Genomic DNA, 72,089 nt, shown 5'->3' with positions numbered 1-72,089 from the left:
CCTGTTTAGTCTGGAGAAGAGAAGGCTGAGAGGAGATTTGATCAACATGTTCAAGTACCTGAGGTTGATTGTAGGGGGAAAGGTGCCAGGCTCTTCTTGGGGCTGGCCGGTGACAAGACGAGGGGGAACAGGTGTAAGTTAAAACATGGGAAGTTTAATTTCCATATGAGGAAGAACTTCTTTCCTGTGAGAGTGACAGAGCTCTGGAACAGGCTGCCCAGAGACCTCGTGGAGTCTCCTTCTCTGCCCTAGGTGACCCTGTACCACCTGCCCTAGGTGACCCTGACTGAGCAGGGGGTTGGACTAGATGATCTCTAGAGGTCCCTTCCAGCCTTAACCATTCTGTGATTCTGTGAATTCCTAGGGCCAGTGGCTGAGAGCTCTTAATCTAGTCAACATTGAAATCCCACTGATGTAGATGAAGTGACTACATGTGAGCAGTTTAGGCCTTCTTTTACAAAAACAGCTTACAAATGCAGACTTGAAACTTGTATTTCTCCTTTTTTTTTTTTTTAGGTGGAAAGTCAAGTCAACTGCAGCTGGGAAGTGCTAGATATTTGTCTATTGCATGAACCCAAATTCTGCCTAAGATTTATGGGTTATACTCTGGTCCTCTATTGCCTTTGTAAGGGACTCTTCCCAAGGGCCTTGCTTCATTTGACGCATGGTCTGGTTGCAAATGAACACTTAGATATTAGGAAATACCAAACCCGGGGCTTCCAAGTACCCTTAGGTCTGCAACTTTGCATTCTGCATTTCACGCCTAGCCTGAACATAAAAAGTGTCAAAGTTGATGCTATCTATCTGGGCAATTGCAAATGTGTTATTTCCTAACTTCTGAAAGTTTGATTTTGCAACTGTCACAATCTCAGAATGCTCTTATTCAGAAAGTAATAAACAGTAAATAAATAACAGAAAAATGGAACACCAGTGTGAATGGGTTGTGGGCTCCCAAAACTTTATTATTACAGGTAGGGGATCAGTTCACTCATTCATATGCACTTGTCGCTTTTCAAGCAACAAAATCAAATGTGAACGTAAATTCCTAGGTCTATGAATGAGAAAAGCAAATAATGTGAGGGTTTTAAGAGGACATCCAGGCTTTGTACTTAACAGAAAAACAGAATACTGAGAACATTGACAGATATTTTAAAATTAACAGGATTCACTCCCTAGCCCCTCAAAGTATGCTATGGAGAAGTTTAAAACACCTTCAGCCAAAAGGAGACCAAATATTGTAGACACTTTTTGTTTTGGGTCTTGCACACTTGGGTACTGATCTGAGACACAGGAAATGTCTGCACCTTGTTTTTGACTTTGTCACTGATCTGCTGCATAGCACAAGCAGGGCCAGCCCGTCTGTGTTTTACCTATTTCACAAGTAGGCTTCTAATGCAGATTCTCCCTTCACTATTGATTTGTCCTTATGTGAGTGCCTACTCTAATAAGACTAATACTAACACTATGTTACAAGGCTTTAGCTTGAATTTATTTTCCTTTTCTACAAGGAACTTCCTCTGACTCTTTGTGTGTTGCAGCACAGTGGAGGTGCAGAGGGGCAGCAGAATTGTTAAGACAGAGTCCTTCTCAAATGGCTCTTGATCATTGTAACGCTCTGACTAAATATGACAAATTTTCCTGCATCAGCAGTGCTTTGCTGGATCTGAGTGTATTGACCCTTTCTCAGTAAAAGCTTTTTGATGTAAATGCCAAAAAGCATGTAAAGTTCCTGTTGTTCGTAACTCTAAACTGTTTAAAAGTGACTTGAATTTGGAGAAGACATTACTTCTGTTGTTGCTTCTATTGGAAAATATTTCTTGTCACATGTTTCAAAGCAACTCTTAAAAAAAGTGACTATTTAGTCCCTTTAGCAAGAGTGTGTAGGACAAAATGAAAGCAGAGATTTGCCATGCTTAGAGGAATGTTTGCCATTGCAAGAAAGATAGCACTGCTGCCAGCGCACAAGAGCAGGGATCACATGCACAAGCCTCTGCATGACCTTTACTAAGTTAGCATTTAAAGCGAAGTTAGTGCTGAAGAGAAAACTGCTCAGGAAGTGCAGGTGGAAACCCTGAGACACCTCTGTCTTACTTAATCTAGGGGGAAAAAAAAATGGTCAGTGCAGTATCACAGCTGACTGACTTCACAAACTCTCGAGGATGGATTGGTATGTTCAGCAGCTGACTGGAAGCCACAACCCTTTGTGGTCAGCTTAAAATCCTGTTCTGCTGCCACTTTCATTTAGTTTGTTTCAATTTAATACCTTTTTTTTTTTTTTTTTCCTGGCGAATTTCTTTATTAGCTGAGGAATGGGTTAAGTGACTATTTCTATGTTGAAGAGATCCTATAACATTTTCTCAGGTGTCTCACTTCCTTAAACACTTTTCTTTAGACTGTCCAGTGTATGGATCAGAGGGGAGAAAAGAGCAGGTTCAGATAGATAAATTAAATGTCAAGAACGTCTAAGTTAACAAAATGAGAAAGTATTTCTGATGTATTTCTTTCAGACATATGTATTCTTACACTGGCAATATGGAGAGAAGCATGTGATACAGGAAGAGGCCTTTGACTCAGAGGTAAATTTCTAAAGCCATTTTCCTTTAAAGATGCTGTGATTAGATTATTTTTACTCTTTTCAGTTTGACCCTATTCCAGCCTCACATGCATATGTGTTAAGCTAATAATAATAATTAAAAAACACCCACATATTCAATTCCTAGATATGGCACCCATCTCTAAGATAATACACTAAGATAATATTCTAAGATGATACAGCACCCAGCATACTATGGCTCTAGCTATGTTACCTGAGGAGCTACTGTAGTAATTCACTGCATAATCAATTTAAAAAAAATCCTGTCCATATGTGTTAAAATGTCATGGTTTTGTTGTATATTTATTCATTCTTACTTGATTCTTTGGCTATCTTTTGTAGGAATTCTAGCCATGAAAAAAATTATTTCAGTAAAGTCTCCATAAATGTGATCAAAGCCTTCTAAAACTGAATTTGTAGAGCAATTTGGTTAGGGACTGAGTTGGAGGAAACTTCACATTCTTTTCAGAAGATTGTAGTGTCTGAAAAGCTTGAACTTCTCTTGCTGACAGAAAAAACGGAAGTTTCGGCACGTCACATTATATAGATAGTTTGACACATTATATGAGGTGTTTACAGTAAAAATGAGCATTTTTAAGAATAATTTATGGAATGAGATCAAAATACAAGGGCTGATTGATAGATGGTGTATACTAAGAAGGGCTGAGAGGAACAGACCTTTCTATAATCAGTTCTCTTCATTCCACTCAGGAATATTGAAACCACCTGCAGAGGCAATGAAAGCATGCTGTGGTATTACAGTGTGCTAGGTGTTTTCTTATCCTTGGTATTTTTGTAGAGACAATGGACCACACACACACACACACAGAATGGCATAATGTGGATGCTTTGTGAGATTTTGTCTTTTAAACATGACTGCTGTAGCTTATCAGCGCTTACAGTTCAATTCAATAGAAGAGACAATAAAAAACATGTTGGTACACTTGCTTGTCAAAAAATGCTCTCTTTGATTTCCACTGGCATACACTATTGGCCTGCGGCTCACTAAATCTGTTGGATATGGCAGATTCTTTGAATATTTGATGTGGGTTTGTGGTAAGTGCTGTAGAGAATTTAATTAGGAGGCATAAATACTGACAAATAGGTTCAAGATGTCTACAGATCTTTCTTGGCTTCTTTTTGGCTTCCCCTTGCTTTTCCATCAATATATCTTTACATCTACTTCTTGAAAGGTTTATAGCTGCAACGATAAAAAACAGATAAGTTTTTTTTCTTATAGTGAACACAATCACTATCTTTGTACTTTATCTCTTAATTTTGTCCTGAAGAAGGAAATAAAAATGTGTTAGTGTCTAAGCAGGTAGATATCAAAATCCCTACAGTCTCTGATGCAAAGATAGTACAAAATGTTGAACACATTATGAAGATCAGCCTGATGCTTTCCTGCCTAAATTCATGTAGGATGTGTTACATTATTTTTGTAGCTATTCTAGGCAATCAATATTACAATAAACCAATTCTATATATAATTAGGATTGCAACTATTCTCTTGATAAGTTAGAATTTCTATCTTTCCATTAACAAACTATGCACAAAGTGAAATTTATGTCAGTAATTGGTGTATTTATCCAGAGAAAGTAGTTTCAGGCTTTAACCTCTCTACCCCTACATGTATCACTCTACCTGCAGTTCTGTTTGTTAGATTCGTGTGGGGAAAAACTTTTGATAAAATAAGTATTATGCTACTGAGTGTGTTAATAAGAGAAAGAGCAATTTCTGCCGCTAAAGTGCTGGGTTAGAGTCCTGGCCTCAGCAGAACTGGCTACCTACAGAAAAGTCATTCAGTTTCTGTCTGTCACAGATTAATCTTTTCCCAGCATCTGTAGTATAATATAATGTTATCATGTAAGAAGATAGACATTATGAGCAGTTAGAAAGGAAAAGCATAAGCTCTACTGCTTAACTTGACTTATCTCCTTGAGGGGGCAGAAGACAATCCTCTTTCTTAGTAGCTTAATTTTCCAATTAACTCTTAAAATTAAACTGAATGGGACCTCAAAATTCACCTGAAATTCATGACACAACAGACCTGGTACCGCTGTATTAGGATTAGGATCCTCCTTGTTTCTCCCATGGGCAGATTTGACTGCATTTGTCTGAATGTAAGGCATATATGTCTGTTTCAATAGCTATATTCCATTTGTTTTTTTGTTTGTTTGGTTGGTTGGTTGGTTTTTTTTTTTTTTTTGAATTGGTCTTAACTGCTGATAATTACTGTGGTCCCAGGGTTTGTTTATTTAAGTGCAAGCAAGCCTCTGGAACTCAGTGAAAGCGCTCACATGCTTAAAACCCAACATTTGTTATTCTTTTCAGAATCCTGTCCTTGTCATTTTTCCTGTGTCCTACTCTGGCATGTCCAATGATTTTGGATCATTAGACTCAACTTCATTCTCCAGAAAAAAAAATCATGCAGAGAGAATTTCTGTCCCAAAATACATTTATTTTTTTTCTGATGATAACACGCTGAAGGAGAGTGTATAACGGAAATATTGACTACTCCTTAAATGACCAGGGAACTGGAAGGCTAGGTAACACTTTAGCAAAAACAAGGGCATTTTTTAAAATTATATCTACCATTCCTACCTTTATATGGGCTAGAGGAAATGAAATGGTTCATCTTCATCCCTGAAGCAAAAGCAGCAATGCTGACTGTATTGCACCAGGCATGAGCTTAATCCAAACTTCCAGATATACTTGACCTACCAAAGATCTTCAGTCCAACGAGTATTAGACAACCATGGGAATCCTGAAGGAAAAAATGAAATGCCATAGGAAGTGGCACCTGTGATTCAGAAGATGACATTCTTCACACTGAGTCAGTCATGACTTCTCTGGCAGGGTCCTCTCTTGAAGGTATATCCCCACATGGAGGGCTTCCAGTTATAACGTTTCCATGACATAAAGTACTGGAAAATCCTTGTCATAACAACAGCAGCATCTGTCCTGGCTCTTAACTACATTACAACCTAGGTAATTATGTTAACATCCCAGTTGCTTTAAATGATGACTTTCTATTGTTACTATTTTTTTTTCTATTTTATACTTTTAATTGACTTTCTTCTGTACTTCCTTTCCCTTGATCTGTGCCATGTTGCTGGCACTGTCATCATACCTGCTGAGCTTCTAGGGGTGACTGGCTTTTCTTAATGCCCAGAAGGACTTGGCTAGATTTCAGTGACTGATGTGTTACTGCTTATTTGTTATACTTCTTGAGCCTGTGACATTTTGAAACAAAAACTGAAGTGGCTTTTGTATTTGGAAAATACACAGCTTCCTGGGGTTCATGTCAAGATAAGAATAAAACTAGTTTGAGGAACATTGGAGATTTGTGCTATGCCTATGAATGAAAATAATCTTTACATAGCATCACAGGCACTAAAAAAGGAAAAGTGCAATAGATATTACGTTCCGCTCCCACTTGGAACACATATTTGGGTTGGGTACATTATATTTATTTCCTACGTCTTATTTAACACTACCAGCAAAGTCAGTCACATATGTCTGCATCAGGAGCATTCAGCATGGACTCTCACAACAAATGAGCAGTGATTCCCTTCTTTGCAAGATATTTTTTTAAATAAGAAGGCTCTGTGTTACAATTAGAATAGTAAGCATTGCAATTAATGCTAAGGACCAAAGTTTGCTAGATTAAGAAAAAAAAAGAAAAAAAAAACCCTAATTCTCCTAAACTTAAGTTGAATTTTTATCTCGAATGTTATAAAGATTCATCTGCAGTGAGACCTACTTAATCAAATGCAAATTTCAGAATGTCTCCAAGGCTAAGATACTGTACACGAAATATCTAGTTTCTGTAGATTTTTATGGTCATGTATAGTGGAAAAGCTGATAGAATTTTAGCTATTGCCTTGCTATCGAATGCTGCTGTAATTCCAAATTAACATGCTTCATGCTATCTGCTAATGCAGCTGCTTGCCTGGCACTGATTATGATATTGAGAAATGCGGGTTCCCTGGTAATTTTATTAATTTTGATGTGTAAATTGAGTGGGTGTATTGAGTTTCTTTTTCTTTTCAAAGCATGTAGCAGAAATCACCCATTTACTGAATTATTAGGAACCTGGTCTTGGTAAGTACTAAATGCCCTTTGACTTGGTTCTCCAGATTTGAAAGCTCAGTGTACACAGTGACTCACAAGACACATTAGCACCTGGCGGAATTGTGTCCTAATTGATCTATGTGGTGCTGAGTGGTTTCAGTTGGCAAAGACTCATGCAAACTACTGCCTTTTATTTATTTATTTATTTTTTCCAATCAAGGTGGTTTTGCAAGCCCTGATGTAAGCTTTGAGAATATTAACGTAAAAATCCTCCTAGGCTTTTCACAGTTCCTTTGATGTTTGCAATGAAAACATGCAAACTAAATTTCACAGAATTTTTATGAAAGAAAATTAAGTGATGCTACTGAGCCTGCTACTCAGAACAAGTTCAAAAGCAGTGTGTGTTTTAGCGGGGCTTTTGATACATGCAATGTGAGTAGAGATCTCTTTTTAAGCCCCGAACAAAGCATACTTGATATAAACCCTAAAGCGAACAGAGTTGATATTGCCATTATCAAAAATAATTTTGCTCAGTTCTGTTTTGTAAGGGGCCAGTCTGCCTTCAGCTTTTGCCAAGACTTCCAATAATGTCAACGGAACATTTAGGCACTCAGCAAGCATACCCTCTTACTTTACTTTCTCAGTTATTTTTGGCTAAAATAGTATATTTACAGTCTTCTAATGCATTTACCTGATTAAAATCTTTATCCCTAATCTGCGTGTGTGATGGTGCTTGTATCTTGAAATACTGACATGCCAAAGGGCTTAATGTAAGCTTCAGCTACCACAGTTCATCAGACAGATACAAGGTGCCTCCTCTTCACTCCTGCTAGTCTTCTGCTACCTTCCCCAAACCTCACCTATGCACCAGAAAGGCCCAGAGTTTCCCTCTCAATTCACTCAGATGCATCCCAGGCCCACAGTCCAGCTGCACAAAGATTGACAGTTGGACTTGATCTTGAAGGTCTTTTCCAACCATAATGATTCTAGGATTCGATGACCCCTACGACTTTAGCACCACTCAGATGATTCCAGCTCAGAGAAAGCCATGCGGGTGTCACTTCACATCTGAATGTGATCACCTCCATTTACTTGAGCTTAGGTAACCTAAAATAGCCCTGAAGCAAAGTTGTTCTCCCACATGCTTCAATATGTTACTAAAAAATCAGTGAGACTTATCTCCTTCAGTACTTTTCAGCACTTGTAAAAAACAGTCTGCTGTTCTTTTTTGGCACATTCATTTGTGCTGAAGCAAAATCCATTTTTTTTTTAATAGCAATTCCCAAGTGAGGAATGAATACAGGAAATTGTGTATGCCAGGGCCTCATCTACAAGTTGCATATTAAAGAGTTTCTAAATGAAAAGGTGGTTTACAGTGCTATAAAATAAGGTTTGCAGACCTCCACGCCAACGGAACGAGGGGACAGGATGGAGAGTGCCTTTTCCAGTATTCCCCACCCACTGACCCGGAGCATGAAACCCACAGACTTCTTGGAACTGCACACAGTGTTTGAATTCAGACTAAAAGAGGAAAACAGAAACTGGCCTTTTTTTTTTTTTTTTTTTGAGTCACATCAGTGAATGCTATTTACAAAATCGGTTTACGGAGACCACAGGTGGACACTCTGACTCATTACACACGCATACTAAATATATCCAAGACAATCTTGGAAAATCCCATAAAGAAAGAGGGAATAGCCATCCGATTTTTATTTATAACCTCGGGTTTTGGATGCCAGTAATGGAAATTATATTGTTTTCATAAAAAGCAGGTGAGGGACAGTAAGGGACTGAATGATTGCCAAACTACATGTGGCTGGAAGGAGAGAGAAGGCTCTAAGCTAGACATGGAAGAAGGTTTGTCATGCGGCAGTAGTTTGCCATTCACATTTGTGGCAGGCTGTGGTGAGGTTAGCAATGCATTTCACAATTGTCAGGCGTTAAGCAAATATTATGTCTTTTAACCAGGGTGAAGAGCACACCTGCCCAGGAAACTGGCATAAAACTCAGCACTACCTCAACCCTACCTCAGTCCTACATGGAGGATTTGAGTATCCTGCCGCACACTTCAGTCTCTCTGATCTTGAAAACCAGGGAGGTCCAAGGTCTGTAATATATACAGGAGTGCAGATGAAGGATCCCTTTATGTTGTCACCACTGAATTCTGTTTTGATGGATGTTGCACTGCCAAGACTTCTCTTATTTTGACTGCTGGGCTCTCTACAGTCCCTGGCTTAGCTTTGCAAAATGTGACAGGGTGAAAGTGAAACAAAGCATATCAGTTATACCCTGAAAGTTTGCTTTATACACAAGCTGAGGAACAAGAGTGTGTTTGGTTGAGCTAACTGTGGAATGAGTTATTCTAGTCTGTACTCGTTCATGAATGAGCAGTAAAGTGAATCACCTAGATGCTGAACTGCAAGCTGCTTACTTATGGATCACCAAAAACTCTACTGCAGGTTTATAGTATTTCTTATTGTCAAATCCCAAGCCAGATTGTGTCTAGGCAGAGCACTCCAAGCTTTGAAACAGTCCCAAGATCAAACAGTCCTAAGAATTTCCCTATTGTTATTCTTATGTTGAAAGTTTCAATGTGTGAGTAGTTACAAACATAGACACAATAAGAAACTAATAATGCAAAATCAAATTAAGCATTCAAATAGTCATGTTTGTCATTACTGAAGTTTTATAGAGAAATGGCTTCAGTCCTTTATGAAGGCAATTGTATAAATGCCTGTGAAGGATATAGCTGGAATTTGCTTGCTAGCTTTTTGACTAAAATCTGCTAATCTGATGCAGTCTATTGACGCAGTCTATAGGAAAATAGATGTGATGTCAAAAAAGTCACTCTTCCAGTACCCTAAAGGATAGATGATGGAGCTGGAAATACCTACCACACCTATCTGATTAGATTCACTGCAGTCAAACTCCAGTAAATACTCTATTAGTTCCATGTGTCTCTGAAATGCTCTTTTCAGCCTTGTGGTAAACTGTTTCTAATGGCAAATTCTATTTCTTCAAACGAGATTTGATTCCTCAGCATGCTACACTAGCTCCCATCCACCCACCTTTAATATTACACCTAATTTAATAGACTTGAAGCAAAGTAACACATGGTTTGAAATATTCAGTATGTTGTTTTTGTTGTTGTCTGTTGAACTTAACTCATCACCAGTGTAGAAGAAGCAAACAGCACAGTATAAATGGAAAAGTTTATTGCAAAACCAGAGAGATGGCAAATTAGTATCCTTTTTTTTTTTCCCCAAGAAGAATGAGCTTCTTTGTTTCAATATTAGGTCCAGCAGTTTCTACCAACTCGACTGTCTGCAAAACTTGGTTCTGCATTGATCATCATAGTCATGTGAAATTACTTAGCAGGTACTTTGTTGCCAAGGTCACAGGAATAAGTTAACAAAAATTTAAAAGAAAATTTGCCAGATCATCTCTCATTAAAATACTGTTTTGGCTTAAAAGAAACTGCTGAGTTGTAAGAATGAGTGGAACTGGGCACTGTCCCACTAATAAGACAGCAATAACAAGGAGGAATGCTTGGCTATGTTGTATTGTAAATGCATGATACATCCATGAATTTTATACGTTTATGTTAGACATTTCATGATGATTTAGTTTTGCAGTTAGTTTTAAGTTACCCTGTGCAGGAAAATCACATAGGTGGTTTGCAGCCTTCCATTAAGCCTTTGGTAAAAAAAACCCAACAAAAACAAATATATATATATATATATATATATATATATAAATGGATGATGGGAAAAGAAAGCTTTTTCAAGTTATGGATAATTTTATTACCATAAGTGTGTTTAATTTAAAACTTTGTAATGGTTTTTCACTGCAGTGCAGTTCCACTCTATTCAGACTTCCGCCTATATTACAAAGTAGTGACACAAGGTAGAAGATTCACTCTTTCATGAGGCAAAAGGTCACAAGACAAAACAGATTTGAATGTTTTGATGCTGAACACCTGGAAGCTAGGCCCTGCTTCAAAAGGGCAAGCAGCAATGCTGGATCAGATGCTTCAATTCTTGTTATGGGTCATGAGCATGTTGTGAGCTAGGAAGGGCTGTGTGGCTCCATGGGACATTCGCAGTAGCCTGAAGAGAACAGGAGAGAGATTCAAACCTGAAAAGACTGGCTGTGCAATGGCAGTGTGGTGGTGAGGTGCTGTGAGAGCCTTGAGGTTCTCACTTTTCTTGCAGTTCAGTCATTGAATGTAGAATAATGCCAGACAAAATCTTAGGGAAAGGTCTTGAATCTCCATTCAGCAAAGGGCCCTAGCTGCTGTGTTACTGAATCTAGCCCCTCTGGTTGCTGTCTCTCCGGCATCATAGAGCTCTAATTGGGTCACAGTGTGGCCCTGTTTCAAAAAGAAGGTAAAGCGCATTTCTCATTCAGTATCCTATGGCTGAAAGGTCAGAGTCTCTCATGCAAAGAAAGAGCTGTGGGTTGAGAAGCATTCTTAGACCACGGAAGATCCAACTATCCTGGGAAACCAATGTAAACTCTGGATTACCGTGCAGCTTCCTTCCTGCTGCTATCTGTCAGTGAAGGTAACTGTGATGGCTGATCTCCATGTGCTCTTCTTGCATGCAACGTGCTCTGAGCTCACTAATGAATCAAGAAATTTACGGCTGCGGTTTCCTCATGTGTGAATCCCAAACTGCCTTAGGCAGGAGATGGACTTCTAAATGCTGATCTCAGCCAAGGCAGTGGTTCTTGTGAGCATAAGTAATAACCAGAGGTGGCCAAACAGCTGCAGGTGCACATAAGGATTGTGTGGCTTTCCTGGATGGTTAAATATCATATTTTCAGTCGCATGTTAGGAGTTGAAGGAGCTCTCCATCACTGCAAAAGAGTTCTGTCACCCAGTGAGTGAATAGCAATACTCATTCTTCTTGTTTAGATACTAAAAAAGACTACAGTTATTTACAGGGTTCTGAGGCCCAAAGTTTATCTAAGTGAGTAAGAAATTTTCTGTATTTTGATAAACAAGAAATGAGGCATTTTCTGGAGAGTGTTATGTCTGTTCTAGTTTTAAAGGCAGTGGTTCTATGACTGCTCAGACTACTCTGCATCCTTAAAAAGAGACCACACTGTGTGTCAGCAAAATGTTTGAAAAAATAGATTCTCTACCAGGCAGTGTAAAGTTGGACTCTCCAAAGGGTTTTAAGCAAAGTTGAGACACCACAAAACTTCAGTTCAGTACGAGTTGTTCTTTGTGCTGCTTCCATTAAGGAAAACACACAAAGTATTTCCTTTGCTGAAGACAAAAATTCCTCTCACTTTTGCTGCAAAAGATTTGGGTTTATTTCAAAGGTTTTATTTTTTAAACGGTAATAATCTCTTGCTAGGCCCTGTATGTGAGTCTGTGTATACCAATATGATGTTTCAAATCAATATATTACAATATAAAGCTTTTAAAATTTACCACTGTTTTGTTTATTAAATTTGAGCAGAGGGAGGTTTAGATTTGGGAGCTTTTTTCTCAGTAGTGAAAAACGGGGTATTTTGTGACCTGAAGACTCCCAGCCTTGCCCAAGGTCAAACAGAGAAAATGCCACAGAAGGAAGACTTTCAGTCTTGGTCCCATAATATAACCATTACATTACCAGGAAGATAAGGGGAAGAAACTAACAGTTCTTCCAAAAACTGAGAGTCTTGGAGAATCTAAAAATCTGCTGGTGTCTATTGACTCCATTGAGATAAACAAAATAGGCAGGAGAGAACTTGCAATATGCATTAAAACTGCCTGCTCTTGCAAGCACAGTTTTTGTCACAGAAATTAGAGATAAAGGGAAAGGGTGTGTGACCAAGGATGCTTATAAAAGATTTTAGGTAACTCTCTATACGGGTCATGTGAATTTGAAACTCAAACTAACAGAAACCAGGAACTGTCTCATCTGATTTAGGAGATTCATTTCTCCTACTGAAGAAAACTCCAGCCACAAGGAAGCCCACGGCTGCGATTCTGCAGTGTACTGATTATAAGTAACAAATGCATGAAGCAGTTGCTACTGAAGAAATCCTCATGTAGGTCACAGGATAAATAATAGTCTGGAAAAGTGGTCCAACCCCATGGGGCACATCATGTTGCTGCTGCTGGAATGACCGGCATCGCACTTCAAGTGTAGGGGGCAGGTAGCTGTGTGCTGATCACATGCCTTAACAGGGCCGGATGGCCATGCAGAAGCACAGTCCGGATGAGCAGTGGTGGCCCTGCTTTACACAAAGCATGGACTGCTGCACGCAGAATGCCCAAGTTGCTGGAAGCCACCACCTTGCTGCATCTGCCCTGGTCGTACTGACACCCGCCACTTTCTTCCTCTCTCTACGGAGACTACTGGTCTCCAGACATGAATCAAGAAAATGTCACACTGCTTAAAACCAAAGGGGGATTGCACTTAATTCTTGAATATTTAGTCATGAATTCCATGAAACCCAGCTCCAATGGTAGTAACAAGCCATTGGCATAGCATTGAGCCCAAAGAGGAAAAAAACCCCAAAGCCTAAGGGCCAGGAAACTGCCTGATGAGATCATCACTGTTTGTTGTTCTCTGCTTTCTCTTTCAGGCAGCTACTAAATATCGTTGAGTTTGAATTCCCAAGGGGAGGTCCTTATTAACTTTTTTCTTTTCCAGAAAATGCAGGTGTCTTATAAGTGGAATATAATGCTGTTCATTCTCATAGAACCTGCTCACCACTCATTTGTTGTATAAATTGCGTAATATGAATTGTTTACTCAGCCTCATTGGCTACACTGGTGAAATGCTGCACTCTTTTTTAAAAGTAATGCAAGGCAGGGTTTTTATATTTTTCCACATGCCTTATCCATAATAATTAACAATTTATGCATTTCATTTTTATTTTATTTCCTTTTTTAAACATTTTTCTCACAAGTTACTTCCCTTCTCCTTGAGTCTGCCCTCTAAATTTCCTGTGCCTGAAGAACACATCTTCCATCTCTCATTTCCAACTGTTTGGTATCAGCCCCAAATGATCAAGAAACAGACGGATGGACTGTTCTTGGTGTTAGTCCCAGGAATGAAGCTTCGGTTGCCAGGGACTTTAGTTTCACTGGAAGAGACAGCTGCTATCCTTCAGCCAAGTGGGAAATTTAAATGATTTGGGGACAATGAGTTCACCCAAGAGAGAAGGGGTGTCTCACAGCGTCTTGGCACAGTGAGTTCCTTTTGTGTTCAGAGAGAAAGTGCCTGGACTAGGCCATGCTGGGAGGTCCAGACTAACCCAGAAATGACAGAAACAAATGGTCCTTGAAACATGATTTGGAGCAGAGCCTGCAGTGTACATGTGATAAATCCTAGAAATTGTTGGAAATGAACTCTGACTACAGCAAATGGTTGAGTCTTGTTTTAAAGTGCTCAGAAAAGATGAAAAGGCCAACTGAAAAAAAAAATGCCTGGGTACTGAGAATGACAGACACTATATTGCTGCTGGGAATTTAGTACCTGGTATTGCCCCTGGGACAAGCAGAGGATTTGCCTTGCTTAGATAAAAGCACCATGTGTGTATTTAAGAGCCCCAACAACGTGCTTCTTGGTTCCCCAGAAAGGATTGAGGTTCCCTGGAGAAAGATAACTGCTCTAGATGTGCATCTGGGTTTCTTTCAGGTGACTCAAGGGAATCTGCAGAATAAAGGCTCTATAGGAGGATGCTCCTCTGCCATTTCCAAACTACTTACTTAGAGGATGTAAGTTAATATAAACAAACACATTTATTGACACAGGACTGCACATGTTTCATTTGCCTAAGCTTACTAAACTGGCTGGCATGGATGTCCCCCTCCTTTTTGGAGAAAAAGGACTCTAAACTCAGTCTGAACAATCTTGCACTTCGAGCTACTTGAAAACCTGAGCTTTGCAAATTCCTCCATAACTAACCATAACTAATAACTAAGCATTTCAAACCCGTGTCTTGTGACTGCTTACTGCTTCTTAGATCTGTCCAGCCAGGACTATTACAGGAGACAGTAAAAGCACCTCTTCAAGGAGAGATTTTTCTTCTGTTTCCAGAAAAATGGCCTCTGGCCACTATTAGGAGAAACTGATTTTCTGTGTGTAAGCCTTCTTCCTGGTGTTACCAGCAAAAACAAGGGACAGATTTAAATAGCTCCTGGGTGGATCTTCTTTTGAAACCAATATCCTCAGCTCAAGTTCTCCTGCAGAATTTGTACTCTCTGGATGGGCCCCTAATACAAAAAAACCTCATTGTCCTCAAGTACAAGAACTTAAAGAAAACAAATGGAACTGTGCTGGGAGGAAAAGGAACACAGACTTAGCAGGAGAAAACAGCAATATGTCTATATGAACAATAAATAAAATGTTCTCCCCTGGTAACTTTGGCAGGAATTTGTTAACTTGGTTTCCTGTCTCCTGATGTAAACATTCAATAGCAAATGTCTTTCAACCACATTATTTCCATCTTCCGTGTCTGCTAACCCTCTCTCCAAGTGTGGTGGCAGTAGGTATAATAGGCTTAAAGTCTTCAGGTGTACTTGGGAAGCCTTGCCCTAAACCTTTCGGAAATCTTGCTGGTTCTTTTCTGAGCTTTTTTATACCTACTTTAACTCTTGTGATTTCAGCTTTATTTGATGAAGGGGAGAAGCTACCAGAGCTTTCCCAAGACTGGGGCTGTTCTCCTTGGCTCCAGCAAAGGACTGGCAGTCCTAGCAGAGCTTCTCTGCTCCCTCCTGGATGAGGCCTGGAACATCTCTTGGATTCCCATGGGGGATCCAGGCTTGAGAACAGGAGTGGGGGACTCCAGAGCTAGAAAGGGCAATCAAGACTTCCTGCTGTCTCCAGATAAATCAACTATAACTGACAAAGTTTTATCTAACTTCTTATACAACCTAAATGATGGAGAAGCTTCTCCAGAAAATCTCTTCCAGTATTTAACTATCCTTCAGGCAAATGTTCAGCCCACCTCTCTCTTGTTGACATTTAACTTCATTTCTTCTTCTTCTAAGCTCAATATAAATAGCAAACAGCTAATTTTAGTGTTACCTTTTACATTTTTGGAAGATTTATCCACTTCATCTCTTCTCCAGAAGAAGGAATCCTTTTTTTTTTCAGTCCTTTCATTGCACATTGCTTCATTCCTTCCCCTTTCATTTGTCCATTCATTTGCTGGTTTTAGTTTATAATCAATTCTCAAAAAGCCCTTCAGAGATTCTGAATAAAAATCTTATAACCTCTGTAATCATTTTCTCCTTTACCCATACTAATAAGGGAGAATGGGATATGGGCAAAAAACAAGCCAAAAACACAGATAATACAAAATGTATGTAAAGGAGATTGTAACTGCCTATTTTATAGATCCCCTATTATATAGAGACTTACAGTACTACAGCTGTTTGATATCTGCAGCTTTTTTTCAGCTCTGAAAGTCTAGTAATCAGGAGCAGCAGCTCTAAAATATGGTGGGAATATCTGAGTCCAGTACAACTGGCAAGTAATCTCCATCATATACTCTCTGGAACTGTGCTACAATCAGAAATGAGGGAAAAGTGGGACTCAATGCACCCAAAGATAACCAACAGTCGGTCATGTTTCCCATTGTTCATCCCTCTTACTCCAGAGCTTATGTTCCTGCGTGGTGGTAGATAGATAGCTCTACAGCCATTCCTCCTTCAACTCCTTCAGGAGTGGTTCTGTGTTCTCTAGGGCAACAGGTCCCAAACTTGATTGACCCATGACAATACGGACCAAAAGGGTGTTCTGGAGAACCATCATTTATTTTTCCTGTCATCTTGGATTTTGGCAGCAGCAGCAGCATCCCCTGGAAAGTGGTGAATCTGTAATATTGCCCACAAGCTACTTCTCTAAAGCTTCAGGCTACAAAGATCCATATCATTTACTGGAATAGCCACGTCTTCTGAAGTTATTCCCTGTAGCATTAGTTTTAGCCATGAGCATAAATATAAAATATACTTTTCCAAATATCTATTTCTGCTTAAGACTCTGAAGATACATGATGTAAAGAGTTAGGTGCTTTCCAAGGCTGAATTTATAAAATATACCATGCTGTATTTAGCAAATCTGTGGAGAGAAAGAACATTTACCAGCAGATTGGGCGAATCAAAATGTCAGGGTAGTTTGCAACAAGCATTATTTAACAAGCACCACTGCATTTTCAGTGTAGTAGGAGAAATGCAAACTGGTCATATTTCAGTGTAACCCTCTATTAGGGAAACATTTATAATTTCTATCCAGAGAACATGCGTAACAAGATAGTGTTGTTACTGAGCTGTGTGTCTGAATGAGTCACAATCCTGTTATATCAGTATATGGATCAGAGATGATACAGATCTGTGAAGTTTTCACTTTGGCTCTGTGCAGCATCTACCGATGCCTCTCTTTTTCTGATGCCAACATCGGATCTCTTCCTGGAAGGGAACATGGGCGAGGTCTCTGATCTTCCCCAGAGCTGGGTTGGCCTGAGAGCTCTGCCAAACACTTACTCTCCTTCAATGTTTTGAGAGGGATTAAGGAGGTAAGTGTGCTGAGCTTGCCTGAACTTTCTCCTTGGGTAGGCATGCTCCAAGTAAACATAAACATTGTTTTGGGCTATAAAACAATACTAAGAGTCACTGCTTTTTTTTATGTCATGTCTTTGGGAAGGGCATTTTTTCAGGTGCTCTTTTGAATATATTGTTATCTGTGGGTTGACTCTTGAAGCTCAGAAAACTGTCACAGATAAATGCAAAAGTTATTTATAATATTTTTTCTGCCTTTATTTTGACAGACTAAAATTGTTTAACATTGTTACAAAACTGGCACCAGGGAGAGAGAGAGAAAAGAGTGAAGAAAGAATTTCCTCCCTGGAACAATCTGGAAACCAGAATTATTTCACTGCTTTCCATCCCCTTACAGGGAAAAACTTGCCCTAAAGTACTTTGAAATGTGTCAAATATGAACATTTGGTATCCAAGACATTTTTTTAGACATCAATTCAATCCAAGTCTAGCTAGACTGAGACCTATTATCAAACCTATTTTCAGAACATGTGTTAGTCATATCATTAACCACGTGTTGATTGTGAAGTTCATCTTTCAGTGCAATCATTTCATGAGTTTGGCACCTCACATTAGAACAGGTGCTTCTATTACAGTATGTTATCCTGACTAGACCCATAACCATTAAGAAATACCATTGTACGGATATATTTTATAAACACTCCATTAAAAAAAAAACAAAAAAAAAACAAAAAACAAACTTCTGAATAGCAGCTGCTGGGAAGACCATATATTTGTAAAATTAAGAGAAATATTTGACAAAGAAGTCATAAAAATGACTGAAAGTTAAAGACAGATAGATTCCAGTCAGAAATGGGAGGAGAACACTAAGACAATGAAGAAAAAGAGATTTAACCTTCATAAACAAAATATTGGAGGAAATGTTTGCACCAATATTCTCTTGGAGGATTTTATTATAGTCAAACATAAAATATTAGCAGTAATTATGCAAAATTCCAGTACTTGTGTTATGCTGGATATGAGGCTATATGATCTAATGTTCTATGCTGGCCTATGCATCATTTAAATATAACTAGCTATTTTATGCATTTTTTTCCTCCAGTTCAACATACTTTAGCAGTTAGTCAAGACAGAATTTGGTTATTCCTAGTAAGGAAGTGATAGATAAATGTGGGTAGTGTTTACTTGAAGATTTCAATGGTCTATACATCTTGATGTGGTTTCTTTCATGGTTTTGCACATGAAGGACTTTGCAGTATGTGGGACATGACTGAGCTCATGGTCTGAGGTTATACTGTATTATACCCAGTTCTTACCAAAAAATAGAGGGCTTCTTTGAATAGGCTGCAGGAATCCTTTTCCAGGGAGGTCACCACATGGGGTCTTTTCCTTTGATGTTGCGTTTTGCACTGTGAAATTACCACTGCTTGTGGAGACAATAAAGGTCAACTTATCAACTGCGTAGAGAGTCCAGATGGAGGGCACAGAAGCTAAGAACAGCTCTAATCTTGTGGTTAGTTCTTTAGCTGCCCAGGACTCTGCATATGTTGGAAATGTTGGGTACGTTGGGTTTATGATATCTACCAAAAATGTGGAGGAAGGTCTGTTTTGCCTGCAGTCACTTTCTGCCTTGTCCTATTCCTTTATGCATGCATAGGAGATTTCCCATTTGTGAAGGTACAAAACTGTAGTAATTTGAACACACACACACCTTCACTGACTCACTTTTAAACTGGAAGACTTCTTGTCCATTCTGCTCTGTGGCACCCAGCAGGGAAAGGTTGGCATATGAACAGTCCACTGGGACAAGAGAGGAATGAGCCTTCATCCAGGGAAGATGTGAGGTCCCCCAGTTTCACGTACTCAAAGCAGAACAAGTACCGTCTTCCCAGACAGCTCCAGCTCACAAAGCCCTTTGGAAAACAATGATTCTAAACTAGCATCTTGCATGAATCTTTCACATCGTGCTTCATTACGACTCAGCCATTAATGCCATTAACTAGATTTGCTTTCAGTGCTTTGATAACATTTATTGTAGCAGGGATTAAGCCTATTGCATGTTTTCCTTTTACTGCACTATACAAAAGAGAATAGATTAACATCTATCAGCCTAAAAAATATTGTTTTGTTTTTATAATATATTGCGAGAATATTTTCATCCATTAAACCATGAGAGGGCAGCATTCTCTCTATCATTTATCTCTTTCTGCTGAGAAATTAACACAGACTTCTTCAATATCCATCACGTAAGCCACAAAGAAGTGTCATATATAATTCAGAGCTTTGTTCAATATTCTTTGTAATCAATAAGAATGTTTCCCCTGATTAAAATAGGTGTTGGAATGAGGCTTTAGTTGTTCAAAATAAGATCTGGAAAAACTGTTTGCATAATTTAAATCAAAAGATAGTGAAAATAAGCAGCCAGGAAATAATTTTGGCGGTGGTTAACCATTGGAACAAACTACCAAGAATACCAATGGATTCTCCATCTCTTGATGTCTTTGAATACAGACTAGAGGACTCTTTGGAAAAACTGAACGAAAACTGCTGGATTCAATGCTGAGGAGCACAGTGGTATTCAGCGATCTACACTGCATAAAAGATAACATGAAACTACATGTATGCAGAGAAGATAAGCCACTTATTTATTTTTTACACTGTTGGCAAATGATTAAATGGAACAGCATCCTAGGGTTTGAGAGCAAATCTAAAGTCAAAATCTGATCTTCTCTAAGTCACTTCAGAGCATATATATTATCTGTATTACACAAACAATCAGATGTGCTAGGTAAAATGACTTCTCTGGATCTGGAGTCCATTAATCTAATAGATCCTTCAAAACGAACTAACAGTGTCAGTACAAAATTTTACAGCTGTATTCTGATCCTCTAAACAAGGAGCACCAGTGCAGCAATAAGTGATTGCTTTTTTAAAATGAATTAACTGTGCGTTTTTTTTTTTTTTCAAAATTAGAGCATCTTAAGATGGAAGGTGATTTCCAAAAGAGGAAATAAAATTGTTTTCTTCCAAATTGTTGCTACATGTATAACTAAGGTCACAAGATACAGCAAATTTTTAGCCAGATGAATAGAGAGCTCACCATGTCAATCTAGTTTTAGAATGGCAAATGCTCAATGCTAATTATCATCCTTGCAATTTCAATAGAGTAGAAGGGTACTTAATGGTCATGGAAACAAAGCTATTCTTTCCATGCTGCTTGAGGTGGTGACCCAGCTCTGACCTCCTTGGTTTTGTGATGAAATTGTATTTTCCTGTTTGTTTACTTCATCTCCTGCTGATGAGGGAAATTCCTGTATGTCTCTTATTTACTGTATTATTTCAGTCATTTCAACACCCCTAAAATGATGCACAAAGTTTTCTCTGTGAATATGTAAGAGGCATAAATTGTGGTTTTACAAAAATGTCATGGGACAAATGCAATGGTGGGCAAACACACACGCTTCAGAAAGAGTGATGTTTCCAAAGCAACCATCCAAGCATGCAAGAAAACAAAGTATCTCCAAAAGAGATGTTAATAAAGGAAACATTGCTATTTGATCAGAAAACCATTTACCTTTACATTTCATTTGCATTTTCTCTCCCTTTAATCAGAGTTTGACATACACCAATTACTTAAAATGATTGCCCATTGTTTGGGGATTTTTAATGAGAATCGTTATAAAGGAAAATAGGATTTTTGTTTCCTATGTACATTTTAAGACTACTAGAGGGCACTAGAGTTTGTCTGCTTGAAATATTTTCACATTTTTACTACAACAAAGAAAAATGTGAGGTATTATTTAATTTCCTGTAACTTGCAGTATAAAAAAAACCAAATTCAGTAAAAAGTGAGCTTTGCCAGGACAGCTGTATATTTCTCTTTTTTTTTGGTAGAAATAACATAGCTGAGTTCATGCAAGCCTACGTTTTAGCTGGGGTTTGAATTATCACTTCCTCACTGGACCTTAAAAGCTTTCCTTCTCCATTGTTTAATTTAAATCTGTGGTCCCACTTTCAGAAGGCTCACACTGAAGAGTGTGAGTAGCTTATTCAAATCAGAGAGCCTACTCGTGCTCTTCCATTGAACGTATGTGCTTCTCTGGAGTGATGGCTTTAGGAACACTGAAACCAGCCGTTGTATGGAGGATAGGGCCATTATTTGAATCTTACCTAAGTTTTGTTTTGATGTGAGAGTCTCCATCACACTTAATCCGTGTGTGGGATGTTGAAGCTGTTAAGTATAGTAATACGCAAGGGGCCACCGCCCTGTTGTGACTGGCATAAAACAAGGAAGTATAAAATGCAAATAGTCAAGACAAGGCCCAAAAGAAATGAAATTATGCATAAGCATGATGAACACAGAAAGAGCAGCAGGTGACTTAACAGCTCTGTATTTCTTCCTGTTTGGGAAGAAGATGGGGAAAGGTTGGGCAGGGAAGGGCAAGATGATGAAAATGCAGCAAAGCTGCTTGAATATGTATGTGGAGAGTAAGATAGGAGAGAGCAGGGGAAAAAAAGGAAAAGAAAAAGAAAAAAAAAACACTCCAAAGCTTACTCTAATCTAGCCCCTAATGCCCACTTGGCAGGGTGAGTGGAGATGGGGACATGATCACCGAGTCTGTTTGCTGTTTTGGATGATGAATCTCCTTGTCTGTGTGCCTGGCTTAAGTCTGTTTTTCTGCTTTCTGTGCTGTGCAGGATATGGAAGGCCATGGATTTTGACTCATTTTAGCAGTCATCTGATATATTCAACAGGGAAGTTATTTTGCTAAATAAGCTACAAAGCACCGAGAAGCGTATTGCAGCAAAATAAAATACAGACTCTAATTGAAACAGTAGTTTTGAATAAATCTTTCCATTGTCATAATCTGTGCACTAAATGCCAAAGCCTGTCAGCACCCCTTCTTAGTTACCTACTCAAGGTAATTATATAGCTCTTCTTACTGCAGAACCCAATGCATGGCCATTTTAGGTATTAATCTGTTACCAATCCCAGTTCGTGACTTTTTCCTCCAGCAGAACGAAGAACCAAGGCAAAAATAAATGACAGACTGGATTGTACAAGGTATTCAGATCTCATCTCTGTTTGCTGAGCCAAAATAATTTGGAGAGCATTTTGAGTGTCTTGCTGGGCTTGTGCAAGAAAGAAGGTGCCAGGGCAGAGGGCTGGAGCCAGCGCTTTGAGGAACCTAACGCTGGGCCACCCTTCCTTTTGTGGAGGAATGGCCCTAGGGAAGGGGCAAAGTCCCTTCCTTCGCCTTTTAAGTATATGCTCACAATCAGTGCTAATCCCCATAGGCATGTGGCCCAACATTCAACTTAACAAACACTTGTAAATAGAGCATGCCACCCACATGCAAGTTTTATAAATTGCAAATTTGCTGCATTTAGTTATGGAACTGTAATATATTTTATCCCTTCAGAACTTCAAACTCTGCTTGCAAGCAGAAACAGCAGCTGCTTTGTTCTCAAGGTCATGGCATCTACATAGAAGTGAGTCTAGCCACAGGCACTTACAGGGAAGGCCCACTTCACTTCTGCCCTTTTGTGTTGCTACCTAAGTGTATTTTTATTCTGACTGAATGTTCACGTGCTTCCAGGTGGAGTAGGAGGAAAAATGCAACCACATTTCTGGAGGGATATGGGGTGATCGAGAAAGGGGATACCACTTAGTGGAGCCTTCTGCTATCATAAGCCTGACATCATATGATCCCTTTCACAAGCTTTATGGTTTACTGAAATAAAACATTCTGGCATTAGTGTAGTCCTAAATTGTCTCCTGTGCACCATAATGATTTCAGCTGGCAATAGCTTTAATAATTTAAGTGTGTGGGCTTCCAGAATGAATATTTTTCCCCCCCAAAAGTCTTCTTTTCCCCCATTTTTTTCTTCCATTTTTCATGGAACCCTTTTTCTTCTCCCCGTGCATTAATGGCCAATATATTTCCCTGTAAATTTACCTCTAAGAATCTATTTACCCTAAGATCCTGCATTTGCAAAAAAAGTCCAGTTGTATTTAATAACAAATTACTCAAGTAGCTCCTATAAAAAGTATCAGACTTCTGCAAAATCTGCCTTAAAAAACCTTTAAAATTTATCCATGACAGTCTGTAAGGGTTTTTTTAACTACTATATCACAAGGATATAACTTTGTATTCAATTTTAGCAGTTCAAAAAGTATATGAAAAGATAATCATTTTCTATTAAATGCTAAAGGACTTTCCTCCATGAGGATATAAGCAAGCCCTACAGGAAATAGTAGCTTTGCTGCAGAAGGATTTTTCAGGCTTTGAGAGCTTGGGGGAGGGTGTTCGAGTGCATTAATATTCATTCCACATTCTTCCCTGCTGTTCCACATGCTCTGTTTTGTGCCTCAATAAACTGCTCTGGATGCAGATCAAAATTATTTAAAAGAATTCACAGGGAAAAAAAAACCCAGCATTTTCTATGTATTTCCACATTGTCTTCATTTTCATTGACATTTACTGTTAGCTTTTTTATAGCAGTATGGAAAAAAAGAGTGAGATGCAGAGAAGGAAAATGCTTTTACTGATAAGAAATGCTTTTATATGGTACAAAGAAGTTCTCAAAACAAATCAGAGTGTTCTTAGCTTCTCATGTGCATTCAGCCTGAACAATTTAAAGAAGAACCATTGAATTCTTTAACTGAAAGGACATTTAAAAATTATTATTATTCTTTCTGTTTGCAATATCTGCTTATACTAGGGAAAAGCATGTTCATCTCTGCTGTGTTAATCCTTTTTAACAAGGAGACCATTCACTTCCTCTCTACTTATTTTTTGCTTCTCAGTGAAACACACTTCTAGTGTGTTAAAGCAGTCCAAGAGAAGCCCTAGTGAAGGATCCATATCCCCAGCTTCCTGCGCTAAAACCACTAAAGAAACATGCTCAACAAAATTTCATGAAAGATGAAGTGGATTAGGACACCCTTCCACACATGTATTTATGAAGCAAATTCCCCCTTGCTCCTGCAAAAAAAAATGGCTTCCTCTTCACAGTCCTGAAGGACCTTAGATATTTTTACTGTTCAAACACCGTTTGTGGCGTCCACCACAGACTGTGTGCTGCTTCTGCAGTTGTTTTCCATAGTAGTAGAAACTCTTGAATTCTGATTCAATGGGAATGTGACAATATGCAAGTTTATCTCACAGTAAAAAGCTGTACTGCTTACTCTGATAGCAGACCAGACAAATCCTAGAAATATGAAAGTCTATGAAGTTCGTCATGCAAAGGGAAGAACAAAAGCTAAAAAGTTGAAGGGAACCTCAAAAGCAAAAATGTCCAAATGGTGGCAGCAGACAAGCTCAGAAGGAAGCCTAGAGGGAAGCCCAGAGGATTTTAGAGAAGTGAATAAAAGTGAATTCAAGAAAGAGCTGTATCTTGCACATGCACACGCACATGCACACGGAGAAGTCGTATGTCCAGTGGTTACAGTTCATGTTGCATGAAATAGAGCTAACTGAGGCACAGTTTGGTAAATGTAACACCCTCAAATAAGCAGCATTACCCTGTGAACAAATGCTCTCTGGGTCTAGAGGATCTTTTTAAAAACTTCTAGATTGAACTCCAAGTCTCTGGAATTTGTTCTATTGCTTTCAGGTAGCCACTCTGCTGTGCCTATGGGGAAAGGGATTAAATATGCATAGTCTGGCTTCCATCAAAACTTGGTTTAGATCACCTGTCAGCCCTGAATAAGAAAAATTAATAACAATAATTAATAATTCTGTTAGCAAACCGAGTAAAGAGGAGTGTGTATGACAGACAACTGCTAACTTCATGGAAACTTCAGTCTGTGAGAGAGGGCCGTAAAACACATTCCTCGCTGCTGAGAAGGTAAAACATGCTGTGCAAGGTCCTGGTGGACTAAACAAAAGAAAATGTCTGGCCGGAGGGAGCAGAGGAATGTCCTGGAGCATCCAGAGGCAACACAGCCCAGCCTTTCCTCCGGAGGCTGGAATTTTTTCCACCTTCTCCCTCCTGCACTTTCTGTTTTTGAACTTTCTCTGCCAAGAAAAGGACAAAAGCTTTATTATGCCTAAAGTTTGGCGACAGGCAAAAGTACCTAAGAGATGCTTTGGAGCATTTACTGCACAAGCATGTGCTATTTCTGCAGAAGACGTGGCAAGCTTCCTGAGCAACTATTGCCCTCTTCCACAAACTACATATTCCTTTTGTGTTACTTTGCAAAGGTCCCTCCTTTTGCTCTTGGCTTACACCACTGCATTCCATTTGAAGCTAGCAACTGACATCGTAGGAGGAATTAGAAACAAGTTTTGATAGCATTTTGGGGGAGTAAAGGTTCATTTTTTCCCTTTTATTGTGATTTTTTCTCTATATAGTCATAGATGGGACTTTTGGTGGGTAGTGCTGAACAAAGGCAAAGGAAGGCAGTGTACTTTCCTAATAAACTTTAATACTTAAGAAGAACAGCATGCAGAAGGCAGAGAAGAACACTCAATTTTTATGCATATACACATATACTTACAAATAAAAACAGTACTTCACTTCTAGTAGCCTGACCTGCCTTTCAGGCATCTGTCCTTTTCAGACAGAGAATTTCTATCAGAGAGGATGGACAGACTGGGAACTGAAGTCTTCAAACTTCACTCAAGAGCAATGATGTATGAAGAGAGGAAGGCACCTGTGAAGACATAGAGATGGCTGTGGGAAAATGGGCAAGCTGAGGTTCACCTCAGTCATATAGACAAATAAACACAAGCCACATGAAAAGAAACGTCAGGCTAATTAGGAAAGGACCTCTCAAACATAGGGCCAAGAAGCTTTAAATTCAGTGAGAAAAGGAGAGGTTATCAGAGAGGTTCACAGGAGCATGGCATTGATATGCCACAGGGCAATCAGTAGCTTTTTATAACTAAGGGTAAAAGGAATGCGATGTATATCAGAAATTACTGAATTTGTAATGTTATCCATATACCTCATGGTTCTGCCAGAATTCAGTGTGTGAAAGTGGAAGGTATTGCCTATATAATATTCATATTCCAGCTGACTTTCTTAAATGCCTCCACTCTCTCATAGTGCTTTTTCTGTCAAACTTTCTTCAGTAAAAGTCCATATTTGAGGTTTCAGTCTCTTGTCTATACTTCACTTTCTTCAGCTTTCAAAGCCATTGCTATACTGTAGAGGATTACTGACACAAGAAGCAGGCAGCTTCTTCTGGTAAATGGTAATTGCCTCTAGCTGTCTTCCTGGTTGGAAGGGCAGAGCATAGCAATCCACAGGAGATGAAAACATCTCTATGTAAATGATATAGGGCAGCCATTAAGTTGCAAAAGCTGGTAGCTGGTTCACACACTTGAATGAACTCAGTGCTTGAGAGAGAAAAATTCAGAGCCTGTAGCACAAAACCTCAGATGTCCATGCAAAATTCATTGAAGACTGAGCATAGCATCACAGCTGACATCTTTGCCTATGTGGAAAACCAGGAGGAAGGAAAACTGATGCTATGTTAATACCACCCAAATATACACAATGAAGTCAGACTAAAAGCAATGAAATTACAGCTGCTCTTCATGAGCTAATGGGACCATTTTCCTTAACCAGTGACCTTCAATTACAGAGTAGCAAGCAAATTAGTAGAGACAAAAAAGAAAAACCTGTTCACCAGAAAATCTTACTGGCTAAAGCTTGTCTTGTACCAGTTCCAATTTCCTTAGCTTTCGGTAAAGTATGTGTCGTCTCTTTCAGAGCATTGGTGTTAACTGGAAATGTTGATTCTGGGAATAATGAATTCCTTCTTATCGAATGGTTGGGTATTGTGACTGAGTTTTTCTTAAGACATTAATCTTTCTGAGTGATGCAGGGATCTGAATCATTGCAGGAAGCTTCTCACTTTCAGAGAGATCAAGTTAGGAAGAAATTTAAGGCCAGCAAGGCCAGGACAGGAATGACTAAATCAAACAGCCTTTGCCTCAGTTGCTAGTGCTCCAGTATTCCTTATGTGTGCTGTGGCTTCCCTGCAGATTGGAGAGGTTGTGAGATAGGCCAGGATGCAAACTCACAGGGCATCATCCATGTGAAAGAGGGATAGAGCAGTTAATGCTATCTACAACCTGAGGTGTCCCTCCCTACAGAGAGCTAGCACTCTTCATATTCACAGCCTGCTCTAATTCCCAGGTAGGCAAGCCATGCATGGAAAAGAGTATATGGTCTTCTTTATTCTGAAGCTTGAGGAGAGGTTTGTATGTATGACTGTGACTATAATTTTTCAATTCATTCATTGCAACTTTCAAATCTTATAATCCAAATCCATATCTGTTTTGATAGGAGAAGCCCTACCTTTCCCTCTCTGGATACATAGCTGGACAAGTGAGGTTTTCCTTTTGGTGTATTAGCACCTCATATCCACCTCAGATTTACAAGAGAAATGAGCCAAGATCTCAATCTGAAACTGAAGCAAAGCCATTTACGAGATAAAGCAAGCCACATACTTAAAACAATGCTAACTATTTACAGATATACTTTTCCTTTGACAACATTATTAGCTAAATACCTTTTTTATTCCTTCAATATATTTTGCATGAAATTATTTCCCTGGGGTTTCAAAGTCATGTGGGAGAATAGAGATAGTGAAATATTTGCGGGGGGGGGGGAGGTTCGTTAACTTAATCAGCAAAATCTGAAACATGTTTTCCTGCTGTATCCCTACACTCTCTGCAGTTTTCTTTAAGCCTCCATTTCTAAGGCTTTCCCAGGATGGTTCAGGTCACCAGCTCTTCGGGTTTCAATAGGTAGATTCATTTTGAAGGGATTGTTGTAACAGCACAGTACAATGCCCAATTGTTTCCTCTTGCAGCCACTAATACGTTTGCTTTCAGAGGCAATTGATCTTTTTTGAGATTCTTCTTCTTCCCAGTTTGACAGAAATCTGTTAATGACGAAGCCCTGAATGTTTTCTAAATTCAATGTGTGGTGAACTTCAAGTCCCAAGCCTGAAGCCACAGTCTTCCCACTGTTTGTTGCCTGGGCTCAGTAAACATCCCACTGATATATTGAGATGACTCAGCTACACAGCATTCACCTGCCAGCACCAACTCACTGGTTGGGACTTGTGAGTTTTTCCAGATAGCAGACGGGCTTAAAGAGCAAAGCCATTTATAGACCTGGTGATTATAATGATGCATGGGAACAAAAATAGATTTATAACAATCATAACATCCAGGACAGCAATACAAATAGTGAGGATAAAAAACAGGGAAAGATAAATACCTGTCTGGAAATATGACTACTACTGAATCAATAAGCTGATGTCCCACCAAAAGCACATCACTCCAGATTGAAAGCCTTAGAGTATCAATAGCTTTCAGCATGCCCAACAAAAGTAGCCTTTTTTCTCTAGTTTTAGGCACTGATAAAAGTTGAAATGATTGCTATTTCTGTTAACTGGAAAGTTGTTTCTGCATCATAATTAACTAATTATTTTTAAAGGCCAAGCTGGCAATATTCCTGTAGCACGTAGCTGACTATTAGTGCATATTTTCACCATGCTATGTTTGTTAGTAGAAAGAATAAATCCTGATTTTTAGTTCCTTTTTCCAATTAAATTCCAGTAAATTCCAAAGGGATTTAATTTTTGAAAAATAATTTTAGGCCGTGTTCCTTCCCTGTTATGGCATGTAGTCACAACCGTGGTTCTTTTAAACACAGCTGAGAACAGTTTGGTTGTAGCATGGACAAGTGTTTATTACAGGGTTGTTGCCTCGTCCTGTGATTCTGTGCTCTGCAAAGCACATCTTAACTAATTCCCAAAGGCAAAGTGGCAACTCTGCAAAACACTTGTGAAAACATTGAAACTGCAGTTTAAGCCTTGTAGCAGTGTCGTTCTTCTCTGAAAAGTGACATTAAATATGGCATTGTGGGGTATCCTGTATTTACTGTCTATTTGTGATTTTCAGATGAAACATGCTAAGTAAAATCATGCAGTTTACCACAGCCAGACTCCAGTGAGGAAAGTTGAAACTTTCATGTCAGGTATTGTAAGATGATGGTCTCCTTAGCATTTGTCCAAACCTGCTGTTCTCACTGAAGCAGATAGACTTTGGCCACTTTCCATTCACATGAATGAGCTTAACAAAGATCTGTTTTCTTCTTGTTAAACTCTATTAGGTTTTTCACTTCTAATGAAAGCAAAAAATATTTTCAGACAGATCAGGACATCCGATCCTGAACATAAATATACCTGAAGCAGACCTGCTGAAGAAGATGCTACTTTCCTAATCATAACCACAATCTAGGCTAAACAATATTAACAGCTTTTTTTTTTTTCTTGTCTGGTTTATGACATCAAGTATTTTGATCTCTAGAAAATTCATGCATTCCTGTTTTTCTGCAGAGGTAGTCAGACTCCTCTGGTGCCCATAACTTCTGAGCCAGCTCCAGTGAGGAGCAGGACACATTGCTGTGTCCCGGCAATAAAAAGGATAAAGGTATTTGGGCCTGAATAACCTCTGCTAATGGGGTCAGTATTATGAGTAACCTTTAAAATTGATCTCTGCATAAAGAATTCAACTGTCTGGCATAGCTACTCTTATATGCTCAAAGACAACCATGTAGAAAATGGCCTTTCCCTCCATCTCACCAAGAAAATAGATCTTCACTTACTATGAATCAGCACTGTTCCTCCAAAGGTAGCATGTCTCCCAACATCTGTCCTTTTACCTGGGAAGCAGGTTGATCGATATAGCTAAGAACAGACATTAAAGTAACAAAAGCTTCTGAAGAGATTACAGGAATAGTTACAACATCTCTTCAATGTGCAAAAATAGTCAGGTGGTGACTACTCCCTAACAGAAGCCAGCAATACTCTCCTGGGTGGTGAGGTTTCCTTCCAGTTTTCACCCAACCACTTACAAAGAACTTATCGCTAATTTGAGTGCCTTTGAATTTCAGTTGCGCCGCCGAATGCAATCAGCATCTGTTTCAATTTTAGGATATGCTTGATGGGTGTTTAAATGGTTACAGATGTGTAAGGAGGCATCGGCAAGGCTTTCTTTGTTGAAGAACATGGTTTCCTGACTTCGCGTAACCAGCTTTCTGCGAAACAATATGCAGGCTTTTTCCACCTCCCTCTTCTGCCAACACTATACAGCCTTGTGACTCAAAGGGGCAAAACTGCAGAGCGCAGAGCCATTGTGGGCCCCAGATTTCAAGTGCTTGAGAGCTGGGCTACAGAGAGCTGAGGTTTTGGTCTGGCCTGTGAAAAAGGAGAGAAAACCATCTGTGAAAATTGGATGCACATCTGGGTTTGGCTTCTGCCTTGGCATCCCAGAGAGTCTGCAATACGGATGATAACCACTTTCTGAGTGGTCAGGAGGAGAAGTGCTTTCTCTGCACCTTTGTGCAGAAATTTCTGCTCCGTTCCAGGGCCCGGTACACCAGGTACATACAGATTCCCGGTACTGGAGCTGCTCTGGGAAGTGATCCCACAAACCTAGGGCTGCAGGACCGGCAGCGTTTGGTCCTTGGACCAAATTGGGAAATGGCCTTTTCTACGCAGGCAGCAGTGGGGAGATGGGGTGGGGGCCAGGGCAAAACGTCCAAGGCTCAGTAGGCGAAAAGGCCCCTGCGTGGGGCCTCTCCATCACCCTGGGAGCCCCTTGGGCCAGGGCACGCGGCTCCATGGGCAGCCAGGAACCCAGCGTGGCTGTGGCGGGTGGCAGGACGACACGTTGCCTCTCGCACCCCTGCAGCAGCGGGGCAAAGAAAGTGGCACCATTTCTGCTTGCCCACAGTCCTCGCCATCCCCATGTCGCTTTGCTGGCCAGCCCCACTCCAGGGGACCCTCATCCTGGCAGGAAACAGCAGCCCAGGGCACACAAGGAGAGCGCAGCCCCAGGGGTTGTTTTCAATCGCGTATCCTGCGGTCGCTGTGTGGCGGGGATGAGTGTCCCCCCCCAGAGCCCGCTGCTCGCGGAAGGGGGGGCCGCAGACAGACAGACACACAGACAGACAGAGCCCAATTAAGCCCTCCCCGGGCCAGCCCCTGACACTCCCTCCTGCATTTTCCAGCCTGTGGTTAGAGCGCTCAAAGAGTTCCATTAAGTCATCAAGTTTTACAGGTTCCTTGAAAAAAAAAAAAGAGAGAGAGAAAAAAGTTTGGTCATAGACGGGGAATGAGTGATCAAAGCTCTGAGCCAAAGCTTCCTGTTGCACCAGGGCTATATATATATCGTGTCTTTAATGTTGGGGGATGCAAGCAGGCTGCTAGGAGACTGGAGCGCTAGCTGACTCCCTGCCTCACTGCCCAGCTCGCTCGCTGAGGTTTCTTCACCGACCACAATGAACAAGTTCCTGTGCTGCACGCTTGTGGTAAGTCCCTTCAGAGAGGTAGATGGGCTCTGAGACGCAGTACAGCTTCAGAGACGAGCCTGGAAAGACACAGAGGAGACTTTTGCTTGGACTTTTTTTGTTTGTTTGTTTTGTTTTGTTTTCTGTTCTTCTTGTCTTCCCTCCGTTTTCCCGGTGAATCCCTTTGTTTTCATTATGCTGAGCTTTGTGGTGAGGTTTGAAGTGAGTTGGACACTCGCAGCTTCAGGAGGAGAGCAGAGATTTTGATCACGTTCTCAAGGTAGTGGCATGATTTGCTTTTTCTTCTGCCTTCTTTCACAGCTCCTGCTCATCTTTTGTAAGGCTTCAACACACTGGGCCAACATAAAACATCATATCTAGGAATGAATTTTAGAAAATGTAGACTGGAATGTTTGCTTTTGGTTTACAGAAAGCTCCATCCTTGCCTATTTGTGTGATCTTTTTTACAGTGGCACCGGGCAGTATCTCAAACCCTGGGCTGGCTTTCTTACCCCCACAAAAACACTGTAAACTCCAGAAAGATCTGAAAAGCACAAGCATGTGATGCTTATTTTGGCTTAGGAAATTCAGCTTCATGTGCAAGAAAATGATGAATTAGTAGCTGTGTTAGTAGCTATTACAGAAAATGTTGTGTTATTAAATCCTAGATAAGCCCCCACTTTAATAAGTTTTTGTTTACTTGGTGTTTTAGAAAGATATTTCCAAGTGCAAATTTAGAGATGTCATCAGTGAAACGAATCTTTCAAAATGTCATTTAATCTGTTTAGCTGTATGGAATTTTATATGATGTCAGACTAATTTAAAACTGTGTACAAGCATATACTGTATAATATCTATTTGCAGACTCTTCATTTTTGGGATAAGAAAATATTTAAAGAAAAACATTGAAAATAATAATCAAAGTAGGCTGCTGTGTATGCCTGCACAGTAAGTTGTTTCTAGTTTGCTTTAATGAGTATGGTGATGTGAATGCTGCGGTGGGACATTAGAACTGAGTTTCATTTATTCTGAAAGCAAGATTTCCAGGATCCAGTGAGTAATGCCTGTTTATTGCATAACTTAGAACTAGAAAGTTATTCTGCACAGCATTCTGAAAGAGCTGTTTCAGAAAGCAGCCCAGGTAGCCAAAGTCGCAAGGGAAGCAAAAGCTTTCAGCTCCTGATCAGCAAATTGAAATGCAGGACTGTAACTTTTTTATCATCTGATGCATGGGGTTGTGCTTGTTCTGTACAAAAGCACAGGAAGTTAATTTGGGAATTTCAGCAACAGCTTTTTACCAGTTTGCCTTCTTATCTGTACTTGTCATAAAATAATAGCATATGAGCATTTAGCCTTAATTGAACATTATTTATCCATTCAAGTTCTTTCATAAAGTAACAGTGTTTGGTGAAGTTCAGCATAGTCTTTATTTAGGACTCGTTATTTAAGACTCACCCTCCTCTGTTAGGGAGGGTGATTTTTGATTTATTCATAAGCTGAATTGAAATATGACAGAATGACAGGAGCATATACCAGCACAAGTAATTTATTCAATGTTAATGTGAAGTTAAAGCACTGCCAGCTGTGCCAGAGCTCAGAAGAGCAGTTTTAGTAGCCGTTTTACAAGAAGGTGTGTAGAAGACTCAAGAGTGGCTCGAGTACATTTGTGCATTTGTGCGTTTTGTGCATTTGGCTCACATATTTTAAGCTTGGGTTGGAGGCACCAAAGATAAAAAAGACTGTTTGGACTTGTTGTACTTTCAGGGACATGTTGTTCTTTCAGCCTTGGTCTCTTTACTAAAGTTTCCAAAAAAAAAAAAGAAAAAAAGGGACCTGATGTGGGAGAACTTGCATGTACGTGCTGTTTGCTGGAACACTACTAAAACTGCTTACAAACGAGAAGTGTTATGAAATAGGGCTGAATTGAAAGAAATTCCCCAGAGCTAGATCTTGTTACTTGTCACGTAACTATCTTGACCCTTAGACATGACCTTTCGCTATTTTGAATCTCTGGATGCATGTGACATGCTTTTTCTGGCCTGCCTGTTGGGTTTGTTGTGTGTAGGCAGTAATGGCTTTGCAATCCACTAGGGTAGGAGTTTTCTTTATGTTCGTCTGTCTTTCTTTCCTTCTCTTTCTTTCCTTCTTTCTTTCTGTCTGTCTGTAGGTATGTTTGTTGGTTAAAAATAAAACACGGAAATTGCCAGAAGAATTTTAAAAGATATTGTCATGGTTTGAATTGCACCATTATTCTAACCTCATGCAAACTTTAATTTTGCTCCTTTTGTACTTAACTTCTATATTAGTAGACTTACTTCTGTGATGCTCTTCCTGGAGAAAAACACCTGTTTCCAAATGATACTGGACATACTGTTTCTAACTGTTGGTCAGTTACCAGTGATCTTGTTGAATGTAGAGATAGACTGTAGTTATGGCAGTAGCATCCCAGGTTTGGGTTAGCTCTAAATCTTGGTGTCACTGATGAATAATGTTCCAAAATATGATTTATGGATAAGATACAGATTTGGGTGCATAGTTGGTTAGCATTTTTTACTTTCTCCTTCCGCAAGCCTCAAGGAAAATGTAATTCATGTAAATGAAGACCTTCAGTTTAGCATTTCTTTGGTAAAACACAAAACTGCTTTTCAGCTGAATGTCATTTTCCTACCACCAAAAATGAAACAGTAGTTTAGACCTCTCAGTTGCTTTCTCAATGACAGCTAGCTGTGCCTTTAAGCTGCCACTGTATCGCTGTACTTATGGAGAAGCGAGAAGAAGGTTTTGAGCACAGGTGGCTCAGAAGATTTACTAGGTACATCCCTTATATAAGAAGCTTTGTCTTTACAAAACATCAAAAGTTGACCCTGTTATGTCCAAAGTGAGCGGACATGTCCTTTTGTACTGAAACACTTTATATGTGAATTTCAGACCAGTAAAAATGTTTTGGTTTTAGCTTTCATTTGTGTGCTGGATGCTCAGCTGTGGCCTGCCTAAAGGTGCCATTAGTTTGGGCTGCGATCTGAGGGAGCCCACAATCAATTATGGCATATATAGTTCTCTATAGCTGTCATCCCAGAGAAGTCAGGCTTGGTGATTGTGTGAAAGTCACCAAAATAGGAAAGGAAGATGAGGTCTGAGCATCTCCCAGCTGACTGGAGAAATGAAAGTCATTTCACCTTAGATCAATCATTTGTAACAGATGGTCATGGATCTGATCCAGCCTGATGATGTCTTGTACACGACACTGTAGATGATGTGTGGATTTGCCAAGCTACTGATTAGAAGGACATACTTCATATCTATCAGTACTATATTTTGCTGTTCAGATTCCAGTGAGGCCTTCGCATCATTTCAGTGAGGCCTTCTGCCTAAGAGCTGTCTGTAGGTCAGGGCCCCTTGCCTTAGCTTTATCCAAACAGACGAGGAAGAAAGCGAAGTAGGAGAGTTGTGAGGTTTTACTTTCAACCCAACGCAAACACCAGCAGCATTCTGACAAATGCCTTCAATGATTATTTATCAAGCAGGAAAATATGCTTCGGAATGGCTGTGGAATGCAAAGTAGAAACAGATTTATCTTTCTCAGCAAATGAAACATTCTCCTTTGGTCTACAACCCAAACCACAAAGCCAGGCTACATAATAATATTTTCATATGCTGAAAAACCACTTTCTTTTCTCTCACAAAGCAGTGATTTAAGGAGATGATGCTTGAAGGACTTTTGCTCTATGTGCTTTGTCTCCCATTTCATTTTAATTCAACAAGAAAAAGCAAGCAGCTCTTTGCCTTACATTCAAAGATGAAAGGATAGGGAGTGTACTTCTTTTAATGCCCAAGATCCAAAATGAAATTTCACAATCTCATTTTTCTTTCAAGAATATCTTCTAAAGGCTCAAAGGAATGGATTGTACAGGCCTTTTATGTTGTGATTGATGGGTTTGTGTATGAGGACATAAATAAGGTATGGAAAAATACTGCTTTAGGCCTAATGTGTTGAAGATCAGCAATCAAAGGGTTGCCTTTTAACCCTGGGTAACTCATTTTGAGTAAAATGTCAAAATATATTAAATACAGTAAGTGACAATACAGAACCACAAAACTTCAAGAATATATAAGATACCAACCAATCCAATTCAAATATCATTCTCTAAGCTAAAGGCTCCATTATGGTTATGAGCAAACCATGCTTTAAAGTGTCTTGCAGTATTTACTGTTAGGACACTGACTTACTTTAGACTCACATTGCAGTATTTAAAATTGATCCCAAATGTTTACGCAGAGAAATCCTTTCTGAGATGCAGCCAGGATTTGGTCCTGGGAGATTGTTGGGGACTGAGTTTTTCAGTCCTTTCGGAACTGGGCCCATGATAGTGGGGGGAATTTCACCTGATAGTTTGATAGATGTAGCTGACAATAGATTTTTTCATTTTAGCAACTACTTTGTTATTAGTAACATTTCCTATTCATATAGCAAAATAATCTTTGGGATTGTTTTTAAAATTGAGCCTTGCTTTCACTACCCAGGAAAAAACCTTTCCACATGAGCACGCTCCGAATCAAACTAACAGTTAATTTGTAGAGATGAAAAGGTGCCAAGTATCATTGCCTTCCAGAAGAGATTATAAAGGATATGCTTAGGATAGAAAATTGAAGGAGACTGCCTAGATCTTTTGAGTCCATTACCTTGCTCTTCCAGGAAACCAAATTTCATAATTTGATTTCAGAATAGCATCAAGAGCTGTACTTTAACCAGTTGGGTTTTCATGTGCTATTTATTAAAGCAGAGACTGAGGTATTTAGTACTTATCCCACCTATACATACAGACATTTGGTTCAGTCAGAGGTTTTATCCATGCAAGGATTTACTATGAAGTTGATCCTAGTATGACTTAAGAGGAGAAATGTCAGGAATGACATAAAATGCATTTAATTAGCATTTAATCTGGATCAGGAACATGCTTTTGAAGGGCCTCTCTGAATCATCTCATTTACTTTTTTTACTTTGCACATCAGAGCATGGATTTACAGAAGTAAGCTTCATTGATGAAAGTAAATTTAAGACAGACTCCAGAGACCCATCAAATTGCTCTAATCACTAATGGCTGCTCAGTCTATAAGACCAGCCAGATCCTAGTCCAACATCCACCTCCCCAGTTTGAAAACATGCAAAATAGGGATGTCAGGTTCTTAGCACCATCCGTTTTGATCTACCATTCTGCTCCTACAGGCAACACAACTTGCTCATGTAAGCACAGCTGAGGGAAATCTTGACTGTGTGACAAGCTGGGGGAAGGGAGCAGTTAGTGAAGTTCCCTGCTAGTTTATTGTGTGTGAGTGGGTGACCAGGGTCTTTCCATTACGTTTGTTAAGTTTCCAGACCTGTTTTGGTCCAGGTTACTTTAGTAAAACTATTAGAAATCACATGTAATTGCCTTGAACCATATTCTTTTTTTTTTTTTCCTGTGAAACTTCTGAAAAATTGATTGCTCGTACTTTAGCACTTAATGTAGGTTTGAGGCTATATGACATTGACACTGAGGTACTGGAGCATGTCCAAAGAAGGGCAAGGAAGCTGGTGATGGGGCTGGAGCACAGACCTTATGAGGAGCAGCTGAGGGAGCTGAGGTTATTTAGTCTGGAGAAGAGGAGACTCAGGGGAGACCTCATCGCTCTCTACTACTACCTGAAAGGAGGCTGTAGTAAGGCAGGGGTCTATTGCTTCTCCAACATAACTACAGATATAACAAGAGGAAATGGCCTCCAGTTGTGTCAGGGGAGGTTCAGGTTAGACATCAGGAAGAATTTGTACCCGGAAAGAGTAGTGAAGCATTGGAACAGGTTGCACAGGGAAATGGTGGAGTCGCCATGCCTAATAGTCTTCAAGCGAAGTGTAGATGAGGCACTTAGGAACATAACAGATACAGTGCTGAAGGGTTTATGGTTGGACTCAATGATCTTGAACGTCTTTTCCAACCATAAGGATTCTATGATTCCGGATTTTGGGTTATATATTAAATATCCAGAATACACAAATGTGCTTCCTGCTCTCTGTTGAAAGGCAATATTACAGATCAAGTATCTATATATTACTAGGGGACCTACAGTAGTTTTATGAAGAATTTTGATATATAGGATTGGAGTCTAGAAACATACCTAACAGTATGCAAATGGCTCCACTCGGCCTAAGGAACAAAAGCATGAAAAAAAAACCCTAAAAATCTCCATACCCTCTCTGAACAGAAGCTGGTAACTGATACGTAGAGGAGAGTGTTTAAAAGCAAAATTGAACATACAGTGATATTTCTCCAGAGCATTCTTCCAGAATTAAGTCATTTTTGGTTTGTGATCTCATGACCAAGAGGTGATGTTTGTGGTAATAGCACTTTATTAGAATATTCCTCTGTTTCTTTATCAAATTTCCTGTTGAACCCAACTACTTGCAATATTCTGTAGCAAGGACTTCTACAGCTTTCCTGTGCTTATAAAATTGTAATTGTCCATTTTGCAATGCTGATTTATGAATACTATTGTTGTGTTAATTGGTTATGCTGATTTAGATTACTAGTATTATGCTCAGCAGACACTATTTGTGCTTCCAAGGGGAAAACTTGACATAATCTCACAATTTTTTTAATCCTCATAGTCTGGACCTTTCCGTTTTTTTTTTTTTTTTTTTTTTTTTTTTAAGTGATACAATTACAATTTGGATCAGATTTTTTTCTGGACCCAAATAGAATTGTTTTCAGTTTTTACAGGATTGTTGCATACAGTGGTTGGTTCTTTAGGAAGCAAGTAGCTACATTTTTCCCCACAAAACCCTATGCTCTCATATCCTCACTGTTGAATGCTTTCAAATCCTGACTCACCCCCTGCAGCAAAATCGCTTCATTGACTCTTGTATGTGAGTTCCAAAGGAAACTGTCAAGTAAAGAAAACAGACAAAATCTTATTGCTGCTTCTCCACATTACATTCATGGTATGGGACCTTGAGCACCGGAAAATGTGACCAAGTGCAGAGGGTGCACAACCTCGAGGAGTAGGGTCTGTTGCTGCAGCAGTGACAGTTTGGTGGCTGTAGAGGAGTTGCACATTACACAGTGGGAAAAATAGATTTTCATCTGTGTTTAGTATTGTCTGAAGCTCTCAGGCATCTGCATGACATGCTGGGTTATGCTTGTCTTTGCGGCACGTGTGCCATGTGTGCAGAACCATCTGTGATGTTCTGCACTACCATAGGAGAATGCATGTGCCCATGCAGTGGTAGGCATCTGTGGGATGGATGCCTAATTCTTGCTACATTATCTATTACTGAATGAAATCATAGAAGAAAACCTGACTGATATCATCAAGAGCTGAGGGGATTTTTAGGACTTCCTTGTTACTAGTTGCAGATTAATAGATGCAGATTTGCCAAGGGTGGGTGCGTTTTTCATCAACAGAAAGGCAATCACTTTTTAAAAATGTCCTGCACCATCTTATTAAATAGATTTCATGAAACAGATCCAGGCATTTAAGAAAAAAAAATGAGCTGCACATCATCGATGAAATTCAATGAAAAATAAGGAGTTTCTCACAATGGAAGGCATTGTGCATTGAGACCAAAAGAAAAAGGTGGATTCTCCACCTATGGAAATCACAGATAAAGGTCAGACAAGTTACAGGGTTTAGTCAAGGGTAACTAGAAGAGCCTGTAGGTAATATCCATTTCATCTGCATTTCGTTCTGCAGTGAGTCTAGGTATAGCCAAATAAACAGTGGATTCATGGACAGGCAACAGGATACTGCAGTTAAGAACAATCTGTTAGTCAGTAAGAGTTCATATTTAAGGCACCTGTAATTAGTTGGTGCTAACACTGTGACTTGTGTTGGTGCAGATTAGTGATTTAATTGGCCTTTGCAGTCTTAAAAAGAATTTCACATATGAAATCCAGCTCTGTGGCAGAAGTGAAGCCCTTAAGGTTTTTTAGGAAAGTTATGAGTCTGAATGAATATAAGGAGTTGATTTCCCTTCCTCTCTGGGGACATCTACATCAGGAGGAAAAATAGAAAATGTGTTCTTGAAACTGAATTAGCCACCTGGAATTAAAATAGTAATGAAGACTAGCCATCTAGATCTTTAATTTGAATGGATATATACAGAGAAAAAATGAGTTGTTAGAGCCAGTTTACTTCACCGTTACGGGGTGAGCAAGTCTTAGAAGCAGCATGTCAATCATGCAGCGTTCAGGCAGAGCCAAGGTCCCAGCCTGAAGGCCCAGCTCGAGGCTGACCTCGTAGGGCTTGGGGCTATTCTTAGGGAAGTAAACAAGAGTTCTGTTTTTGAAGGACTGTGAGAAACACATAACCAAATTTTCATTTCAGAGTAGACCAAAATGACGTGATCTCTAAGCTGTCCCTACGGAAGGGCAGGGTCATCTCAGACCGCTAGTTCCCAAATCGCACCAACAATGTAGATTATTGCGGGAAGCTGAAGGGATTGTGGCTGTCATGATTTCTGTAAGGGCTGAACCAATTTCTCCAGACAGTTCACCATTCCCCGAATGTACTTTTGGATAGGAAGTGTAAGCTTTCGTCTGACCTATTCCGGCTTGTGTGACTAAGTCTTTAATGCAAATTCCATCAGTTGTAGCATTCTTTACCTCTCTCTGAAGCAGCATCTTTATACTTGAAGTAGCTGCCACATTTTATTCCAAGAGTCACTTCATTTTAGTCCAAGATTAAATGAAAGGCATTAGAAAATAACTCATCCTTTAAAGATTCCTCCAGTAAATGGGGCAGTACTCTTGTTAGATCTGTATATTCAGATCTAACAGATGTACTCAAATATTTGCAATTTCTTCTGCATCTTAAATGATTAAAAGTGCAAAATTCCTATCTTGCTGCATGCCAAGCATGATGCTAAGGGAATTAATAGACCAGGTTCTCTGATGCCAGCAGGTTAAAAAGCTCATTGCCTGGTGATTTTAGAAGAGCGTAAGTGGAAGAATAGTAGGATCTATAGCCACAGATGAACTAAAAACAAGGAAGTACTTATGTTCTGCTAAGATGTTCTGGATAAGGTCCAAAAGGTTTCCCATTCAGAGATAGACATGGGAGAGTCCGGAAGCTGGCTAATATTTTCTAAATTTCTAACAAACATTTGATTGAAGATAGAGACAGGATTGAACTCATGAACTCATTAAAACCTAGGTTTCTCTGTGACTATGTTTCCACCCAGGACTAAAGTGAACAATGTTTTATTTTCCTGTTGATAGCTCTTGGATATTTCTGTTAAGTGGACCGTCCAGGAGCTCTCTTCTCCAAAGTATCTCCATCACGACCCAGGAACATCTCGTGAACTGGTGTGTGACCAGTGCCCTCCTGGATCGTACGTAAAGCGGCACTGCACAGCTACCAACCAGACACTGTGCGCCCCTTGCCCGGACCAGTACTATGCCGAAGACTGGAACAGCAATGATGAATGCCAGTACTGCAACACCGTTTGCAAAGAGTTGCAGTATGTCAAGCAGGAATGCACGAGCACACAGAACCGCGTCTGCGAGTGCGTCCAAGGGAGATACCTCGAGTTAGAGTTTTGCTTAAAGCACACGGCATGTTCTCCTGGGTTCGGTGTTGCACAGCCAGGTACGTATCTGTTTTCAATAAACACTGAATTAATTGGAGGTCCACGATGCATTGAAGACTTGTGGCATTTACAAGATTAGAAAGCAGGCTTGTGCAGATGAAATTACAGGATGGTAAATTGTAAAGTCAATTGAACCTGTTTTTGGTCTGCGCTGTCTGGCCTGTAGCCAAAGGAACATGTCTCAGTGGAATACCCCTGCTCTTACTGTAATATATTACTTAATGGCACTAGCAAATGTAGCAAATTGCACTCTAATGAGAAACATGATGGATTGCCCCTTTTAAAGGAACATTATCTGTAATGTAGTATTTGTGTGTGTGATAAATAATGGTTTTCATTTTGAAATCTGCTGTTTCAAGCAACAGTATATCTTGAAAAACACCCAGGAGCAGTAAGTGCTTTGACACCAAGTGTATAATTATAAGAATATTAATATAGCTCTAGCATCACAGCAGTATGTGGTAATAATTAATTATCAATGTCTTAAGTAGAACTCCTAGGGAAATTGTTACTATTATCAAAAAAGCATCCATTTCTTTATTGAACAACGTAGTACTATTAATGCCTGGCAGGGATAGAATGAAGTGGTGTTTTTCAGTGGAGTGTATTCTTCATTGTAGACGACATAAATTGTTAAACCAATAATAAGTTCTTCTCTCAAAACAAAATACATTATTTATCATTTGGAAAATGTCATGGCCCAGCTTAGTTGCGGGATTTAATACAACCTAAAAGAACTGTAAACTGTCATTGTGCCAGGGATTGATCACTGCCCAGAGAAGAACACCAAGGAAGGGGATACAGAAAATGAAGAGACATCTCAGACATGAAGCTGTAGGAAGCTAATCTCCAAAGATACAGATTTACTTCCCTAGTAATTGCATATATGCAGTGAAAAACATTTAAGGCTAGCCAGAACATTGTAGAGCTATGCTGAATAATAGGTCAGGAGTGTTTTCTCTGATGATGAGTATCTCATTGAAGAACAACTTTAATGTAATGAATAATGTAGCTGCTGTAGAACATCACTATTCCCCAAGTAACTGATTAATTGAAAACTAACCTGGTGCCACATCTGCTCAGGCCATTTTTAAGCATTTCCATGCAGTTCCACTAGCAGATACTGCATTTCAGTATTAGAAACCCTCACCAATCTAACCTGTTTTAGCCAAGGGCTTAGGTCACTGAAGTTCTATTGTACCTGAGCAGCAAGGTAGAAGGGGACAGAAACAAAGTTCCCAGAAAGCCCATGTGGGAGGTGCACAAAGAAGTATAAATTGACCCAGCAGCCTGCTGAATCCCTGAAAGAATATTGCAATCGACTACAAATTTGGATCCCACAGTTCAAAGTGAGGCAAACTTTGGAAGAAGAAAAGTTGTTGAATCATGTAATTTATTGGAAGTTGGTTTCCAAAAGCCCATTAGAATGAAGAGACTAAACCCAAGCAGACCTCAAACAAGGAATGAAAACACTGTAAAAATAATTGTGTTCCCCTGTGTCAATATTCCGTTTTTGAGATGAGGCACTGACTTAAGGATTTAATAAGCACGAGCCACATCATTGTGTTCTCACTTTCTGCCATGTGGCTCCATGAAACACTGTCTTTCTACTCAGGAGCAATACAGCCTAAGCAAATAGAAACAAGCTTCCACTGCAGCAAAGGCAGATCGTGTGGTCCAGTGCCTCGTTCAGGGTTTAGAGAACTGGAAATTGACCGTAGTTCCCCATTGCCAGTTGCTCGTGATCATGCTGGGCAGATCACTTTTCCTCGGTAGTCCCCCATCTGCGAGTGGAATTTAAGGTCTGTTCCTTTCTGCAGCAGCCAACCCTATGCCCGGCAGAGCTTTTGGGACAATTTGCTTGGAAATCGGCACTGCTACAAGGCAGCGTTATCTCCCCCATGGCATTTGCTGTTCCCCTGAGAGAACAGGGGATTCCAGGCAAATTGAAGGGAGCGGCAGAAGGGTGGCCAAGCCAGGCAGATGCAGAAGCAAACTTTATACTCAGCCCTGAGACTGCTGATGATTACCCGTTTTATTTCCCTCACGTACAGAGGAGGGTACATGGGAAACTCTCAGAAAGGAGATCAGCTGTTTGCAGGGACTTTGTCCTTTCTTCCCCTTCCTAGCTGCTGAAACATAAGAATAACATGTCTCTAGTAGGGAGAGTTACTAAAAATTCAGACTTTCCCAAAATTCTACTTGCTGCTTGTGCAGGTGAAATAGGCAGCCATGTCTAAGTTGCACTTTCGTATAATCTAGATCCAAAAGCAGCAAATGTTATAACAGGAAAATGTAAGGCAGCCCTTCATGCAGCCTTCCACCATTTGCTGCTGCTGCTTGTTGGTGCCTGGAAACAAACCTTGTTACGTTTTTCAGCAATTTACGGGCTGATTTTAGACGCACAAATTTCTGCTTTGTTTTCACTTACCTACTGAAAGAAGTGCTAGATCGTGTGTTTGGAAATATTTATTTCATGTCTATCAGAAATCTTGAGTTCATAGTCTTATTTTCCTCTAAAGAAATGCCCAAAATATAAAATTTACTTAAAAGCTAACATTGACATATGTTTATACTCCCAAAATACACTAGATGGAGGCATTTTCTTATTAAAATTTCCAATTAAAAAAAAAACCTTAAATGTGTGCTTAAGTCCATGTTTGATAATGCAAAATTAGATATTAGACTTTAGACACTTGCACAAGTGTTCACTGAATAAAGATTACTTAGGGTGAATATAAGGCATTTATTGTTGCTGTTATTTTCTTGTCACTGGTGGTTAGACTATTTGTATTATTTCAGATCCCATGCTTTCATTTTCTTCGTCTAAATCAACCATAAAATATCATTTGATTGTTGGGTCATATGTGTAATTCTGGAGTGATAACTGTGTGATTATAGTACTCAAGCATTATGTAAAAATATGTATGTATATTTTTTAAAAATGCTATATTGGATATTTTTATTTGCTTTTAATAGTTCTTTTCAATCAAAAATGTTAAAAAATATTGCTTGAATTTTATTTTTCAATTTGATTTTGAACTTGAAACATGAGGGTCTTAGCTGCTCTTTAGCTGAATTGTATTTTGGCTAGAACTAAATAATCCTTTCTAGTAATGTTCTGCACAGATATTACAGAGCTGTATTTAGTTCCAGTTAATTTTTTTTCCAGGATATTTGTAAGGATGAAAGATGAAGGTCAGACATCATGTAATGTCTAAATGGACTCAAGTAATTATTAATTCACAAGAGCATATGGATGCTGGTAACAAGTATATATGAAAGAGTATTATTTACTGTTATTACTGGAGGAAGAAAATCATTCTCTATAATTCTCTTTTGTTTTTTAAAAAATAAAGCCTCCGCCTTTTTTTTTTTTTCTCCTAAATGTGCATGACAAATGTGAAAATCAGAAGTGATCACAATTTTGGAAGGGATATTTTCTTCCATTTCTGTAAGTGGATGTGTTTTCTTTTTCCAAAGGTACCCCTGAGAGTGACACTGTGTGTAAGAGATGTCCAGAAGGATTTTTCTCGAATGAAACATCATCCAAAGCAGCTTGTCAGAAACACACAAACTGTAGTGCACTAGGCTTGAAAACAGCGTTGAGGGGAAATGCAGTTCGAGACAACGTGTGCCAGGAAAACACAGATACATCATCTCAGAAATGTGGCATAGGTATGTATCATATGAAAGAAAAATGTCCTGAACACATACCTTTGATTTTTGTTAAAAGTATCAGCATTTATGATAAAAACATCTAGGTTGTCAGTCATTTACCTGCTATAGTGAGGGACATAGTAGAAATTTAATTATCATAGGTCAGAGTGAAGGGAACTCAAGCATGGAGGGCAACTGTGAAGACCACTCTTTAGTTTTACTGTTTTTTAAACACTTTTCTTAACCTCTTTGCTGCATATTATTTTTACTCAGAGATAAGCAGTGTAACCAAGATGAAAACAGTTGTTGTATTCTTTTTCTCGTTCTTATTTCAGATGTAACCCTGTGTGAGGAGGCTTTGTTTAGGTTTGCTGTTCCTAATCAGCTCACACCTAACTGGCTGAACATCCTAGCAGACAGTTTGCCTGGGACAAAAGTTAGCCCTGAAAATATAGAAAGGATTAAGCAAAGGCACAGTTCTCAAGAACAAACCTTCCAGCTTTTGAAATTGTGGAAGCAGCAGAACAAGGAGCAAGATACGGTCAAGAAGATTATCCAAGGTACCTTATACTGATAGTACCTATGTTTGAAGCAACCTTCTAAATGGCGTTTTACACATTGTGTGGATTTAGATTCCTCCTGGGTCTGCCCTGATGGGGAGGTGCAGGGGTGGTTTTGGCTGAAGGCTGTTGGGGCAGGAGCACTGATGCTGAAGGCAGCTGTAGCGGTGTAGTTAGGAACAGGATTCAGCTTTTTACACTCAAGTTCTGCCCAGACTTGCCACATATGGTCCCCCTTGGGAGTCCAGTTGTTGTTGGAGTCTAGATCCCCTTTGGGGACCGTACCTCCTACAAAAACATTTCCCACAGCTGTATCAGAGCAACAACTGTTGACGTCAGAGGGAGCTGGATGCACATAACTGAGAGTCCAATTTGTTTTAAAATAAAAGTGCTACCAGTGCTGATCGACAGCTCAGACTGATACATCTATTTGCAGAATGGGGACAGCAAGGGAATAAGGAATATAACTGAAGTGCTTTCCCTTCTTTTTGCCTTCTGGTAGCTATTTGTCATGCCAATTCACAACTTTCTTTGTGCTGAATCTGCCAATTCCTGTGGCAAAGGTGAAACAGTGCTGCAATGTTAGCACTGAGATTTTTATGAAAGTCAGACTACCTATTTTCATGTAAGCCACCATCAACAACCACCAGATTTTAGTGACCTTTTCTCTACAAGGAATAGATTAGAAAACTGCTACTGTTTTCTCCCTACCTTTTGAATATGTATGGCTGTGTCAGATTGAAAAGTGTCTAGAATGCTTCAAAAGCCAAAATGACAGTGCCTATTTTAGCAAAGCTTGTCCAGACATTTCCAAAGTAAGAAGAGTAAATTATTCATTCACTGGAACCAAACATGAGGTGTCCTACAATGTCTAGACAGCTGTACAAGATGCATGAAAAAAAGTTCATAGAAATAAATATTCGCTAGTAATTTTGTGTCATTTTGGACTGTATTTGCAAAGTTAATTACAATCTTAAGTGCTTCTCAAGACTGATTTAATTATTTTTGCAGACCACCATAAAGTTGCAATGCATTGTACTTACAGCTCTTCTTTTTGCTTTATATAGATATCGATCTTTGTGAAAATACTGTCTTAAAACATATTGGCCGCCCAAATCTCACCTTTGAACATCTCAACACACTGATGGCAAGTTTACCAGGCAAGAAAGTGGGAAAAGAAGATATTGAACGCTCAATGAAGCTATGTCAACCTACAGAACAAATCCTGAAGCTGCTCAATCTGTGGAGGATAAAGAATGGAGACCAAGACACCATTAAAGGTTTAATGTATGGACTGAAGCACTTGAAAACATACCACTTTCCGAAAACAACCATCCAAAGTCTGAAGAAGGTGATAAAGTTTCTTCACAGATTTACAATGTATAGATTATACCAAAAACTGTTTTTAGAAATGATAGGGAATCAAGTTAAATCAGTGAAAGTAAGATGTGTCTAATTCAAGATACTTTGCATTCTCCACTGACTATTCTTCCCTAATTACTGCCAGCAGTAATTAAACTGGAACATTGTTTCCCTACATTATGTCTTACTATTTATAGAATTGCCTGACTGGAATAGCTCTAAGTCTTTTGCAGTGTTCTTAGAGTTTTTTTTATAAAATCACTTTGTAAAAGCTATTAACCTGTTGGTAACACTAAGAGCCTGATTCTGCATTTTGCACATTCGGAATTGAAAAGCCCCACTACAGTCACTAGATGAGAAAAGAATGTTGGACCAGGCTCTAATACAGTATTTGCTATTTATATTCTTTAAGGTATAAACATTTTTGTTGTACATATTTATTAAATTAAATGGAAGTTGTATGAGTCTGAGTTTTAGGAAGACAAATGAAAAGCACACTGTATATATTCTAGTTAAACAAAATGATCTCATATATTTTTCTGGAAAAATTTTGTAGCATGCTCTAAAAGTTCTTAATTTCTTTACATTGTATATTTGAAAAGTATAATTGTTTAGTTTTATCTGTATAAGTTGTGGTATCTTTCAGTAGAGATGTTTTAATTTATCCGATGATTTTAACAAATACGGTGAAAATATAGCTTAAATGACCTGAATATTTAAATATTCTGTGAGAAAGTGAATGTATCATATTTAAGAAGTTGAATTTTTACATAGAATTTCATAATCTTATTTTATAAAACAATTACATTTTTCAGTTTACTTTTTGACTGACATTTTACTCTCGACTCTTGGGATGGCCAGGAATTACAAAGCCAAGCTGCATGAATTTTGCTGCTTATCCCAGGCTTGACTGTCTGCTACCCTTTGCCTGGTCTCGTAGTTAATACATGAGCCATGTCAATATTGACCAACGCTGCATTGTCATGCACTGTTGTCTAAGTTGTCTTAGAATGTTGTTGTCACAGTTGTCTAAGAATATGAAAAGTGTGAACAATTCTAGCTGGTGGGGCATAGCCAGATGTGCTGCAACCAGCTACAACTCCATAGATACATCTGGCCCAGTGTCAATCCTGGCCCAGTGTCATTCTTGGAGAGCTCGCAACCTTTGCCCTAACCACAGCTTGTAATTTCATGGAGGAAAGATGATGCACTGGCCTCGCTGGCTTGGAATGCCTCATATATTGCCACTGTGTTTAAAGGAAGGGAGCACGGAGAGGTCACACTGAAAAAAAAAATCACTACCCATTGCCCTCAGCTGCAAAATTAGGTATCTATAGAGAGATGGGCCTAGAAGAAGGGGAAAAAGAGTGTTACACACATTGGGGTTGATCGTCTAAGGTCAAATAATGGTAAGAGTTACTGATCATTCATACCACAAGCCAAGGCCCTGGGTGGGAGGCTGCACTCTTGGGATTTTTTTTTCTTTTTTTTTCTTTAAACTACCCATACAGACTGAGATGTTCAATATGTTTTTTTTCCTCTGGAGAAGGCAAAAAGCCATCTGCATTTAGCTTTATATGACAACTATTCCTGTATTACAAATGAGAGGATCTTAAGCAAAGATGAGAAAGATTCCTGTAAGGTTTGATAGGTTTGGAAATAAACATCAAAAACGAAGTCCTTGCAGAGTACAAACAGGACATACTGCTTTAAAAACTTGGTTTTAATTTTCTCTAGAATCCCACATCACTTTTTTCATCAAAGTGCAAGTATGCAGGAGTGCACTCCCTTTTATATTTCACATGCTATAAATTAGAATCCATTTATCAGTGTAGCTCTAAAAAAATGATGCTGAACACATAAAAGAAACTACTTTCATGTTGATTCATGTTAAATCATTTGCATACTTTCACAACAAAAATTGGCTTAAAGCACAGTTAAAGAGTTTAAAAGGTGATGACACAAGAGTCGTAAATGTGGAAAGCAAAACTCAGATCTTTACGTGATGCTTCTAGGGATGGAAGTTTGGGATGTTGTTGTATAAAATTAGAATAATCATCTTCTTGACAGCAGTAGGAAGAGAAATCCCACACAGCTCTTATAAACATTTTCATCCTAATCCTTTCTAAATGAGGCCCCTTAAATACAATTTTTCAGTAATTGAGAGTGTTAATATCAAATAGCAATATGGTTAAAAAATACGTAAATGGCATCAGTTGAAAAGAGTTAATTGGATAGTAGAAATCACAGCTGCTTCTTGCTTATTACTCCATAGTGCTTTCACCTTTTTAATTTCATTTCATATTTTTACTTCCATATTGCCACTATATGCAACTGGCATTATAGATAACATTGAGAGTGTTTGTGGTCCTTTAGGAGGGACAATACTGAAGGGGATTGTATAGGATTCTTAGGTGTGCTATAGCACCTACACTAATCTGCTCTACTCAGCTCCAGGGTAGCATAGCATTTACCAGATTTTCTCTGAAAATTCAACATGAAACTATATTTTAGAAGACAGGGTGGCTTTTTCTTCCCAATGCTACAGCTGTTTAATGAATTATACCTTTTAAAGCTGATTCAGCCATGCAGGCTGACACTTTTCAGTTGGTTTATGCCCGATTTATCACCTGAGCGCCGCTTGGCTGGAAGGAACCAGGCATGCTGTGGTGCGCGCGCACAACGCCGGAGCTGTGCTCCTTCCCCAAGGAGCCTGCGGCCCAAAATAGCCAAGACAAACAAAAGCAAGACCCAGGATAATGAGGGAGAGGTGAGGCAAACAGAAAGTGGGAGGATTGCTTGGAAGAAAAATAAAAATAAAATAAAAAAATGTGGGCTTGGGGGTGGTTTGTTTTCTAAGGAAAGCCGTCAGGAGGGAGCAGGCGTGGGAGAGGGCCCCACTCTCAGGAAGGGCCCAGCAGAAGAATCAGGGCAAGGTGCAAGGCCAGTTTTGGGATGAGCTCCTGCGGAGGCTGCCGCTGCTGCAGCCTGCAGGCTATCAGCGAGAGGCTGCCTGACCTCTAGAGAACGGAGGAGAAACGAGTTTGCTGCCTCGAGATGGGGTGATGGCCTCAGCATGGGCTTCTCTTCTGAGGATCTCTGGCGCTGGCTGGCAGTGGTGGAGCCACTGCAGCTCTCAGTGTCCTGCAGAGGAGCACTCTGTCTTCCTGGGGAAGCGGACCTGAGGCTCTGCCTAGATGAGCAGCCATGTCTGCTCCTGCTCATTGTGTCCTGAGCTTGTGTTGTCCTGCTGCTGTTCCTACCCTGCCTGTCAGCTTTGCTGTCCTCCTCCCAAGCCTTCACCCTCACTCCTTCTCTGTTTCTGGGCCCCTCTGCCATGTCCCTGAGGGTGTCACCTTCTCCTGCTCCCACGTGCCATCTCTCTAGTGCACCTCCCTCACCCCAGGGTCCTCTCTGATCCCGCCTGGTGATGCCCCAACCGCGCTAGCTATTGGTGGCTGTTCCTGTGTGGGGAGGTCCAGCTGGATCCCACCACAGCGAAGAACATCCCCTTCCCACCAGGCCCACACATGTGTCCCTCATTGCCACCAAATTCCCAGGCCGTGGGGATGTCTCCAGAGTGGCTAAAACCAGAGCAAGGGCAAGCAACCAAGGTTGGTGATGGCCATGGGGCCTTCCCCCTTGAGCCAGGGTTTTCTGCAGGACACTGGAGGTCTCATGGTCACCCAGGCCAAGTGAAGCCTCCCCAAGTCGGGGTGGCCAAGCTCTTGCCATCTGGGCGCTTCCCCATGGTGTCAGTGGGGCTCTGCCCGGCTCACAGGAGCACCTGGTGCTCCAGCTGCCATCTGTGCGGGAGGCCTAAACAGCTTGTGGTTATCAAAAGGGCTCTCTCAACCTTAAATACAATGGATTTAAAGCAGGACCTTAGGATTTTGAAGTTTTCTACAGTTCCGATCTGTTGCTCTGTTTCATGCATACTTGTCCCTAGAGAGTCAGCATCTTGGCGGATGTCTTGGAGTAGGAGTGAAATTAAGAACTTCAGTGTCTAGTTTCTTTAATTGTCTGTCTTATGCCATGCACATCACTGGACAAGGTTCCTGGTTCCTGATGGACTCGTTGGTGCTCTCATAGTAAAATTACTGATCAATATTACGTTCTGCTGCAGATCAACCGAGACTCTAAAGGGGGGAGCCCTCAGGCCCCATCCTGCATGACCTAGTGCAGTTATTGCCACCTCTGAGGCAGATGTAACTGCTCTACTTCCAAACCACCTTTGAAGCATGTGACTTCTGAGCCTTAATGTAATGGAAGCTCAGAAGTAACTAAAATCTTGTTTGTTTGTGTCACATTATCAAAAACAACTAAATTTTGGGAAAATGTGTGTGAGAACTACCCATCCTCCAAAATATTTCTTTGAAATAATGTGTGAGAGCAAATAATGTTGAGGAAAATAACAGAAAGAAGAGTTTTTCTTCATTTTTTTATTCCTTCATCTTACCTGGATGGTTGAACCAACATTGGCAACAAGCTGAGCAGTGAGGACATGAAAATATCTACAAAGCCAACACTGCTATTGCAATGGGTTCATAATTGTAATGAATTTCAGAATCTTATTTTTATATTAGAGTTTTAGACTGAACAAAGCTTGAGACAAAGCAAAACAGGTGATTGCAATGCCAAAGTAGTTTATTCCACTTATCATCCTCATGTCTTTTATTTATGGCAAGTTTGCGTAGGATTTTGCTGTTTGTTTTTTCACATTTAAAAAAAGTTCTTTCATTCTAACGGGTTATTTTTTTAAATCATCCTGACCTTTAGTACCTAGGAGGTTATTTAAAAGGAACCACATGAAAGATTGTGGCTTTGGCAATATTTCATATATGAGGACAGGGCGTGGTTAAATAGCTGTGAATACAGAATGTTCTAGAAAATATATTCTTCTTTTTTTCCTTAATCTAAGAAAGCAAGCTGTCATTCACTTCTAAATAAATAAACTTACCAGCAACTAAGACACATGTCACTCTGGATGTGCAAAATTTTGTCAGCACACAAAACATTAATTTATTTCTATTTATAGTATTGATGTATTGTGCCTTAGCTATTTCTATTGTGCCTTAGCTGGATCTGTGACACTTAAGATGAGTGAAATGATAGATTCTAAGGGATGATTATTCCCACCTAATGCAGTGGAAATGCAATGTCAGTAAAAATGGGTCAGATTCATGTTTTTCTTTAAAGAGGAGAGACAGAAGTCAAAGATCAAGCTGCATTCCTCATGCCCTGAAGGAGCCTGGTTAGAGGAAGGAAACCTAATGTTCTCAGGAAGTGTGTCCAGCCCAAGAGATGGGTGAGTGCTTGAGGAAGGATTTTATAATTGTAACAAAATAATCTGTGCAGTGGCTGTAAGGCAGGTGAGGTAATGTGTGGGTTTGGAAGCTGGAGCAGGGATGAAAGGAATGGGCTGTCACCACTGTTGAATTGTTCTGAAAGTTTGAAAAGGTCAACATAGAAACCTCAGGAAGCTGGAGGAACCATGGAGGGAAAATATACTTTTTGCCTTAAAATCAGACTCTCTTGAAATAATCACGGAAACTGGGATACTGACAGTATATATCACTTTTCTAGAGGAAATTTTTCTGACAACTAATGACCAAGACCTAATTTTACGCTAACAGATCATGCTTGCAGATAAGCAATGGTGACACCAAAGCTGCAACATGCCCAGCTGTGGAGCAATGATCACAGAGACTTTCCCAGGCTCTGCACCCAGCCAGGCATCACTCATGAATCTGGATGCCCATGGGGGATGCCCAGCCTTGCTGGGAGACTTACTGCAAGTGGGCAGAGTGTTGAAACCCTGGGCTGTTTCCCCACAGCCCTGCCACTGGCTTAGGCATCTCTGTGGCTCCTGGACTTGCAGCTTGATGCTGGTTTGATGAAGCATCCAAGCAATCCCTTTGGGAGCAGGAATTACCTTCCTTTCCTGCCGTATCCAGAGCTGCTAGTACCCATCTACAAATGCCAAAAGTTCTCATGTGGGAAGGAGGCTGCTGGGGTTAATTCCCTCTATCCCTCCTTGGTTGTGGTGTGGGCTGGGGACAGAGTGGGATGCACCAGCTGCTTTCTTCCTGCTAAATGGGGCTAAGCCAGGAACCTGATTGCATTAAATGGGCATAAAAATAAGGGCATATCTGACATGGGGAGCCAGGATCTGCAGCACTCCTGGCCTTTGAGGAAGGCGTGTGTGGCAAGGGTACGCTCCCTCCCCATCAGCAGAGCAGGGTCCCTTCTGCCCCAGGAGCTCAGAGCTGTTGGTTGGACCCGGACTGTCGGAAACACGTTTGGCCAGCACAGAGTGAGCCAGAGTGAGCTACTGGGGAAGACAGGTGCTTGGGAAGGTTTACATGTGTTGGAGATGCCCTGCACCTCCTGGATGCTTACTTGTCCCTATGGCTCCAGTGAAAGGTGACAGCAATAGCATATGCACAGCTGGGCCAGTGCCACAAGAGACATTTGGAGAAGTTTGTGGACCTGATTTCACTGGAATTTGTGATTGTGTAGATTTAGAGTGACTCTGCAGAGCATAATGGGCATTAGGTCTGCCTAAAATAAATAAAAAATAAAAATTAAGAAAGCAAAACCCAGAAATAAACTTATTCCAGAGACCCTGGGGAGCCAGCAGTTCTTCAGAAGCAAGAAAAATACCTCACAGTCTGGGAGAGATGGGTTAATTTAACAGGCAGAGTCAGTCAGTTCTGTAGCTAATTTGGTACACTTAATGTGATAATAAACTTGAAATTGTCCCACATAATCCATTTCCAGTAATGATACTTCAACGTACAATATATCCTGTTCTAGGGCATCGGTGGAGTTTCATTTAATTCACACGAGGCCTTATATGACTAACCTAAGATTTTGGAGCAGGGAACTGAACATTGATGTTTTACATGGCTGTACAAATCTGGAAGGATTGTAAGACCTAACACTTTGCTCTTTGTTCTTTCAAATATAAAGTAAAAAAAAATACTCTTCATTTTAAACATAAAAACCACAGAATAACTCCAGAAAATTCCTAGAACAAACTAATCTCTCCCTGCAAAAATGTGGAAAGCTGGCACATCAAAACCACACCAGCCTAATCGGCAGGGAGTTTGTCTCATGGATTAAGCAAGGAGTGCTGTAATGAGGACTGAGGTTTAAATGTAGGGCTTCTGTCTGAGGAAGCACCAAAAACCTTCTCTTCATCACTGTAAGTTCACATCGAGAATCAGCTACCATTTGTATAGCGATCTCTTCAATTACACAAATAGCAAAGTATTTCTGTGTACACAAGAGAAGCATTTCAAGAAGCAACTGTTCAGTGGGAAACACACAGTTCCGTTCACCTTGGCTAGTCCTTGCTCCTTTACAGTCATTCTAATGACACCTCTGATGAGTCCTATCTACCACTGTTTCTGCTTTCCCACTAGAGACAGTTTATTGACGTAATTTCTTCATCCTGTCTGGTAGTGTAAATGGCTCTACTGTTGTGCTGTATTTGACCTTTTCCCCATTCCTTTCATCCTCCTGTCACCATGCAGAAAGTCTACAGCACATAAATGGGTGCTGCAAGGAGCAACACTAGCTCCGTCAGGGAGCTCTTTATTCAACCACACCTTAAATAACTGAACACATTAGATATACTTTGACAATGTAAAGGCTCTATCAGTGGCTCATGACGGGTGGATAAGCACCATGCTATTGCTTTGTGTTATACTGTGTTTACAAGCTGCTTTGAAAATGCAGAAATTGCACCTATTCCCACACAAATCTCCCTTCTCGCTCTGACACCACTGTAAGAAGGTGGTTACTGCAATATCCCACAATGTAATTCTAAAGGGTATAGGACAAACTAGAACACCCACGGAATACAGGCTAAAAAGAATCTGACAACCAGAAAACCTGGGTTATATGAAGGGTAATGACTAGTAAAACTGGTGTGCCAGGAAAATACAATCCTAGGAAGAATCATCATTGCTCCCACGGTGCAGATATTATAAGACATATGCTGCAGTTTTGCTGGAGCAACAATAAATCTAACACAAAAAGGGTCAGCCCTGTTGCCTGGTGAGTCTTACTTACAGCTAAAATCCTTACAGGCCCATTCAGCCTGGAAAATACTTAATCAGCTCTTTCCTGGGTTTGCTCTAAGCCTCAGAGACACCACTCCCTGGGAAATTTTAATGGTAGCAATAAATATATACTTCCGAAGTTGGCAGCTTGAACTGTATATTAAAATAATTACAATTTTAATAAGAACAATAAGAAGAATTCCTACAATTCTTTAATAGCTACCCGTGTTCTTCTTTTGTAGGAGAACACTGCTTTTAAAACTGATCCCCGGAGGTATTCACTTGTACTCCAGGGGAAGTTAATGTTCAAAAGACCGAATTCAGAGATGCCTGGAGGGAGCCTCTTGTCAGCCCTGGAGGGAGGCTTGGAGTAATTTCCCCACCTCCTGTGCAGTTTTACTACCTTGTTGGTAAGTTATCCTTGCTGGAGAGAATGGGTCCTTGGCCGTCATCTACATAATGCTCAGCAGTGTTTTTTCATGTTCCAAATGTAAGGTGTTTTCCAAAAAAAATCCCACTGAGGCATAACAAGCTGGCAATGTTTGCTTGAAAAATCCCAAGTATTGAATCTTCTGGGAAAGGATGCTGACTCACTGATAGTGATAGCTCAATACACAGCACCAATAGAAAGAAGTAAGAAAGAGAGTTGCTTTTTTCACACGGGAAGAAGAAAGCAAAAGATATGAGAAAGGAAGGGGAAGGTCTGAGGAAAGAATAACTTTATGTTTTAAAGACACACTGCACGAAGGATGAGTTTAGACTCATTTGTGGTATAGATGTTTAGCAGATCTGCATGAAAGTGTGCAATACAGGCTCTCAAGAACGCAAGTTCAGTATTGACTCTTACACTGTGCAGCATCTAGCTCTGTTCTTATCCTACACCTTGAACTAAATTTTCCTCTGTCTGCTCCCCATGCAGACTTTGAAAACTGAAAAATCCTCCTTTCCAGCAGTGAAACCTGAAATGGATGAGAAAACACTTATTTAGAATGGATATTTTAGGCCTTCTGTGGGAGGACCTCTGATTTATGATGCATTAGAACAGCTCACTAACTTAAGTAGAATCTTTAGCCCCCTGTCAAGAAAAAAAAAAAGGCAGTTTTAACTATTAAATATCTTTTTTATTACAATTGAAGGTTCGTATCCAGTATTCTTTACATAGCCAAAGCTTAAATACTTCTGTAAGAGGTGCAAACGCTCTAAAGAATAGACCACTCTGTAAAAAAGAATTTGCCACAGGCAGTCTTTACCACTGCCAGCATAGGTACTTATTGCCACTAAAGGAAATACTTTTCCTGTGACAGCTGCAGCCTTCAGATGGATAGTTATAATGAAAAATGTTGTTTCAATGTTTATTTGGAGTAAGAAAACCTTCTTGCTTCTGGAAAGATGGACCAATGTGAAATGAATCCAATTCAATTTTACTTCAGCTATACTGCACAGGATTACCCCAGCAACAACCACAGCCACTGGGAGCCAGCCCAGCCATTCGGCATCCTGTTTTGGAGCCATTTAATCCCCTGACTCTAGCGCAGAGCAATAACCAGAGAAATTCTTGTGGAAGCTCCGATTGCAGATCCACTGGCTTTTCACTTATCATTCCCAGACAAGCATTTGCTGGTTGCACTCAAGGGGAATTCTGAGCCCACGGAGACAGGCACCTGATTGCCCAAAGACTTTCTGGGTTATGCTAATGTGTCTGGTTTCAGTCTAGCCTCCGCAGACCTTTTTTTTTTTTTTCAGTATTTGTTTTAGTTCCTCTTTTTCTTGTGAATTTCTCTGTAAATAAAAATTTAATCTTTCAGTGGAAATCTGATTCTAATCTTGTGTGGGCTGGTGTTGCAGGCTACAATAACTTAGTCTGGAATTTTGTTTAATTCATTAAGGCTGTAAGGGAATGACGAGGCTCCACAACCTACCCTATACGAATCTCTTCCTTCACACTCCTGGAGCTCCATCCAGGAGTAAGGAGCCACAGACAATAAAAAAAATAGTGGCAGATTAGCTACCTGCTTCCTGGAGGTACATTTTTAGCTAGAGGAGAAAGCAGCAGGGGTTACCTCTGGGAGTAGCGACTGGGAACTCAATAACAGAAGCTTATTCACTGCTGGAAGCAAGTAGAGACCTCCAGGGAAACAAGCAGCATCTGCTTGCTTATGACAGGGGCAGGAAAATCTCAGATTAAGTCATTATTTCTTAGGCTCACAAGCCACTTTTTCTATGTTACCTTGAGACAAAATTTTAGTTTCCTTTTAAATGTTTAATTAAACTAATATCATTGCAGTACCAGAGGGAAACCCAAGTATTTCATATTCTCCATGTTAACTATAGTTAACACTTCACATTTTGCTGCTCTGCCCAATACATGTGTGCTCAGAAGGACTTGGTGCCTTGGTTTGCTTGAATACGGCAAGGGACTTATTTGTTACCTGCCTCAGCTTGGCACAGTGCTCTGTTCCTCCCTCATTGTCACTAAGCCACCACGACCAGCTACATGGAGCTTCCCCTTACCCTGTCAGGAAGTCCCAGCTAGGAATATTTTACACTGTCACTTCTGGGTCATTCACATGGGAGAATTACAAAGCTCTTTTGTATTCAAAGCCAGAGGTTAAGTCAAACTTCTTTTGAAAAGACCTGCTTAGTTAGGTAATTCTATTTTTTTCCTTCAAACCAAGCAAAAGCAAATTTAATATATTCAACCTAAAACTTAAAGTAATATGCAAAAAAGGCAAAAAAACAGTTCTTTTCATAATCCCACTCTTATTTTCTAAGCATAAAATAATTGAACTAAGCTAAAATGGAAGTCCACACTACTTGAACTCAGTAACTGCAACAGTTCCAATTCATACAGTAGATGTGCATTACTATAAAAAACAAAGAAGGAAGTAAATTGCATTTAAACCTTTAGAAATTATGAAATAATATGTTGATGTTTATGCAGTGGAATGATACATCTGACTGCTTAGAAGCCTGAGAGACAGAAAATAATATACTTGTATGTTATACAGTATACTGTGTAAATACAATATGCTGTTTAAATATTGTGGATATCTATTCTGAGATTAAATGGAAGCAGAAAACCCTTCCTTTATTAGATATTGTCACAGACAATTTCTGGGGGAGGTGCAGAACTGCTTAACTCTTCTGTGTAAAAACAGCAAATAGCACTGCCTACTGTAAATAAGGAATAGAAATGAAGGAAGTGAGAGCAACTGTATGTTCCTGATTGTGGCAGATGATCTTCAGCTGATTGTCTTCATCACAGTAATGCCAGCGAGGTTGGCAGGGAAGGAAACGGGGAGAAAGAGGCTTATGGCTCCACTTGGCTTCAATAACTTTTAAAAAAGGGCCCCAAATTTGTTATACTGTGGTACACCCAAACTTATACAGATTCACTGTCCCAGTTTTCACTCTGTGCTTGCTACCCTAACTTTCTCAGCTATAGGCTGGTCTTTGTGCCATAGCCGGGGGCTGCCACTTTTTAAAGCCAAGGTAGTAAATTAAGCCCACTAATTATGACATACAAAACCAACAGGACTCAAAGTCACAAAGTAAGCAGGATTTTTCCTGCACTTCTGTATCTCTTTAGAAAAGAGGCCAAACTTCTAAGAGAGTTGGCAAAAGATGTTAAAAGAAGCTTTTCTTACCAAGAAAGAGCCACAACCAAGTGTTGAAGTGATTGCCTTCAAAAGAGTTCATACTTACATACTTATTTTGTTTTTTTTTTCACCTGGGTTATGCTTTTTTTTTAGGCAGAAATTACCTGATTCATATTCAACCAACAGTGAAAACGGCTTTTATTTAACGTTGTATAACACTGTCTGGTACTCAAAAGTGTATCTCTTTTCTATGGCACAAAAGAATACTTGTCACTTCTGTGGAAATTCTGGAAAGCACGTTCATTGAAGAAATCAGTTCATTGAAGAAATCAGAACTCTCTCTGGAAGGGTCTTTTCTTAAAAACTATTGAACTTCTTGCTTAGCAGTCTATATACATTCATAAGGTCCTCAACAACAACAACAACAACAGGGTATTTACACTTGGGAATTATAACCCATGTGTCCTTCTTCATTTGGCTCTGGAATGGATAGTGAGAAATGATGTAATGGAACTGCAAATGAGTCAACACATTGACAGGAGCTGAACGGGACTCATATCCTGGATTTGAGCCATCTTTTTATTCTGGCAAAACTGTGATCTGAGCATTCAGCTCTACCTTGGTGTCTATGACCAAGTGCAGCAAAGCCTCTTCCTTCTCCCACCACCTGTCAGCTTCTCAGCAAGGAGAAGGTTTGAGCAAAATCCTGACTTCTGCTCCAAAGCTCTTTTGGCTTCCTAGGCAGCCAGATACATGAGATGTTTGTCCCTGACAGGCAGTTCATTTAATGCCCACGCTGAGCGGCAGCTCCATGACGTAACTCACACTGCTAAATAAGTTTCTGTTATGAAATTGTTGAGAAGAAAAAGAGGTCTGAGGGAGACAGGGGAAGGCTACTGAAAGAGAGATCTAGAAAGAGTAGGCAACAGTGAAGGAAAGACCAGAATAAATAAAATACAATATAATTAAAGAGGCAATATATTTTCGTATTCTGTGACCAGCTCTCACAAGGAATATAGGATCCGTGTTAAAGACTCTGTATTTCCCTTTTTGTTTTTATGTTAGTCTTAAAGGGAGGCTTTCAGTGCTCCACATGATTTCAGGTGAAGGCTGCAATTGGGCCCTAACAAGAAAAAACAGGAAGAAAGCAGAACTGAGATGTACAGGTAAAGTGAACAACAATACAAGCAGAAGCAAGAAAGCAGCAGGTTCTGACTTCTTTTACAACAAACACACAAAACAACATTGACTTTACACCTGCTTACTTAGAGATGGCAGTCCCAGTCTTCTGAAGCTTTAATATCCACTTAGGAAATCAGGAAAGCGAGGTATTGCCCTAGAGGGTGTTGAATATCAGGAATCATCCTTTGTTCGTCGCATAGATTATTATGATAGTTAGACCCTTCGCAACAGCAAGTATCAGACAGACTATTCCAATGCCATTACGTATATCCATGCTGCGAAGCCTGCTGGACATTGCCCAGAAGGCCGTACAGGGGAGGAGGTCTAGGGCTCCTATGACCTGGCGTGGTCTCCGGAGAGGCGGTGATGTGTGTCTCAGCCTTCATCCTGCTGTAGGAGCTGGAACGTAACATGGTGTCAAAGCTGGCTGGACTGCTTCCTCTGGGAATGAGTCTCACTTCCTCAGGAGAGTCACTTGTATTTGATTTTAAAGTCTGTACTTGACACAAAAATTCACCTGTAACACCTATAACAAAGTGGACTTAAAAATAGGTGGTGTGCATGCATGCTTAGGTCAGAAGTGCTTTTGCCTCAGCTGATAATTATTCTGTATTTTTAGCACCAGGTTGGGCAAATCTTTCTATTTTTCTCTGTTGGACAAAAAAAAAAAATCCTTCCTGTTACACACCCAGAACTCAGTATGATTGTTATTCTAACACTGCCTACTTCGTTAGCACACGTGCAAAAGCTGCTTAAAAGAAGATGGATAAATATAGCTTAGTTTTATTTTAAGCTTTTAGCTTTTGTACAAATGTGAAATTTCAGCTTAGATGGAGTGGACTCTAAACTTTGTGGTCGTAATTCAATTGTAATGCTGCAATTATAATGTAGATCTAATATAGTCTATATTCAGACCAATGTTCAGAAACATTCACTTGAAGAGGAACTATAGATGCATACAGAGTTATATTATTGTTAGTCTTGCTTTTTACAAAATATTCCTCAAATTTACAGTTTCTGCAGGCATATTTTCCAACAAATCCCACAAATAAAACATGCTTAAGTCATTAACTGTAAACTACTTTCATGCTTTCTTCATTTCACTAAGATAAAGTAGTGATAAAAATGGATTAACAATGAAATCATTCTTCATAAAAGCCTGTTTCCCAGAGAGTAGAAGCTTCCACAGATTTAAGATGAAGGGATTCTATCTCATTAGGAGGCTAAGTCTTGTCAATTTGTTTACATGGAGAACAAATGAAATACAAGAATTAAGATGGGTTAAGAAATCAAGTGTAACAGTTATTTAAAATGTTAAAGAAAGCACCACTGTGGAACTTTTGTTCAAATTTCTGTTCATTAAAATGTGACAAATCCTATAATCTGGCAAAAGGAACACACAGACCAGATGCTCTTTTCTGCTTTTAGGCATTTCTCCTGTGTAACAAGCCGTGATAAGTGTGACCTTGACCAGACCGAAGCACCTTCCAAAGGCCAAGAGAGAGTGCAGAAGGATGGCATGCTTCATGCCAACACATGCAGATTCTGATCTTCGGTTGAATCTCTTTGATTGGCACACGCAGATTAGCTGGATGTGTGAGCTTGGAGCTCTGACCTGTGCTGTGAATAGGCTGAAACCTTTGAAGAGAATCATATCAATTTCCCCTTACCCTTCTGCATATTAGTTGTTTCCCCATTTCTCACCAGCTCCTTTTATGAGTTATATTTAATAACACCCTTGGATGGTTTATAAAAACATGCTGTTTTAATGTTTCTTTACCAAAACACAAATTCCCATCAGACATAATTTTATAGTCTTATTACTCATACAAATGTTGAATTCCTCTCTTTATTCCTATTGACCTTGGCTTTAGTGAAATCCTGTGGCTGTGCATTAGTGCTTCTGCATAATGTAAAATCATTTCCCTTTGGTAAGATTTACACTGCAGTGTTTTAAATATGATTGAATATCTCCTTGTTCTTTCAAGAAAGTAAATAAGGTGTCCTTTACCTGACTGTCCTTTCTTATTTGTTTCCAAATTAAACAGTCCCTTGATTATTTGCTGGAGTGCTTTACATAGCCTGGTGAAGGCCACTTGCAGATTAGAGCAGTGGAATGGGGCAAAAAGAGGAAAATGGATTGAGCACTGTTCTCCTGCCAGTGTCACTACATTCACTCATGGAACAGAAAGGCTGGGGTTGTTCCTTCAAAATCGCCCTCCTACAGAACTCCTTACTCGCATGGCCTTAAGTTTCATTAAGTTCCTGGGTATCCCTCAACCCAAGCAGCACACAGCCTGTCTGGTGAGGGAACTCCAGAAGAGGGCAAAACACAAAATTGGATGAGAAATTAAGAAAAGGGATCAGGGATGAGAAGAAATATCTGCTGTTCGTCTCGTGCAGGAGGATCAACCATCATACAATGGTTGTAAATGGACCCCTAGCATATAAGAATGGGAACAGACCAAAACTGTATGTGATCTCTGTCATCAAAAGTGAACATGAAGTTCAGACAGAAGGATGACTTCTCACCCTGCCTGGTCATTTGCCCACAATGCTCTTAGCTCCATGTGTTATGAGTCCTATATCTGCATTTTCCTTTTTCTTTTTTATTTATTTTTTGTTTTCCTGAGGCACTGGGCACTACTTCACTATTGACTCAAGTAAACTGCACTTCAACTGGGTGTCTACAAGCACAGGGTAGTGTGGAATTTTCCATTCTGTTAGTGTGGTTTGTCAAAACCTGCTCATTTTGTGGGAGCATACGTAGCAGCTTTCCCAGGAAGAGTTTCGCAGTGCCAACCTGGAATTTCCAGACAAACAAGCTGTTCATTAGAAAAGATAGAAGATAGAAGAATATTAAAAATATTCCAGTATCCCCTACATTCCTGATTTAGCTGACTTTCATGGGAATGACCAGCATGCAGAATAACTCCTGAGCTGCACTAAGTGGTAGTACTAACATATCTCAACATCAGTGAGACCCTTCCCAATATTCCTTGACAGTGCCATTGTTCCCTATCAGTTTGGGGTTTGAAATATTATCTATGCAAGACCAGAACTCAGAAACTGAGGCTACAGTTTAAATTACCCCATGTCTAGGAAGGCAAGACTTTGGAAACAAACCATACTGGGAGATAAGAGCTAGATATATTTGTGATGACAAAATGTTTATGTCAGCCTTGAAATTACTAACATTGTTGATTTAGTTAGGAAGTCCTTAAATAGTATGTTTCACAAAAAAACTAATTTAAATTTAATTGAATTTAATGGTGTAGATGCTAATGAGTAGCAATGTTCATTTTGTTTCTATTGAGATACCCTCAAGAAGTGTAGCACAGCTTAATTTTTTGTGCCTGTCTCTGTCTCAGATTGTTTTTGTCTGCATATTTCTCAGTCCTTCCCAAAAGATAATTTAGAGCTTTCCAACAGCTGAACCATCCAGAGGCCATGGTGTTACTTTTACCACTTCTATCATTGGATGTAAAGTATGTGTTGTCAAAACTCCACATGCCTGCATAGTAATATGCAGAGGTTATTGCTGAGCCCTATGCAAAACAAAATAGAAGTCTATTTTTCCATTTTTTTTTCACATGAAAATGACAAGTGACAGTCACCAGGCCAAAGTTTTCCATTAATTTCAAGGGCCTCATTCTCTGTTGCCTCCTTTGTCCTGCCCACTGTGTTATCTCGTTATAACAACCATGCTTGAACATTCAGAGAAAAAAAATGTGTCTTGCACTGTATGGTTAAGCTGGAGATAGCCATCATTTCTTGAGAAGATACAAAAAATGGCTTGGAGTCTTTTCCAATTTCCTGCTTTCACTCATTTGTATCATCCTCCCTTTGTAACTTCTGGTTATCTATTCCACTTTGTCTGACATTGATGCAGAACAGAACTGTTGCAACAAGAAAACCATTCTCTGTGCTGCTGACAACCCTGCCACATCCTCAGTTCTGTATTCTTTCATCTGATGCTCTCTCTCTCTCCATATGGAGCCTATCTCAAGAAAACAAACATGCCAACAGCTTCTCTTTGAGAAGATACAGAAAGTGCATATATGAACTCCTAGACCACAGTGGAATTTCCAGATGCTCCTGGAATGATAGGACACTTCCACACATGCTGTGGTTCCCATCAGAGTGAGATACTGAGCTGAAGAGCAAACATCTAACCTGCATGTTACAACTATTATGGAGAATTACACTGGTTTTCTAATAGCAGGTTGTACTTATCTATGACTGAGATTATATATGACTGTAATCAGAAATTATATTTGCTTAAAGCTGCATCCTCAAAGTGCAACTGCTAAATACACTCTCTATGTGTATCCTGAAATGCAAAATGGACTCAGCTATGCTCTCATTGTAGATCAGCAGTAATACTTCTGAAATCACCAGGATAAGACCCTAAAGGAGGAGAAGAGTTTTAAAAACATGTGGCCTGTATAAGCCCTTTTCAGAAAGCTTTCCTTTGTCAAAGAGAACAACATACTACATCCCGTATTAACATAGTGTTTTACTCACTTCATTTATTGTTGCAACTTCTCTGTCCATAATTCAGTATGCCTGGACTGTCACAGGTGGCAAAGAATATGCCATTTTTTAACCTTATTGAACCTACTAGTAGACTAATATTTATGTGCTGAGCTTGCCCATTTATGCCTTATTGATGCTCTTGGGCTGCTCATTAACTGAGAGGTATAAAAAGACCCATATACATGTTGTACAGGAACTCTGAATCCAACTGAAAGAACAAAATACACCAGAAGAGGAAGTTATTTTTCATGATGTTCCATATTCCAAGTACCAGTTTAGCTCAGCTCCCAGAATCTCCCCTTTCTAATAGGGAGATCAAAGTGAATAAAATTATCTCATGACTTTAATGTCTGAGTCTGTTGACAGTAACTTTGGCCAGGTGCAAATAGGAAGCAGTTCCTGTTAAAACTAACAAACACACTGGTCTGAGAATCCACTCAGAAACCTGGGAAAAATAAAAATTTTCCCTAGACACCTTAACAGGCTCTACTTCCCCTCTCACAAGCCTTACACCTGTCTGTATACAAAAGGAATGTTATTAATGAAAAAAGGAACACAAATAATTTGGGAGAATACAGTGATACCAGACAAATGTTTCTACCAACACTATCTATACGCTACCCTTGCTTCAATCTTGCAACATCCCTCAACCTTCCCCTTCCCTTGCAAATCTTTGACAGTTGGTTGTTTTTTTTCCACTTCTCCATGAGATGGTGATTCTCTATTAGAGAAATGTCCTCTCACACATTCTTTTTCTTGCCTTATCACCTTCTTCTGAGTTTCTTATAAAAGACCCTCATTTTTTTTAGCCTCTCTTTTAGCTGTCTCACAGCCTTGGCTGGTCCTTCACACCTGCCATTGTGAGTCATTACTGTCCAGCTGCAACAGGGATTATCTGGATTGGTCTGTGAAGGATCCCGTAATCCAGATAGTTATTTTGGAATGAGAAGACATGTGGGCTGCACATAGGCCCAGGCTGTGCTTGGCTGCCTTGCTCAAACAGCCAAAATCCTTTCTGAAGAACACTCTGGTCACAATACTCTGATCACCAGTGGTTGACCTGGGTTGCACCCCTGTGCAAAACTCTGCAGGCCAAGACTCAAATATTCACATTACCCACAACTGTGAAACCACTCTCTTGTTTCATGGGGTTTTTTTTTCCTTTTTTTTTTAACAAGGGACTGAACAATTGCTATTCAGGCCAAAAATTAGTCCCAACATTACAACAGTAAACCATGATGACCTGGAGGTGTTTTGGGTTCGCTTTTTTTTTTTTTTTTTTCTGTAGCAAGACAGATAGAGACAGCTGTGATTTTTTTCCTGGAGAATCTCAAAGGAAAAAAAAAAGAAATTTTATTAAAGATACCATGGAGGATGATTGCTACTTTCACAATTTATTGCTCCACTTCACAGCAACAAAACATATGAAACTGGCTCAACCATATATCTAGTCATACAAAGACAATCAAAAGCACATTACAAATAATACATGATTTAACACAACACAATATCATTCATAATACAATTCTAAAAGTTCGAGAAAAAATGGAATCCCACAGCCTATCAGATTTTCCTGACCTGCATGTAACAAAAATTGGATTAGTTTTCATCCAGCATTTGTTTCTGTGAGGCTGAAAGAAAATAATATTAAATTAGTGTTAGGAGGAAGCAAAACTTAGCACAAGTATCTACGTATCTACTCCTGTTGTTTTAGGCTGAGTACAATAAACAATCAAAAATAAATTCATAATCAGAAAAAAAGTAGAATAAGGAGGCTTGCCAATAAATCAGATCATTAGCAATTTTGTATGATACTTGTGTAAATTCTAATATGCGTTACAGCCCAACAAAATTAACACATGAAACTAGTGGAAAGCACTAACATTTGCCATATGGCAAGTCCTTACATCCAAAGAAAATCCTAGACCTTATTAAAGTTAGTGGTCTGGCTGAATCTTCTTCCAGGTTCAACAAAATAGCTTGGGTAAAAACAGCAAAAGCTGATCAAAACAGTTACAGATCCATAAATAAATATTAATCCCAATCAGTTATTGTAGAAATTCTTTACAAATTAGATTCTCTGAAAAGCTTAATGTTTTCTTTGAACCAAGTAGTAAATTTAGATAACTCTCTATTTGACTGGTTTTCCGTGCTGCTCGTTTCCCGTGCTGGCAAAAAATTGTGAATAGGCACAATTTCTTGGCTATGGACCTATGATCTCATTTGAGGAACAAATTGAGCAACAAACCTCTTGATTACAGAGCACTATAGAGAACTGACTTTAAAATAAGGAGTTGCATGGGAATAAAATAATGGTGCAATAAGATAAGCAGGTAGCATGAGCACATGTTTTAGTAGATTTTTGTCAGTACTTAGTCTGGTGAATAGATAAAATGGATACTCAGAAAACTTGTCATACGTCCTATCAGGAAAGCATGGATGCCCAAGTAGGACATTATCTTGATGCAATGGTTAATAATTTAACCAGGTGACAGCTTTTTAACTGTCTAATTACCCAAATTCTTCCAGCAATAAATGCTGATGCAACCTGTGAGACACTCTTTCGTGAGTACTCAGCTCAATCACAGAATCACTGAGGTTGGAAGGGATCTCCGGAGGTCACAGAGTCTAAATTCCCTGCTCAAAAAGGTCACCTAAAGCACATTAGCCAGGACTATCTGCAGTCATGTTTTGAGTATCTCCAAGGATGGAGACTTCACAGTTTCTCAGGGCAAGCTGTTCCAGTGTTTAACCACTCTGACAATATGAAAAGTATTTTCTTAGATTTAAACAAATTACCTGTATTTCAGTTTGTGCCTGTCTCTTGTCCCATCAGTGGATGAGTCTGTCCCCATCCTGTTTACACCCTCCCTTCAGGTATTTACAGAAGACAAGATTCCCCTGAGCCTTCTCTTCTCCAGCTGAACAATCTCAGCTCTTTCAGCCTGTCCTCATATGACAGATGCTCCAGTTCCTAGACTATCTTTGACTCCTTTACTGGACTTGCCCCAGTATGTCCATGTCTCTATTGTTCCGGGGAGCCCAGTACTGGAACCAGCACACCAGATGCACCTCATCAGTAATGAGTAGAGGGGAAAGATCATCTCTCTCAACCTGACAGCAATGCTCTGCCTAATGCTTCCCACTCAGTATGTTGTTGACTTTCTTGGCCATGAGGACACATTAGTCATAGAGTTAGGGTTAGTCTTAGTCATAGAATGCTTAAGGTTGGAAGGGACCTCTAGAGGTCATCCAGTCCAACCCCCCTGCACACACTGCTGGCCTTAGTTCAGTTTGTTCACCAGGACCTTCACTTCAAAGCTTCTCTATAGATGGTCAGCCTCCAGCCTATACTGGCCTGGGGGATTATTGCTCTTCGGATGCAGGACTTGGCACTTTCCTTTGTTAAAGCTGTGTCTTTCCCGTAAAGGGAAAAAAAAATGAAAGACAAAACACTTTCAGACTGGGGAGGTGGAAGGAAAATAATAGCAGAGGGCAGCTGCTCCAGGGAATGTTGAAAAGTAGCCCACCCTTGCTGAAAGACGATCAATGATCCTTAGAGCCTCTAATAACATCGCAATGTACTCCTTCAAACTATGACTGGATCCAGCAGAATAACCACTGTCGGCATAAGTGACACAACTGGACTGAGGCCCATGAGCAGCGGTGGGTGGATGCCAAACTGTGAAGACATGATAGGGGTAGGTGACATTTGCAGTTGACTGGACTGGGGGCCCCATTTCATTCATTGCACTGAAGCCATGCCAATCACACTGCAACCCTGCCCAGATAATTAAGTTTTGAAGCAGGAACAGAGTCCGCTTAATCCTAGTTAACATTAAGCCTCTGTTAAAACTGATGCGCACATTTTTAAGAGTTTATTTCAAGCTGACTAAGCCACTAAAAGGGGACATTCATTATTACTATTTCTCTTGAAGCAAATTAATTTCCATTCCCACTGAAGTGAACCTTGAAGAGTGAGGAAGAATCACAAAAACTAATGGGAAAGGCGTTGCCTATGTAACACCACCAAAAATATTCAGTTACTTTGTCCCCACAAAGCCACAGGGTAATTTAAAATAATAAAACATCAGAAAACAGCACAGCTTGTTTCTCTGTAATTTAGAAGCATGAAAAGGAACTGATGCTGTAATTACAGACTGAAAAAACAAAAGTCACATTTTTAAAGTTATTTCAGCAGATTTTTAATAGCTATTAGCTCCTCCAAAGGGAACACAAAACCTCCTGTCAAGGACTTTGTTAAAGTTTGAAGCAGACTGAGAAAAAAAAGTAATGGACCCCAGAAGTAGCTGAAGGAGACTTTAATAGACCAGAAGTGTTTAGCAGGCTACAAGGCAGATATCAATACTGAGACTAGAATTTGCTTTAGGCAGAGCTAAGGGAAATAATCACAGATTTAGCATATCTACAGTATTTTCCATTAAGCCAGATCAATATGCTCACTTCACAGATAAGCCACTTGAGGCACAGAAATAATAGGATCAAAACTTCTAGTTGCTGAAGAGCTAGAAATAAAACTCAAGGTAACATGCCTCCAGTATTTTTTCTTAAAACTACTCATTCTTTGGGATCTAATGTAGTTAGTGACACCCATTATCAAAAATTAATAATTTTAACCTTAAATGCTATAGGACCGTCAGAGCTATATAAAAGATCACATGTTATGTCTTCACACAAATGTCAGGCAACCCAGGGAGGAAAAGTTTTCCATTAACCTTTTCACTGAAGCCGAGGGAGACAACATAGCTTTAAGGGTAATGTGGCTTTTCCAATAGATTTCCTGTTCCGAGGCAAAAGGAGCACTTCCAGAAGCTCTGTGTCCCTCCTTGGCAGTTCAGACCGATGGTGTTGATCACTGCCTGTTCCACACAGGAGGTCAAAGAGATGGGTCTCCTCCCTTGCCTCTGAAAGGCGTTGTCACCAATACACTCCAGAATACATTTGCGGGCAACGCTTCTGACTTTCTCATTTCCTTTCCTGTTTTGTTGTGCAGGGGTTTTAAGCACTTGGCTTCAGGGATCTCTTTTTATAGGCCTTTTGCCTTTGTTTATTGTCATTTCATTTTTAGTTATTTTTGTTAAGGTGCCCAGTATCCTTCAAGCGTGGATGCCCATAAATTAACATGTATTATTATCATAATAAAGTTGCGTCATTGCTGAAAGCCAGACTGTCCAACATAGACCTCTAAATAGAAGAGTAAGTGAGAAGCTGGATGGCACTGCCCTCTACAACAAGGCACATGGCGAAAGTATCTAATCTGGGAGATGGAAAGTATGGAGAGGACATGTCTGAAGCAGTGTTCATGTAAGATTCTGGAGGCCTGCAAAGTCCATCAAAAGACCTTGAAAACTGGGATGGCCATGAAAATTCTTAAAACTTTCGTAGGGAACTAAGATGAATTATATGCTTAAAAGATTGTGGTTGTCCTAAACTATTGGGATTAAATGCTAAAACAGGCAGCACACTTAGACATCCATCTCAAATGAGCCAACCAGCTCAAGGGAACAGTGACTGTGCACTACCACAATTACAGGGAGTGTTTGCTTATTGCAACAGCTACCTATGAAGTGAAGAGTGCAGCAATCAAATAAAACAGACTGCTCTTTTCCAAGCCTTTTCTTTGCATATTGAAATGAAATTCCTCCTCTTCAAATTTTTCAATACAATCAAAAATAACACAATTATTATTGCTTGTCAGTTCTCTGCTGTGGTCAACCAACTCACAGACAAATTTCAAAGATTTAGCAATCCTTTTTGTAAGTGCAGAAATGCTAGGTAGGATCTAGTCTGCTCAGCTAGGAGACACAGAATCACATAGACCTAAAAATTGTGTGACAATTTTAGACACCTAACAAAGCTATCTCTAAGGTGTCCATGAAGTAAAGGAGATTCCTTTGAAGGCTGTCAGAAAAAATGATTCTTCCATCTAAGGTAAATGCATAATGTTGAATGGGAAGTCTTCAAAAGACAAGAGGAATATCTCCAGAAGTTTGGATATTTTCAGTGCTAGAAATATAAGAACCATCTATGGACATGTAAGAATAAGACTGAACGGGGGCACAAGAAGTTGTTTGGGCCATCTTTTTCCTCTGTGGCAAGGTTACCTCTATCTGATTCATGTCTCGCAGCTTTAATTGCTCTCATAGACGTACAGAGGTAGACATCCTATCACCTTGATCTTGCCTCTCTCACAGGAGCTGGTATCTCTTTCTTGATCTCTCACTTAAAAAAAAATATTTAAAAGACTTTGGAAAAGATGTCTTGCTAATTTGTAGAGGCTTCTCCAGGAAGCCTTGAAAACCTACTTCTCACCATTGACTGTCCAGGGAATGTGGTCAATTACCATAAAGGTATTAGGCCACAAAATTTAGCCACAAGTTAGTTGCTCAAGTTAGGCATACTGGATCCAATTTATGAATGTTTATTATATGTACTTTCATTTTTAAAGTTTCTCTTATATGAGTACCTTATTGTATTTTTACACATAAAAGCTCACCACAGTCTTGCAAACACAGTAAACATTATTTCCACTCCAGTATAAGGAAAATGATTCACAGAAACAGGACAAGCTGCCTTAAGTCAGGCATGCAGTGACTCATGGTGAAAACACAATTGCTAAAATTCATTCTCCAAGCAAACAACAAAGCTCCTAAAACCTAAGCTAAGTCCACAGTCTCTCATATTAATGTGTCTTGTTAATTCATGGCTTATTAGAGCTACTAATGTTCCTGTATTTTCTGTAAAAAAACATGAATTACCAGTAATTTCTGCCTTCTGGTTAGTTTTAAGTTTGAAAATTTGAAATGTTTTCTTACCATTTCTTAGCTGGTTTGATTTTTTTAACCTTTTCTAATTGAAAGATTATGGGTTCTGTTTTTTTTTTTTTTTTTTTTTTTCCACAAACTGATGGTTTAGCAAGCAGAAAACCTTACAAGAAGAATCTCTTGGAAAGCAATTCTAAAAGTCATATCGATTTGTCATTCCCTGGATATTAACAACATTTAATCTTCACATTTATTTCAGTTAGCAGGGAGATAGTAGAAGGCTCATCTAAAACTATGCGATAATGAAGTCTGAACTCATGCTTTCATTATTGTAATGAAAAATGCTACTTTCAGTTTTGCGAATTAGTAAAAACATGTATGACTAGATATTTCTTTAAAAGACAAAGTTGCAAAATTTCCACATAAGAAACCTTTTTCTATTTTCATTTGTGAAAAGATGTATTGCCCTTAACACACATATTGATGTCTTGCATATTGCAAGAGTAGGCTGAATCATGATAGTAAGCATCCCTATTTGCAGAGATGGGAAAAGGTGCAGGCAAATGTCTGTCATCCATGCCAAAATGTTTTCACTAATTTCAGACTAGTTGCAATCCCCCATAGTTTTTAAATGCAATATACAAGTGTAATTGTGAAATGTAGAAATTATTATATTATTAGAACGTATATTAAAACTGTCGAAAATTAACAGGTTCTTCTTCAAGTGAAATGCAAATCAAGGCTGATTGATTTTATTGTATATTCTCTTAAACTGAGTTGTCTGGAGTTTGTTTGCCATTTTCCATAAGAATTCAGCCATAGGTGAAACTTGAAGAGCCTGTCCTTCTTGTTGCTATTAATCTTGGTACCAGTCTGGACAGCTTACTGCTTGTTTACTTCATTGCTAGGATCTGAAATGTGTGGTAGATTCCTCTCTTAAATAAATCTTCCCCTCCGCATGAGTACTTCTAATTGGGCCCTACTGAAAAATAGCTGGAAGCTGGAAGAGACGAACATCTGTCGCCCCGAATTTTATATCATGTAAGCCAGGGAGAGACAGATCTATTGATTTCTTACAGTCTTTTCAGCGTCTAGGTAACATCTCAGTCAGAGACTTTAGAAAATCAGGACACAGCAGCCAGTCCGTAATTCATAATCCATCAACTTTGATCTGCTTAAACCCATGTAAAATACCTCAGGGTTAAA

The 72,089-nt window shown here is 39.6% G+C and overlaps 1 protein-coding gene across 1 annotated transcript; it reads left to right on the top strand.

Annotated features, from left to right (window-relative positions):
• The first annotated feature begins 31,217 nt into the window (after window positions 1-31,217).
• Window positions 31,218-47,525, top strand: TNFRSF11B (TNF receptor superfamily member 11b). The gene is made up of 5 exons (XM_010225869.2): window positions 31,218-31,523; window positions 40,754-41,123; window positions 44,608-44,802; window positions 45,120-45,344; window positions 46,412-47,525. The coding sequence occupies exons 1-5, from the start codon at window positions 31,494-31,496 to the stop codon at window positions 46,798-46,800; spliced, it is 1,209 nt and encodes a 402-aa protein (XP_010224171.2). The 5' UTR covers window positions 31,218-31,493; the 3' UTR covers window positions 46,801-47,525.
• Window positions 47,526-72,089: the final 24,564 nt, after the last annotated feature.

This window comes from Tinamus guttatus, unplaced genomic scaffold (assembly GCF_059628265.1).
Source record: "Tinamus guttatus ecotype Peru unplaced genomic scaffold, ASM5962826v1 Tinamus_guttatus_pri_ptg000492l, whole genome shotgun sequence".
Taxonomy (NCBI): Eukaryota; Metazoa; Chordata; class Aves; order Tinamiformes; family Tinamidae; genus Tinamus; species Tinamus guttatus.
The sequence above is the reverse complement of the archived record's forward strand: the minus strand, read 5'-3'. Positions and strand labels throughout refer to the sequence as shown.

Bases quoted from the DNA above. Each gene is read 5' to 3' on its own strand.
- TNFRSF11B (XM_010225869.2), top strand. From the start codon at position 31,494: ATGAACAAGTTCCTGTGCTGCACGCTTGTG. The intron at 31,524-40,753 runs GTAAGTCCCTTC...TCCTGTTGATAG, and splicing joins TCCTGTGCTGCACGCTTGTG to CTCTTGGATATTTCTGTTAA. The intron at 41,124-44,607 runs GTACGTATCTGT...CTTTTTCCAAAG, and splicing joins GTTCGGTGTTGCACAGCCAG to GTACCCCTGAGAGTGACACT.